Source organism: Dendropsophus ebraccatus, chromosome 10 (assembly GCF_027789765.1).
Source record: "Dendropsophus ebraccatus isolate aDenEbr1 chromosome 10, aDenEbr1.pat, whole genome shotgun sequence".
Classification (NCBI taxonomy): Eukaryota; Metazoa; Chordata; class Amphibia; order Anura; family Hylidae; genus Dendropsophus; species Dendropsophus ebraccatus.
In genome coordinates this window covers 96592427-96664515 of record NC_091463.1, presented here as the reverse complement: position 1 = coordinate 96664515, position 72089 = coordinate 96592427, and the positions used below count along the sequence as shown (strand labels likewise).

Below are 72089 nucleotides of genomic sequence, written 5' to 3'. Positions count from 1 at the left end.
AGAGGGCTCCCAGGCCCAAAATTATATATACCGGAGCCCTAACGTGTCCTATCATACAGGGGGCTCCCCGGGGCCCTAACGTGTTCCATCATACAGGAAGGCTCCCGGGGGCCCTGACCTGTCCCATCATACAGTGGGGCTACTGGGCCCTAAATTATATATACCAGGACCCCAAAGTGTCCCATCATACAGAGGGGCTCCTGGGGGCCCTGACATGTCCCATCATACAGGAGGGCTCCCGGGGACCCTGACGTGTCTCATTATACAGGGGGCTTCCAGGCCCAAAATTTTATATACCGGGGCCCTAACGTGTCCCATCATACAGGGGGCTCCTGGGGGCCCTAACGTGTTCCATCATACAGGAAGGCTCCCGGGGGCCCTGACCTGTCCCATCATACAGTGGGGCTACTGGGCCCTAAATTATATATACCAGGGCCCCAAAGTGTCCCATCATACAGTGGGGCTCCCGGGCCCCAAATTATATATACCAGGGCCCCAACATGTCCCATCATAGAGGAGGGCTCCCAGGGGCCCTGATGTGTCCCCTAATACAGGAGGGCTCTCGGGCCCCAAATTTTATATACCAGGGCCCCAACATGTCCCCTCATACAGGAGAGCTCCCAGGGGCCCTGATGTGTCCCATCATGCAGTGGGGCTCCCGGGCCCCAAATTATATATACCAGGGCCCCAACGTGTCCCATCATGCAGGGGGGCTCCCAGGCTCCAAAATAATATATACTGGGGCCTCTGATGTGTCTGATCATACACAGGGGTACCCAGGTAAACTCTTTGGCTTTACGTGGACTATTTAGCAATATGTGGACTCCTTGGGGCAGACATTATGTGGACTCCTTGGCACTCTGTGGACAACTTGGTAGAGGTGTTATGTGGACTCTTTGGAGTTATGTGGACTCTTTGGCACTTAGCGGTCTCTGGCACGCTATGGACTCTTTAATGTTAACTGGACTCTGGCACTCTGCGGACTCTGGCGCTCTATTGACTCTTTGGCGTTATGTGGACTCTTGCACTCTGCGGACTCTCTGGTACTCTGCGGACTCTCTGGCACTCTGCGGACTCTCCAGCACTCTGCGGACTCTCTGGCCCTCTGTGGACTCTCCGGCACTCTGCGGGCTCTCCGGCACTCTGCAAGCTCTGGCACTCTGCGGACTCTACGGCACTCTTCAGGCTCTCTTGCACTCTGCGGGCTCTGGCACTCTACGGACTCTCTGAAACTCTGCAGGCTCTCCGGCACTCTGCGGGCTCTGGCACTCTGCGGACTCTGACACTCTGCGGACTCTCTGACAATCTGCGGACTCTCTGACACTCTGCGGGCTCTCCGGCACTCTGCGGGCTCTCCGGCACTTTGCTGGCTCTCTGGCACTCTGCGGACTCTCCGGCACTCTGCGGGCTCTCTGGCACTCTGCGGGCTCTCTGGCACTCTTCGGACTCTCCGGCACTCTGCGGGCTTCCTAGCACTCTGCGGGCTCTCTGGCACTCTGCGGGCTCTCTGGCACTCTGCGGGCTCTCTGGCACTCTGCGGACTCTCCGGCACTCTGCGGGCTCTCTGGCACTCTGCGGGCTCTCTGGCACTCTGCGGACTCTCCGGCACTCTGCGGGCTCTCTGGCACTCTGCGGGCTCTCTGGCACTCTGCGGGATCTCTGGCACTTTGCGGGCTCTCCGTCACTCTGCGGGCTCTCTGGCACTCTGCGGGCTCTCTGGCACTCTGCGGGCTCTCTGGCACTCTGCGGGCTCTCTGGCACTTTGCGGGCTCTCCGTCACTCTGTGGGCTCTCTGGCACTCTGCGGGCTCTCTGGCACTCTTCGGACTCTTCGGCACTCTGCGGGCTCCCTAGCACTTTGCAGGCTCTCTGGCACTCTGCGGGCTCTCTAGCACTCTGCGGGCTCTCTGGCACTCTTCGGACTCTCCGGCACTCTGCGGACTCCCTAGCACTCTGTGGGCTCTCTGGCACTCTGTGGGCTCTCTGGCACTCTGCGGACTCTCCGGCACTCTGCGGACTCCCTAGCACTCTGTGGGCTCTCTGGCACTCTGTGGGCTCTCTGGCACTCTGCGGACTCTCTGGCACTCTGCGGGCTCTCTGGCACTCTGCGGACTCTCTGGCACTCTGTGGACTCTTTTGCGTTTTGTGGACACACATTACAGAGCTCGCCTTCAGTTCTCTGTTTCTCGTCTATATTTAGCGCAGTTTCCGCTGATACTTCACTTCCTGAGGTTTCGTATTTCCCTACACAACGCGGCTCCACTTCCTGAAGCTCAAACCGTCCTCCTGTAAAGAGCTGGAGGCGCTGTCAGTGGCAGCCGGCAGCTCCGCTGCACCTGGCACATTAAACACTCGGATGTTGCTTCTTGCTGAAAATCAAGATGAACATAAAGTAATAAGCGAGAATAGATCCTGCGGGGGCTCCTATAAGATGAGATGGGAGGATAGGACCACCTGCAGCGTGCTTATCAGATACTACACCCCCCCAACCCACCAACACGGGCCCCCAGGAGCCCGACACCACCGAGCAGCTGAAGTGTCACACAGAGTGTAGGGTGTGCTGCCTGATAATGTAGAGTGTCAGCTCATGGGACAAGACTTCCTCATGTTACTAGAAATCACATAAAAGGGTCAGAGCTTGATATACTGTATATATGTAATGTGATCAGCTCTCTATATACTGTATATATGTAATGGGATAAGCTCTCTATATACTGTATATATGTAATGTGATCAGCTCTCTATATACTGTATATATGTAATGTGATCATCTCTCTATATACTGTATATATGTAATGTGATCAGCTCTCTATATACTGTGTATATGTAATGTGATCAGCTCTCTATATACTGTATATATATAATGGGATCAGCTCTCTATATACTGTATATATGTAATGTGATCAGCTCTCTATATACTGTATATATGTAATGGGATAAGCTCTCTATATACTGTATATATATAATGGGATCAGCTCTCTATATACTGTATATATGTAATGGGATAAGCTCTCTATATACTGTATATATGTAATGTGATCAGCTCTCTATATACTGTATATATGTAATGGGATAAGCTCTCTATATACTGTATATATATAATGGGATCAGCTCTCTATATACTGTATATATGTAATGGGATCAGCTCTCTATATACTGTATATATGTAATGGGATCAGTTCTCTATATACTGTATATATGTAATGTGATCAGCTCTCTACAGGGGCGTAACTAGAAATGGCTGGGCCCCATAGCAAACTTTTAATTCCCCCCCCCCCCCCCCCCCTCAATCAACCACTACACCGTCAACACACCCAGCTCTACACAGGGTCTGTACTACACATAAAGTACAGTGCAAATATATTTAGTGACTCACAGGGGACGTCTTCTCTGATCGGAGTTCTTCCCTTTTCATCTTCTTCTCCATCTGTCCTGTGCCATTATGAGAACTTCTCCGAGCCACGAATCCACAGAATCTGCCAGACAGACATATTAGGCTCCTCACTCTGGCACCATCCTCATCTCTATACACACTGCACATCTGTTTTGGCCCCTATAAGCCCTCTTTCAGTGGGTAGCCCTGGCTCCTTATAGATAGTCCCTTGTTCAGTCTTCCACATAGATGGCCCTGTGTGCATCTACTATAGTAGAGAGCCCCTCTGTGTTTATAGTAGATGACAACCTCTGTGCATCCCCTATACCAAGGGTAGGGAACCCCGGCTCTCAGCTGTTGCAAAACTACAACTCCCATCATGTGTAGACAGTCAAAGCTAAAGCTGTAGTTTTTAAACAGCTGGAGAGCCAAGGTTCCCTATCCCTGCCCTGTAGTATATAGCCCCCTCTGTGTAGTCCCCTTATAGATGACCCCTCTGTTTAGTCCACTAAAATAAATACCCCCCCCCCCTCTGCGCATGCCCTATTATATACATCCCGCAGTGTAGTTACCCTTATAGATGCCTCCTCTGTGACGTCCTCCTTATAGATTGCCCCCTGTGTTGTTCCCCTTACAAATGGCCCCCAGTGTTGTCCCTCCCCATATATATAGCCCCGTGTTTTCCCTCCCCCATATATATAGCCCCAAGTGTTGTCCCTCCCCCATATATATATATAGCCCCAAGTGTTGTGCCTCCCCATATATATATAGCCCCCAGTGTTGTGCCTCCCCCATATATGCAGCCCCCAGTGTTGAGCCTCCCCCATATAGCCCCCAGTGTTGTCCCTCCCCCATATATATAACCCCCAGTGCTGTGCCTCCCCCATATATATTGCCCCCAGTGCTGTGCCTCCCCCATATATATAGCCCCCAGTGCTGTGCCTCCCCCATATATATAGCCCCCAGTGCTGTGCCTCCCCATATATATAGCCCCCAGTGCTGTGCCTCCCCATATATATACAGCCCCCAGAATTGTGCATCCCCCATATATATATAGCCCGCAGTGCTGTGCCTACCCCATATATATAGCCCCCAGTGCTGTCCCTCCCCTATATATACAGCCCCCAGTGCTGTTCCTCCCCCATATATATACAGCCCCCAGTGCTGTGCCTACCCCATATATATAGCCCCCAGTGCTGTCCTTCCCCTATATATACAGCCCCCAGTGCTGTGCCTCCCCCATATATATACAGCCCCCAGTGCTGTCCCTCCCCCATATATACAGCCCCCAGTGCTGTGCCTCCAGGGGCGGTCTTGGCATTTCTGGGGCCCCAAGCGAAGTTATGTCTGGGCCCCCCCCTCAACACGCGCGCCACAACAATAGACCGCTGTGTGCTGCCCCCAGTAGTATATACCCCTTGTGCACTACCGCCAGTAATATATACTCTTCATGTGCTGCCCCCAATAGTATATACCCCTTGTGTCCTGCCCCCCCAGTAGTATATACCCCTTGTGTGCTTCCCCCAGTAGTATATAGCCCCCCTGTGTGTTCCCTCAGAAGTATGTAGAACTGTGTGCTGCCCCAGTTGTATATAGACCCCCTGTGTGCTGCCCCCAGTCATATATACCCACTGTGTGCTGCCCCTAGTTGTATATACCCTCTGTGTGCTCCCCCACTAGTATATAGCCCCCCTGAGTGCTCTCTCAGGGGTATTTAGCCCCCTGTGTGCTCCCCCACTTGGATATAGACCTCCTGTGTGCTCCCCCACTTGGATATAGACCTCCTGTGTACTCCCCCACTTGGATATAGACCTCTTGTGTGCTCCCCCACTTGGATATAGACCTCTTGTGTGCTCCCCCACTTGGATATAGACCTCTTGTGTGCTCCCCCACTTGGATATAGACCTCTTGTGTGCTCCCCCACTTGGATATAGACCTCTTGTGTGCTCCCCCACTTGGATATAGACCTCCTGTGTGTTCCTCCAGTTTCCCTGCGATCACAAGAGGCCGCACTCCCCTTGTCCTGGTGCCGATGCTCCAGTGATGTCACTGGAGCTCCGCCACCACAAGGACAAAGCGGCCACTTGTGACCGCAGGGAAAACACTTTCTGCAGCCACAAGAGTGACTGACAGGAAGGGAGCCAATGGCTCCCGCCCTGTCAGTGCTGCTGCATGTAACTGTGAGCGCTCATTACGAGTGCTCATAGTTACAGTTCAGATGGCAGAAGCGAGCGGGGCAGCGGCCCTGTCCAGCCGTCCACAAGAGCGGGGCGTGGGGGCCCCCTTGGATGTTGGGGGCCCCAAGCGATCGCTTGTGGTGCTTGGTGCCAAAGACCGCCACTGTGTGCCTCCCCCATATATATAGCCCCCAGTGCTGTCCCTCCCCCATATATACAGCCCCCAGTGCTGTGCCTCTCCCATATATATATACAACCCCCAGTGCTGTGCCTCCCCCATATATATATACAGCCCCCAGTATTGTGCATCCCCCATATATATATATATACAGCCCCTAGTGCTGTGCATCCCCTATATATATATATATATATATATATATATACACTCACCGGCCACTTTATTAGGTACACCATGCTAGTAACGGGTTGGACCCCCTTTTGCCTTCAGAACTCCCTCAATTCTTGGTGGCATAGATACAACAAGGTGCTGGAAGCTTCCTCAGAGATTTTGGTCCATATTGACATAATGGCATCACACAGTTGCCGCAGATTTGTCGGCTGCACATCCATGATGCCAATCTCCCGTTCCACCACATCCCAAAGATGCTCTATTGGATTGAGATCTGGTGACTGTGGAGGCCATTGGAGTACAGTGAACTCATTGTCATGTTCAAGCAGAAATCGAGACTCATCAGACCAGGCAACGTTTTTCCAATCTTCTACTGTCCAATTTCGATGAGCTTGTGCAAATTGTAGCCTCAGTTTCCTGTTCTTAGCTGAGCGGAGTGGCCCCCGGTGTGGTCTTCTGCTGCTGTAGCCCATCTGCCTCAAAGTTGGCCGTACTGTGCGTTCAGAGATGCTCTTCTGCCTACCTTGGTTGTAACGGTTGGCTATTTGAGTCACTGTTGCCTTTCTATCAGCTGGAACCAGTCTGCCCATTCTCCTCTGACCTCTGGCATCAACAAGGCATTTCCGCCCACAGAACTGCCGCTCACTGGATGTTTTTTCTTTTTCGGACCATTCTCTGTAAACCCTAGAGATGGTTGTGCGTGAAAATCCCAGTAGATCAGCAGTTTCTGAAATACTCAGACCAGCCCTTCTGGCACCAACAACCATGCCACGTTCAAAGGCCTCAAATCACCTTTCTTCCCCATACTGATGCTCGGTTTGAACTGCAGGAGATTGTCTTGACCATGTCTACATGCCTAAATGCACTGAGTTGCCGCCATGTGATTGGCTGATTAGAAATTAAGTGGTAACATGCAGTTGGAAAGGTGTACCTAATAAAGTGGCTGGTGAGTGTATATATATATATATATATATATATATATATATATATATATATATATATATATACATACAGCCCCTAGTGCTGTGCATCCCCCACATATATACAGCCCCTAGTGCTGTGCATCCCCCATATATATATATATATATATATATATATATATATATATATATAGCCCCTAGTGCTGTGCATCCCATATATATATACAGCCCCCAGTGTTCCCCTCTGATAAAAATAAAAAAACTCACAACTTACCTAACCACACGATCCCCCGTCGGTCGCAGGCCTCTTCTTCTCTCTTCATCTGCACCCGACAGATCAGCAGCTTCCAGGCGAAGTCCCGGGCAGCGCCACCACTGAGCTCAGTGTGCGCCGCGGCGGCTGGGACTTCCAGTACAGGGTGCGCGTCACTTCCTGTACCGGAAGTCCCAGCCGCCGCGACGCACACTGACCTCAGCCGCTACGGCTGCTACGGCTGCTACGGCGGTAGTTCCGCCCCTGGCTCTCTATATACTGTATATATATATATATATATAATGGGATCAGCTCTCTATATACTGTATATATAATGGGATCAGCTCTCTATATACTGTATATATGTAATGTGATGAGCTCTCTATATACTGTATATATGTAATGGCATCAGCTCTCTATATACTGTATATATGTAATGGGATCAGCTCTCTATATACTGTATGTATAATGGGATCAGCTCTTTATATACTGTATATATATAATGTGATCAGCTCTCTATATACTGTATATATGTAATGTGATCAGCTCTCTATATACTGTATATATATAATGTGATCAGCTCTCTATATACTGTATATATTATGGGATTGGCTCTTTATATACTGTATATATGTAATGTGATGAGCTCTCTATATACTGTATATATAATGGGATCAGCTCTCTATATACTGTATATATAATGGGATCAGCTCTCTATATACTGTATATATGTAATGGGATCAGCTCTCTATATACTGTATATATAATGGGATCAGCTCTCTATATACTGTATATATAATGGGATCAGCTCTCTATATACTTTATATATATATATATATATATATATATATATATAATGGGATTAGCTCTCTATATACTGTATATATGTAATGTGATCAGCTCTCTATATACTGTATATATAATGGGATCAGCTCTCTATATACTGTATATATAATAGGATCAGCTCTCTATATACTGTATATATAATAGGATCAGCTCTCTATATACTTTATATATATAATGGGATCAGCTCTCTATATACTGTATATATGTAATGTGATCAGCTCTCTACATACTGTATATATATATAATGGGATCAGCTCTCTATATACTGTATATATAATGTGATCAACTCTCTTTATACTGTATATATGTAATGGGATCAGCTCTCTATATACTGTATATATAATGGGATCAGCTCTTTATATACTGTATATATGTAATGTGATCAGCTCTCTACATACTGTATATATATATATATATATATATATATAATGGGATTATATACTGTATATATGTAATGGTATCAGCTCTCTATATACTGTATATATAATGGGATTGGCTCTTTATATATAATGGTATCAGCTCTCTATATACTGTATATATAATAGCGTCAGCTCTCTATATACTGTATATATTACAGGATCAGCTCTCTATATACTCTATATATAATGGGATCAGCTCTCTATATACTGTATATATAATAGGGTCAGCTCTCTATATACTGTATATATTATAGGATCCTCTTTGTATACTGTATAAATTATGGGATCAGCTCTCTATATACTGTATATATAATGGGATCAGCTCTCTATATACTGTATATATAATGGGGTCGGCTCTCTATATACTCTATATATAATAACATCAGCTCTCTATATACTGTATATATTACGGGATCCTCTCTGTATACTGTATAATAGCGTCATCTCTCTATATACTGTATATATTATGGGATCCTCTCTATATACTGTATATATTATGGGATCCTCTCTGTTTACTGTATATATTACGGGATCCTCTCTCCTCTGTGCCAGTTACTGCACTGGTTACCCATCAAATCCAGAATACACTTCAAGCTCCTCACCCTCACCCATAAAGCCCTCCACAACTCTGCCCCTCCATACATCTCCTCCCTCATCTCCACCTACCATCCTTCCTGTGCTCTGCGCTCTGCAAATGATCTAACCTTAACATCTTCCATAATCAGAACCTCTCATTCCCGCCTCCAAGACTTCTCTCGTGCTGCACCAATTTTCTGGAATGCCCTACCCAAACACATCAGACTAATACCCAATACCCACTTTTTCAAGCGTGCCCTGAAGACTCATCTCTTCAGGCTCGCTTATAACGTTCCCTAAACTGTTTCCCCCTTCTGTTTCCCTTGCTCTATCTCTGACGGTTCCTGCACTTTATATGTTTACCTGCATCAGACATTGGCGTTGTTACTGGCTCATCCTGTAATTCTAATTATGTACAATGGCCGGACCATGGACAAATAAAGCACTTATGCCTGGTGTCTATGAAAATTAGTCTGTAAGCTCCAACGAGCGGGTCTCGTCTATACTCTGTATTTTGTATTTTTTGTTATTTTTATTAACTATGTTCTTATTTATTCCAATTTAACTGCGTATTATGTACCTCTGTACTGTATGCATAGAAAAAAAGCGCTGCGGAATCTGTTGGCACTATACAAATAAATTTATTATTATTATTATTATCCTCTCTGTATACTGTATATATAATGGGGTCAGCTCTATATATACTGTATATGTAATAGCATCAGCTCTCTATATACTGTATATATTACGGGGTCCTCTCTATATACTGTATATATTACGGGGTCCTCTCTATATACTGTATATATTACGGGGTCCTCTCTATATACTGTATATATTGCGGGATCTTCTCTATATACTGTATATATTGCGGAGTCCTCTCTATATACTGTATATATTGCGGGATCCTCTCTATATACTGTATATATTATAGGGTCCTCTCTATATACTGTATATATAGTTTGTGTTAGATCCTGGGCTGTTCTTCTTCCTCTATTCGGCAGTAATGGCACCGGTACCCTCCCCCACTTTTCTCACCCGCACTGACCCAGGAAGAAGACTTCCTGAGCACCAAGGTGCCACATCTGCCGCCTCTGTGTGAATGGGACAACCTGCAAGATGCATCACAAAGGACCAGACCCGCAGCTCAACTACCTGATGTAGCCAGAACCCTGCAGGGGGCAATGGCTGATCCCAGAGAGCACCGCCTGTACATCAATATATAGCTTCATCTATGTGGGGTTCAGCCCTGTGATGTGTCCCCCTAAACCCCCTAATCTTGTTTTGTGTTCCCCCGAACCCCATAGCCCTGTGATGTGTCCCCCCGGACCCCATAGCCCTGTCATGTGTCCCCCCCGGACCCCATAGCCCTGTCATGTGTCCCCCCCGGACCCCATAGCCCTGTGATGTGTCCCCCCCGGACCCCATAGCCCTGTCATGTGTCCCCCCCGAACCCCATAGCCCTGTCATGTGTCCCCCCGGACCCCATAGCCCTGTCATGTGTCCCCCCCGGACCCCATAGCCCTGTCATGTGTCCCCCCCGGACCCCATAGCCCTGTCATGTGTCCCCCCCGGACCCCATAGCCCTGTCATGTGTCCCCCCCCGGACCCCATAGCCCTGTCATGTGTCCCCCCGGACCCCATAGCCCTGTCATGTGTCCCCCCCGGACCCCATAGCCCTGTGATGTGTCCCCCCGGACCCCATAGCCCTGTGATGTGTCCCCCCGGACCCCATAGCCCTGTGATGTGTCCCCCCGGACCCCATAGCCCTGTGATGTGTCCCCCCGGACCCCATAGCCCTGTCATGTGTCCCCCTGGACCCCATAGCCCTGTCATGTGTCCCCCCCGGACCCCATAGCCCTGTCATGTGTCCCCCCCCGGACCCCATAGCCCTGTCATGTGTCCCCCCGGACCCCATAGCCCTGTGATGTGTCCCCCCGGACCCCATAGCCCTGTCATGTGTCCCCCCGGACCCCATAGCCCTGTGATGTGTCCCCCGGACCCTATAGCCCTGTGATGTGTCCCCCCCGGACCCCATAGCCCTGTCATGTGTCCCCCCCGGACCCCATAGCCCTGTCATGTGTCCCCCCCGGACCCCATAGCCCTGTCATGTGTCCCCCCCCGGACCCCATAGCCCTGTGATGTGTCCCCCCGGACCCCATAGCCCTGTCATGTGTCCCCCCCGGACCCCATAGCCCTGTGATGTGTCCCCCCGGACCCCATAGCCCTGTGATGTGTCCCCCCGGACCCCATAGCCCTGTGATGTGTCCCCCCGGACCCCATAGCCCTGTGATGTGTCCCCCCGGACCCCATAGCCCTGTCATGTGTCCCCCTGGACCCCATAGCCCTGTCATGTGTCCCCCCCGGACCCCATAGCCCTGTCATGTGTCCCCCCCCGGACCCCATAGCCCTGTCATGTGTCCCCCCGGACCCCATAGCCCTGTGATGTGTCCCCCCGGACCCCATAGCCCTGTCATGTGTCCCCCCGGACCCCATAGCCCTGTGATGTGTCCCCCGGACCCTATAGCCCTGTGATGTGTCCCCCCCAGATCCCATAGCCCTGTGATGTGTCCCCCCCGATCCCATAGCCCTGTCATGTGTCCCCCCCAGACCCCATAGCCCTGTCATGTGTCCCCCCGGACACCATAGTCCTGTGATATGTCCCCCAAGTACCCCTCCCCCAGAAAGTGCCAGAGATCTGTAATTTACTTTTATTAAAAAAATATATATATATATCAAATCATCCAGTACTTATGAACTGCTGTATGTCCTGCAGGAAAGGTATGTGCACACTACAGATTACCCACTGCGGATTCTGCAGTTCACGGTCACATGCATTTCCACGCGTGCCATAGACTCCATTCTATGGTCGGGCAGATTCCGGCGTCCGTCCCAAGAATAAACCTGATCCATGCGGATTCCGTAGTGTGCACATACCCAAAGTGGTGTATTCTTTCCAGTCTGGAGAGCAGGAGAGGTTTTCTATGGGGATTTGCTGCTGCTCTAGACAGTTCCTGACATGGACAGAGGTGGCGTCAGAGAGCACTGTGTCAGACTGGAGAGAATACACCACTTCCTGCAGGACATACAGCAGCTGATAAGTACTGGGAGACTGGAGAATTTTGAACAGAAGTAAATTACAAATCTGTATAACTTTCTGACACCAGTTGATTTGAAAGTCACAGGACGTGTATAACACCCAGGGTATGGTATACTATGATGGGGCACATTCTATATACTGGAGGACACAGGACACTGGGAGTTATAAAATATTATAAATATTATATATTGAAGATACATAATATATTGGGGGACACTGGATGTTGGGGGTTATATAATGTACTAGGAGGTGGGGGCACATATTACACCCCTGGTGAGCCTGTATAGATAGATCGGAAGCATAGTATATAATCTACAGGCAGGATATATTAATAGTGTACAGGCAGGATATAGATATATATAATATACAGGCAGGATATAGATATATATAATATACAGGCAGGATATAGATATAGTGTACAGGCAGGATATAGATATATATAATATACAGGCAGGATATAGATATATATATATATAGTGTACAGGCAGGATATATATATAGTGTACAGGCAGGATATAGATATATATAATATACAGGCAGGATACAGTATAGATATATATATAGTGTACAGGCAGGATACAGTATAGATATATATATAGTGTACAGGCAGGATATATATATATAATATACAGGCAGGATATAGATATATATAATATACAGGCAGGATATAGATATATATAATATACAGGCAGGATATAGATATATAATATACAGGCAGGATATAGATATATAATATACAGGCAGGATATAGATATAGATATATATAATATACAGGCAGGATATAGATATATAATATACAGGCAGGATATAGATATAGATATATAGTATACAGGCAGGATATAGATATATAGTATACAGGCAGGATATAGATATAGATATATAATATACAGGCAGGATATAGATATAATATACAGGCAGGATATAGATATAGATATATAGTATACAGGCAGGATATAGATATAGATATATAATATACAGGCAGGATATAGATATATATAATATACAGGAAGGATATAGATATATAGTATACAGGCAGGATATAGATATAATATACAGGCAGGATATAGATATAGATATATAGTATACAGGCAGGATATAGATATAGATATAGATATATAGTATACAGGCAGGATATAGATATAGATATATAGTATACAGGCAGGATATAGATATATAATATACAGGCAGGATATAGATATATAATATACAGGCAGGATATAGATATAGATATATAGTATACAGGCAGGATATAGATATAGATATATAGTATACAGGCAGGATATAGATATAGATATATAGTATACAGGCAGGATATAGATATAGATATATAGTATACAGGCAGGACACCTTGTATAGACATTACACAGGAAGTAATCTCTGATACAATAAGACTTGTGGCCCCGCCCCCGGCTCGCACAGCTGATGTGGGCGGGGTCAGGCTTGTTGTTACTGCGTCACCCGGCGGCGGAGACAGAAGCAGCAGCAGAGGACGGAGCCCGCGGGTCACCATGGTGAAGATCGCCTTCAGCTCACCCTTCTCCGGGAAGGAGCCCCCCAAGGATGCCCGCTGCCTGGTGCCTGACAAGGTGAGAGGCCGCTGAGGGACAGGCTCGGGCTGCGGCCTAGTGACCCGGTCACCTGACTGCCGGAACAGAGCGGCCGCGGGCGGAGAGACACCGGGACCGGCGCTGTATATACACAGGGATGACCGTATATATATATATATATATATATATATATAACACCGGGCCCTGCACTGTATATACACAAGGGTGACCGTATATATATATAACACCGGGCCCTGCACTGTATATACACAGGGGTGACCGTATATATATATATATATAACACCGGGCCCTGCACTGTATATACACAGGGGTGACCGTATATATATATATATATAACACCGGGCCCTGCACTGTATATACACAGGGGTGACCGTATATATATATAACACCGGGCCCTGCACTGTATATACACAAGGGTGACCGTATATATATATATATATATATATATATAACACCGGGCCCTGCACTGTATATACACAGGGGTGACCGTGTATATATATATATATATATATATATATAACACCGGGCCCTGCACTGTATATACACAGGGGTGACCGTATATATATATAACACCGGGCCCTGCACTGTATATACACAAGGGTGACCGTATATATATATATATATATATATATATATAAAACACCGGGCCCTGCACTGTATATACACAGGGGTGACCGTATATATATATATATATATATATATATATATAACACCGGGCCCTGCACTGTATATACACAGGGGTGACCGTATATATATATATATATATATAACACCGGGCCCTGCACTGTATATACACAGGGGTGACCGTATATATATATAACACCGGGCCCTGCACTGTATATACACAGGGGTGGCCGTATATATATATATAACACCGGGCCCTGCACTGTATATACACAGGGGTGACCGTATATATATATAACACCGGGCCCTGCACTGTATATACACAGGGGTGACCGTATATATATATATATATATATATATATATATAACACCGGGCCCTGCACTGTATATACACAGGGGTGACCGTATATATATATAACACCGGGCCCTGCACTGTATATACACAGGGGTGACCGTATATATATATATATATAACACCGGGCCCTGCACTGTATATACACAGGGGTGACCGTATATATATATAACACCGGGACCTGCACTGTATATACACAGGGGTGACCGTATATATATATATATATAACACCGGGCCCTGCACTGTATATACACAGGGGTGACCGTATATATATATAACACCGGGCCCTGCACTGTATATACACAGGGGTGACCGTATATAATATATAACACCGGGCCCTGCACTGTATATACACAGGGGTGACCGTATATAATATATAACACCGGGCCCTGCACTGTATATACACAGGGGTGACCGTATATAATATATAACACCGGGCCCTGCACTGTATATACACAGGGGTGACCGTATATAATATATAACACCGGGCCCTGCACTGTATATACACAGGGGTGACCGTATATAATATATAACACCGGGCCCTGCACTGTATATACACAGGGGTGACCGTATATATATATATATATAACACCGGGCCCTGCACTGTATATACACAGGGGTGACCGTATATATATATAACACCGGGCCCTGCACTGTATATACACAGGGGTGACCATATATATATATATATATATAACACCGGGCCCTGCGCTGTATATACACAGGGGTGACCGTATATATATATATAACACCGGGCCCTGCACTGTTTATACACAGGGGTGACCGTATATATATATATATAACACCGGGCCCTGCACTGTTTATACACAGGGGTGACCGTATATGTGTATATATATATATATATATATATATAACACCGGGACCTGCACTGTATATACACAGGGGTGACCGTATATATATATATAACACCGGGACCGGCGCTGTATATACACAGGGGTGACCGTATATATATATATAACACCGGGCCCTGCACTGTATATACACAGGGGTGACCGTATATATATATAACACCGGGCCCTGCACTGTATATACACAGGGGTGACCATATATATATATATATAACACCGGGCCCTGCACTGTATATACACATATATATATATATATATATGGTCACCCCTGTGTATATACAGTGCAGGGCCCGGTGTTATATATATATATATGGTCACCCCTGTGTATATACAGTGCAGGGCCCGGTGTTATATATATATATATATGGTCACCCCTGTGTATATACAGTGCAGGGCCCGGTGTTCGTTCTCTCTCTCTCTCTCTATATCTATATATATGAGAGAGAGGGGTGACCGCATATATAACACTGGGCCCAGCGCTGTATGTATGTATATATATATATTTAGAGAGAGAGAGGACCGTACTGCGCACTGTGTGTATATAGAGGGGGGGGGGGGGGGGACCTGTATGTATAACACCAGGGGGGGGGCGCTCTTTATGTATGTATGTATGTATGTGTGTGTGTGTGTGTGTGTGTGTGTATATATATATATATATATATATGAGCTGTATGTTAGTTTTGGGGTATCACTGTCGTCTTGGGTTCCCATCCCACCACGGCCACCTCTCCATGGAGCCTGTATGTTCCCCCCTGGGCCCCAGGGTCCTCATGCCCCACAGACGGAGGACTCCATATTGGGATCTGAGTGATAACAAGTTATGTAAAGTTTTGCAGTATAAGTGACAGAGGGAGCAGCGCCCCCTGGTGATGGGACTTGGCGGCTGGTCATGTGACCGGCCTCAGCGCTTTGGTTTCTTTGCGGCTCTGGTCACATTGGGGGAGATTTATCAGACATGGTGTAAAGTGAGACTGTCTCTGTTGCCCCAGCAACCAATCAGATTCCACCTTTCATTTTCCAGAGAGTCTATGGGGCGACTGGGCCAGTCTCACTTTACGCCATGTTTGATAAATCTCCCCCCAGGGTGTTCCCTCCTACAGGCCATGTGACTTCTCCTCTCTGCCTCTTTGCCCCTGGGTCCTTGTTTCCCCCCTCTATATTTGGGGGTGACGGTCTCTAGTGCTGTTCTATGGGGGATCAATGTCTTCCTGTGCTTATTCCTGGTGTTTGTGTCTTGCAGGACCCTGAGGTGGCCACCACCGGGCCGGACAGTAACTCCACCGGCCGCTGCCTCCTCACCCTCCTGGGTCTGGCCTTCATCCTGGCCGGCCTCATCGTCGGCGGTGCCTGTATCTACAAATTCTTCATGCCCCGGGTAAGTTGTCCCCCTTGTGGTCAGGGTGGGGGGTCCGGGTGTGGTGGGGTGTTGGCATCATGGCGTTCCCCACTCTCTTCCAGCATAAGACCTTTGAGGGGCAGCTCTCCTACATGGACCACACGGACATGGACGAGGAGCCCTACTACCTGCCCGTGTCCGAGGAGGCCGACATCCGAGAGGAGGATAACGTGGCCCTGATCAACGTGCCGGTGCCCAGCTTCTCTGAGGGCGACTCTGCCGCCATCGTCCACGACTTTGACAGAGTAAGTGCTGTGTGATGTGGGGGGCCGGGGGGGGACTGGGTGTTGCCGGGTCCTGACGCCATCTTCTCCTCCTCAGCTCCTCACCGCCTACCTGGACCTCCAGCTGCAGAAATGTTACATCATTAACCTGAACACGTCCGTCGTCCTGCCGCCCCGTAACCTGATGGACCTCTTCATGAAGCTGGCGGTGTGTATGGCCTCCCCCTCTCTGTGGTTAACCCCTTACTAAGCGCTCCTGGTTTTGGGGACCCCTCTAACCGCTGCTTCTCCTGTAGACCGGATCCTACCTGCCGCAGACGTACCTGGTGCGCGAGGAGCTGGTGGTGACTGAGAGAGTGGACGATGTGTCCGAGCTGGGGATCTTCATCTATCAGCACTGCGTGGGCCGGGAGACCTACAGACTGCAGAGGAGGGACCAGGTCATAGGTGAGACCCCCACCCCAATACACCAATCTGTATGTCCACCAACCTCTCTTGCAAAGCGACTGCTCCCACCACCTTCAGCTGTCCAGGCACAATAGGAGCTGTCGCTTTACAACAACAATAGAGCTGCACATTAAAGGGGAACTCCAGCATTTTTTATTTCTTTCAAATCAACTTGTTTCAGAAAGTTACTTAGATTTGCAATTTACTTTAAAAAAAAAAAAAAATCTCCAGCTATCCAGTACTTATCGGCTGCTGTATGTTCTGCAGGAAGTGGTGTATTCTCTCCTGTCTGACAGTGCTCTCTGCTTCCACCTCTGTCCATGTCAGGAACTGTTTAGAGCAGCAGCAAATCCCCATAGGAAACCTCTCCTGCTCTCCAGATTGGAGAGAATACACCACTTCCTGCAGGACATACGGCAGCTGATAAGTACTAAAAGACCTGAAATTTTTGAATAGAAGTAAATTACAAATCTGTATAACTCTCTAACACGAGTTGATTTAAAAGAAAGTAAAAAAAAAAAAAAGTTATCCAGGATACTTTCTTGCAGTAACAGCGCCCCCCCCCTGTCCTCAGGTTGTGTGTGTGTGGTATTACAGTTCAGCTCCCACTACCTCTGCTTGCTGTCAGTGAACGTACCTCACCCCCGATTTCCTTCTCTCGTTGCAGGTTTACAGAAGCGCTCGGCGGAGAGGTGCATGCAGATCGCCCACTTTGAGAACACCTTTGTGATGATGACCCGGATCTGCCACGAGTGAGGCTCCGGGGCCCCCGCTAGATTCGGCGGCTTTTTCGATAATTTTTTTTTTTTTTAACCTGTGCAGTGATAATCAATCATTCTCGACTTGTGCTCCTGCTTGTAGCTTCTGTACGGACTTGACGTGACCGCGCCTCGCGGGCGACGCCAAACCTCAGGAATTGACCTAGACTTAGCGGCCGTAACCTGACTGTCCCCCCGGATGGCGGTGGCCGTGGACAGAAGATTAATGTCGTTACCTCTAGATAGGACTAATCGTCCCGGCGCATGTTCCCTCTGTGTGCGGCTACTGTAACTCCTGTATATTTGCTGCTTTCCTGACACTCAGATTTTCTTAGAATGAACTTTGTACTTCAATCGTCACAAATGCCCCCTCCCCCGATATATGCACCCCTATATATAAATCTTTGTGGTGGAGTATATAGCGCCCCCTGACAGCAGCGACTGCAGCGTTCACCTTCAGTATTAGGTGATGGGAATATAATGGTGTTCTATGCACTGGCCTGGGACCCGGGGCCCCTGGTGGGAGATGCAGTACCTGTCGTCTCCTGCAGGGGGCGCAGGGAGAATTGATTTGTAGAAGTGGAGTCTAGTTGGTTCTGACATTGACTGGGGGCCCCAGATCCCAGCGGTATCTCTACCAGCAATAACATAGGTAATGCTATGTGCCAAACTCATCCTGGGGGATGCAGGTCATGTGTTGGGGCAGTCACTGGTTTATTATGGGAGTTGGAGTTACTGGTTTATTATGGGAGTTGGGGGGCACTGGTTTACTGAATTTGGAGGAGGTCCCCTTTAAGTGACTGATGCTGGTCAGTTATCACCCGCAGTATTACAATGTGACTTTGGGGGCTCATATATACTCCTGCTGGCTTTGCGTTTTATCATGTGGCTGGGATTGAAGGGGTTAACGCTGCTCCGCTGCTGTAATATCAATGACCACCTTGAAATAAAATTTGTTTCTCTACCTCCGAGTGTCTGTGTGTTATATAAAGGGTGAGGGCGATTATTCCAGCAGTCATATAGACGGGAGCTCAGGTTGTGGTTGTTCCTTGTACAGCCTCTAGGTGGTGCTGCTGCTGCATCTCATCTGTGGGACTCTGGCTCTCCGGCATGATGGGAATTGTAGTTTTGTAAGGTTTGTGGGTTTCCCTTCCCAACCATAGAACAAAAACTGTGCATGTCCCTTCTTAGGGTCCTATTACACTGGCCGATTAATATTGCAAGTATTTGTTTACTATACGGTGGTCGGTGTCACAGTAACCTCCACATGATGCCAGGACATGATGTCTGCAGCAGAACATTGCCCATCACACTGCCCCCGCCATCTTGTCTTCTTCCCATCCTGGTGCCATCTCTTCCCATTACACCCTGTCTGATCAATGGCCTCTATAGGTGCAGTACCCAAGGAGCACCAGCAGATGGCGCCAACTCCACAAAAACTTCCCTTGTATACAGTATATACCATCATTTACTTTACTTTGTTTTGCATCTTTGCTGCTTTCACCTTCATGTTATTTCCGCTGTGCCCGGAATCTTCTATACGCCGTGTACATGTCGGGTCACAGGAACCGAGCTGCAGCCTGTCCCACAATGCATCAGGGCATCAATCTAGCTGATCTATTGTCAAGATCTCTGTTTGCTGACAGTGAATGGGAACGTTCTTATTTATATCCAGACATAAACAGTCCCTCCTGATCCAATCTGTCTCACAGCTGAGGATCCGTAACAGTGTACTCCGGACTCATCCGCTGTAACAAACCCTCAGCTGTGTGATGTAATAGCTCAGGAAAGCGTTTGATTGTAAACCAGAATGTTTCCATTCAGTGACAGCAAGCAGAGATTTAAAAATGAGGAATATGAACAAAACTGGAAAACTTAAAGGGATACTCTGACGAAAATAGTTTTCTTTCACATCAACAGGTGTCAGAAAGTTATAGATTTTGTAATTTACTTCTATTTAAAAATCTCCAGTCTTCCAGTACTTATCAGCTGCTGTATGTCCTGCAGGAAGTGGCGTATTCTCTCCAGTGTGACACAGTGCTCTCTGCTGCCACCTCTGTCCATGTCAGGAACTGTCCAGAGCAGCAGCAAATCCCCATAGAAAACCTCTCCTGCTCTGGACAGTTCCTGACATGGAGAGAGGTGGCAGCAGAGAGCACTGTGTCACACTGGAGAGAATACACCACTTCCTGCAGGACATACAGCAGCTAATAAGTACTGGAAGGCTGGAGATTTTTAAATAGAAGTAAATTACAAATCTTTATAACTTTGACACTAGTTAATTTGAAATATTTTTCTTTCCACTGGAGTACCACCTTATTGTTGATGCCCAGAACGCTGGCGTCTGCTGAGGGCTGTTGTAGGTGATTGGCGCCACTGACATTGATCTGCTGACCGCTTTCCCCATCATCCTCCAGGCCAGATCTCGTGAGCGCTGACCACACACATTTCCTCCGTTCTAAGACTAGAAAGGAACGTAGTGAAGATGAAGATGAGTCACATCTCCTCACAGCTGCCGAGCGACAAAACAGAAGGTTTCCTACAGAGGAGGACGCGGTCCGGGGAAAGTACATCGCTTCATCTAACCGCAGGGGCCTACAGTTCAGCATTACTGCACCCACCATACAGCCCGAAACTGAGACTGTCAGCATTACATCACTCATCATAAGATACTTATATAGGCTGGTTGTCAGTAATACATGATATATATCATGTGTATAGAGGTAGTCACAGCCCCGCCCCCTGTATATCATGTGTATAGAGAGGTAGTCACAACCCCGCCCCCTGTATATCATGTGTAAAGAGAGGTAGTCACAGCCCCGCCCCCTGTATATCATGTGTATAGAGAGGTAGTCACAGCCCCACCCCCTGTATATCATGTGTATAGAGAGGTAGTCACAGCCCCGCCCCCTGTATATCATGTGTATAGAGAGGTAGTGACAGCTCCGCCCCCTATATAGTATGTGTATAGAGAGGTAGTCACAGCCCCGCCCCCTGTATATCATGTGTATAGAGTGGTAGTGACAGCTCCGCCCCCTGTATATCATGTGTATAGAGAGATAGTCACAGTCCCGCCCCCTGTATATCCTGTGTATAGAGAGGTAGTCACAGCCCCGCCCCCAGTATATCATGTGTATAGAGAGGTAGTCACAGCCCCGCCCCCTGTATATCCTGTGTATAGAGAGGTAGTCACAGCCCCACCCCCTGTATGTCCTGTGTATAGAGAGGTAGTCACATCCCCGCCCCCTGTATATCCTGTGAATAGAGAGGTAGTCACAGCCCTGCCCCCTGTATATCCTGTTTATAGAGAGGTAGTCACAGCCCCGCCCCCTGTATATCCTGTGTATAGAGAGGTAGTCACAGCTCTGCCCCTGTATATCATGTGTATAGAGAGGTAGTAACAGCTCCGCCCCCTGTATATCATGTGTATAGAGAGATAGTCACAGTCCCGCCCCCTGTATATCCTGTGTATAGAGAGGTAGTCACAGCCCCGCCCCCAGTATATCATGTGTATAGAGAGGTAGTCACAGCCCCGCCCCCTGTATATCCTGCCTGTGTATAGAGAGGTAGTCACAGCCCCACCCCCTGTATGTCCTGTGTATAGAGAGGTAGTCACAGCCCCGCCCCCTGTATATCCTGTGTATAGAGAGGTAGTCACAGCCCCGCCCCCTGTATATCCTGTGTATAGAGAGGTAGTCACAGCCCCACCCCCTGTATATCCTGTGTATAGAGAGGTAGTCACAGCTCTGCCCCTGTATATCATGTGTATAGAGAGGTAGTCAAAGCCCTGCCCCCTGTATACCATGTGTATAGAGAGGTAGTCATAGCCCCGCCCCCTGTATATCATGTGTATAGAGAGGTAGTCACAGCCCCGCCCCCTGTATATCATGTGTATAGAGAGATAGTCACAGTCCCGCCCCCTGTATATCCTGTGTATAGAGAGGTAGTCACAGCCCCGCCCCCTGTATATCCTGTGTATAGAGAGGTAGTCACAGCCCCGCCCCCTGTATATCCTGTGTATAGAGAGGTAGTCACAGCCCCATCCCCCTATATATCATGTGTATAGAGAGGTAGTCACAGCCCCGCCCCCGGTATATCATGTGTAGAGAGGTAGTCACAGCCCCACCCCCCTATATATCATGTGTATAGAGAGGTAGTCACAGCCCTGCCCCCTGTATATCATGTGTAAAGAGAGGTAGTCACAGCCCCGCCCCCTGTATATCCTGTGTATAGAGAGGTAGTCACAGCCCCGCCCCCTCTATATCATGTGTATAGAGAGGTAGTCACAGCCCCGCCCCCTGTATATCCTGTGTATAGAGAGGTAGTCACAGCCCCGCCCCCTGTATATCCTGTGTATAGAGAGGTAGTCACAGCCCCGCCCCCTGTATATCCTGTGTATGCCCCCCAGTAGTGGATTATAACAGGAGCGTTTCGGGCGGCAGCCCGGGGCCCTGAGCTCCTGGGGGGCCCATGACCACCCAAAAAGACTTATACTTTCAGTGGTGTACTGTCTCCTGGCTACACTTCCGCCATGATTTGCAAAAAATCACAGTTTTTTTATGGCAATTTTGCACAAATCAGGACATCATGAAATTATCTATACTGTACTATGAACGCCAGGCTAGTGCTGCCATAGTTACAGTGGGGGGGGGCAGGCTTGGTGAACAGCCCGGGGCCTATGGGAAAGTTAATCCGCCCCTGATGCCCCCTGTATATCATGCGTATATAGAGGTAGTCACAGCCCCGCCCCCTGTATATCATGTGTATAGAGAGGTAGTCACAGCCCCGCCCCCTGGATGACATCACAAACAGGAGATCCACACACTTTATACTACAGGAACAGCTACTCATCTATTACTGCTGACACCCAGCCTGTATATCACAAAATAGATGATTGTGGGCAGAAAAGAAAAAGACCACCTGGTTCATATAGTCTGCCCTTAAAGGGGGTGTCCAGGCTTAGAAGAACAGGGCCACCTTCTGTCAAAAACAGCACCATTTGTGTCCTTAGTTTGCCAAGCTGTGAGGCTGTCAGCCCCTTCCACAATCCACCTTCCACAGCCCCGAGCCTCTCTTTTCTGACCACCCCTAAAGTGCTGGACAGCTGTCCCTTATGGAGCTTACACAGCTCACTGCTTAGACCAGGGCTGCTTATATGATGTTGCAGTTTTCATGTTTCTGCTGAGTCAGTGCATCAGTAGCTCCTTCTCACCCACATGCTATCTAGTACTGGACTGTGTATAGTCATCAACCTGCGCAGCCTGTGCAATTCACTGGGTCCATGTAGTCGGCCCTTTTAGTATTTCCTATCTTAGGATAGATATATGTATACACCAGGCAGGTTCCCATTCTGTTATTGTAGATTTTCCAACCACTCCCCTTCACCTCCCTTATGGACTTTGGGGTCCATATTGTATGTGGTGCGGATATTCATGACAATAAGTAACAAGTTCCATACACAGCTCTTCTCCCTCTCTCTTCCCCTTTTGCGTCTGGTGTCAGTACATTAGTCTGCAGTTTTCTTGAATTTACAAACTTTCCCTGCTGAGTTCCTGATGTTACAAATGTCTCCTACTTTCTGGTGGGCTGCCATCACCACTACTCTTAAAGGGGTATTCCACTCAAACATAACTTTTGAAATGTTGCTGCCCATCATCGTGACACTAACAAATCCTTCCATACTTGTTATTATCTATTCAGTCTCCTTCACCCAGTTCTGAGCCACTGCTTTATGCTGAAGACACAAAAATCTGTGTGTGAGCTTTTCTCTCTGTCTCCCCCTCCTTCCCCTCCCTTCTGAGACAGCCGATGTAAACAAGTCCCTGGCAGGTTGTATAAAAACATTGTAGCTTCTTTTTACTGCTGGAAGGGTTAATAACAATGAGCTCATCAGCAACTTGACCTCAGAATAACCCTCCCAGCATTACAAAGAAGCTACAATGTTGCAGATACAGCCTGCCAGGGATTTGTTTACATCAGCCGCCTCAAAAGGGAGGGGGCAGAGGGGGAGACAGAGAGAAAAGCTCACACACAGACTTTAGTGTCTTCAGCAGAAAGCAGCAGCTGAGAACTGGGGGAAGGAGACTGAATAGATAATAACAAGTATAGAAGGAATAGTTAGTCTCACCATGGGCAGCAACATATCAAAAGTTATGTTTGTGTGGAATATCCCTTTAAGCACGGACATGTTTGGATAAAGTTGACTTTACTTTTCATGTTCGGTGTATTGTTACATATACTGTATCCGCTGTTCTTTTTTTTTGTAAAAATTTTAACAAAAATTAAAATTAAAAAAAAAAAAACTTCAGCGCACTTTCCCCAGCAAAAGGTTGTGACATAGCAGAGAGGAGTATGTGCTGTGATGGTCAGTGAGGTAAAGAACGTCCCTGTGTGAGTACTACTGCTAACAGCCCAGCTCTGGTCCTGTCCCTGAAGTATCTGTGCACCATGGAGGGGGCTCTGAGGGGCTCAATAACAGCAGGGACAGCACGAACATCACCCGTCACCACAACGAATGGTTAATGTGACAAAACCAGGCAGGATTATACAATGACATATACAACTACAATAACACTTCAGCAACTTCTTTTCACCAGGAAGAATCTTGTTTCAGTTTCCTTAGAACCCGACAATGTGAGAAACGAGAAACCGTTATATAGCGATGAAGCCGCAGGGACCACATGAAAGAGAAAGAGCAGATAACAGCGAGGAAACGGCTCCACCAGCCCTGCAGCTGTATACAGGCGCCCCGTATACCACAACCTGCCAGGTGCTGGGACTGCAGAGTGAGCACAATCCACACAGAGCTCTGTATATACATGAGACAAACCTGCGTACTCCAGAGCTGCACTCACTATTCTGCTGGTGGGATGACTGTGTACATACATTACATTACTGATCCTAAGTTACATCCTATATTATACTCCAGAGCTCCACTCACTATTCTGCTGGTGGGGTCACTGTGTACATACATTACATTACTGATCCTAAGTTACATCCTATATTATACTCCAGAGCTGCACTCACTATTCTGCTGGTGGGGTCACTGTGTACATACATTACATTACTGATTCTTAGTTACATCCTATATTATACTCCAGAGCTGCACTCACTATTCTGCTGGTGGGGTCACTGTGTACATACATTACATTACTGATCCTGAGTTATATCCTGTATTATACCCCAGAGCTGCGCTCTCTATTCTGCCGCTGTAACCAATGAGATGTGATGTGCAGTGTAGTATATAATTTTGGATATAAGTCACACGGAATGTAAATATCCGGTTTATTTATAAAAATAAGAAAATAAATACAGAAGCGACTTTCCCATCGGGAAAATACAAAATGTGACTCCTCCCCCTGTGGATGGGCGATCAATTGTTTTACCCTGGACAATCTCTTCATAGTAGGCAGAAGATCCAGAGCCCTCATGTGTCCCAATTAGAGATGAGCGAACCTCGAGCATGCTGGAGTCCACCCGAACGTTCGGTATTTGATTAGCGGCGGCTGCTGAACTTGGATAAAGCTCTAAGGTTGTCTGGAAAACATGGATACAGCCAATGACTATATCCATGATTTCCACATAGCCTTAGGGCTTTATCCAACTTCAGCAGCCACCGCTAATCCAATGCCGAAAGTTCGGGTTCGGATGGACTCCAGCATGCTCCAGGTTCACTCATCTCTAGTCCCAATGTATCACTGTGCATCACTTATATATCCCCATATATCTCTATTCACCCATCATACATCCCCATATATCTCTATACACCCATCATACACCCCCATATATCTCTATACACCCATCATACATCCCCATATATCTCTATTCACCCATCATACACCCCCATATATCTCTATACACCCATCATACACCCCCATATATCTCTATACACCCATCATACACCCCCATATATCTCTATACACCCATCATACACCCCCATATATCTCTATACACCCATCATACATCCCCATATATCTCTATTCACCCATCATACACCCCCATATATCTCTATACACCCATCATACACCCCCATATATCTCTATACACCCATCATACACCCCCATATATCTCTATACACCCATCATATATCCCCATATATCTCTATACACCCATCATACATCCCCATATATCCTTATACACCCATCATACATCCCTATATTTCTCTATACACCCCCATGTATCTCTATACACCCATCATACATCCCCATATATCCTTATACACCCATCATACATCCCTATATTTCTCTATACACCCCCATGTATCTCTATACACCCATCATACATCCCCATATATCTCTCTACAACCATACATCCCTATACCCTCCTCATACACCCCATATATCCTTATACACCCATCATACACCCCCATATATCTCTATACACCCATCATACACCCCCATATATCTCTATACACCCATCATACACCCCCATGTATCTCTATACACCCATCATACACCCCCATATATCTCTATACACCCATCATACACCCCCATGTATCTCTATACACCCATCATACATCCCCATATATCTCTATACACCCATCATACACCCCCATATATCTCTATACACCCATCATACACCCCCATATATCTCTATACACCCATCGATCCGAACCCGAACTTTCGGCATTTGATTAGCGGTGGCTGCTGAAGTTGGATAAAGCCCTAAGGCTATGTGGAAATTATGGATATAGTCATTGGCTGTATCCATGTTTTCCAGACAACCTTAGAGCTTTAGTCAAGTTCAGCAGCCCCAGCTAATCACATGCCGAACGTTCGGGTTCAGATGGACTCCAGCTGCTCCAGGTTCGCTCATCTCTAATCTTCATATATCTCTATAAATCCCTCATATGTCCCAATGTTTCACTATATATCCCTCCAAGATTGTTATATACCCCATTCACTCCTTATAGATCCCCATACATCTATACGTTCCCATGTATTCATTTACATCTCTATAAACTCCTCATATATTACTATATATATATATATATATATATATATATATATATATATATATATACATACACACTAATACACCCCTCCTACATTCTCTTGTATACATATACACCCCTATACATCTCTATAAACTCCTCATACATCGCCATATATCACTATATACCATAATACACCCCTCCTACATTCTCTTGTATACATATACACCCCTATAAACTCCGCATACATCGCCATATATCACTATATACCATATATATATACACTAATACACCCTCCTACATTCTCTTGTATACATATACACCCCTATACATCTCTAAAAGCCCTTCTAACATCCTACATGCATACACCCTCATACATGGCCCATAGCACTATGCACAGAGACTCACCAGAGACCGATCACCCCCATCATTCTGCCATTGTCAGGAGTTGTGGCTGCAGGAGGGGGATACGTCACCTGTATACACCCCCATACAGCAGCAGTGAGAACCTATAGCTATACCATACAGAACACCTCATCTAATGGGGAGAAATCACAGCAAATCTCCGGGCCCTTCTATTCAGCCAGAGGAGACAACGCATGGGTTCCTCAGGGGCCCAGATAATGTACAGTCATAGGGGGCGGGACTCCAGCGGCTCTGCGGGGGAGGAGTCATTCACATTAATAAACATCCCACAATGAGATAAGCGCAGATTCTAGGATCAGAGGCATCACCAGTGATATTACTATATCCTCACATGATGGGGGCCACATCCCCGTACCAGGCCGGGCCATCCAGGAAGCTGAGATATGAGTCGCTGTTTGCCAAACACAAAAAATACAATTTGTGAGTACTCCACCCAGCAAACAGTTCCACTGTCTTCCTGTGAGTGACACACGAGGGAGCGGATGGCGGAGTCACCGAGAGTGATAGAAATAAGTGTAAACTTCTGTAACTAGGAGACGATGGGGGAATCCATCAATGATTTCACCAAAAATACCGGGCCAATTTTTTTTTCTACAAAAATATATTTATTTTTAGCAAAACCTACACAAAAACCATTGATGAACTCCCCCCTCCCGGGAGTCATAGGTTTGGGTGGGGATGCACTTTACTCCCTTATTTTGTAGAGATATTCCAATCCTCACCCCCCCTGACCTCCCCCCACCCCCATTCTCCATGTGACTTCCTGTTTGTGCCAAAAATAAAAGTGTAAAATTTGAGTCACTGGAGAGGAGAATGATCTAGAACATTCACTTTCCATGGTGGCCTGTTGGGGGGGGTGACCTCACGTTGATGGCCACGGTGCATTGTCTCCACCTTGTGCCGTATCATGTGACCTGCTGACGTTTCCACACGTTGTCAGTTTGACCTGGTGATGCTTGTTGCATCGATGAAGTCTTTACTGTACAAGATCTGCAGCTCGGTGCCGTCCACCAAGTCTTGCCGGGACAGTCTCCTCTTGAACTCATCGGTGGTGAAGTAGTAGATGACGGGATCCAGGCAGCAGTTCATACTTGCCAAGCAGATTGCTACGGGGTGGAGGGTGAGGATGGCCTTCCGCTGCGAGCACGAAGAAATCTTATTGGCCTTGGCCAAGAAATCTAACGGGAAGCTGAAGTGATAAGGTGCAAAGCAGACGAGGAAGACGCCGGTGCAGGTCAGGATCATCTTCAGCGCCTTCTTCTTCTCCCCGAGGTCGTGAGAGGCGGCGTGCGGCTCCCGGAGCGATGTCACCGTCCTCCAGGTACAGAACAGGACAATGGCCAGCGGGGTGATAAAACCGAAGAGCTCGGCCACCGTCACGGTCAAGATGGAATTGGCAAATCCAATGTCCACCAAAGGGAGGTCCACAAAGCACTTCTGGTCATTGTCGCCAACACTGGTCCCGTTCCCGAGTCTCAGGAGAGGAAACGGGAGGCAGCTGGCGCAGACCACCACCCAGCCAGCCACGCTGACGTAGACGTCAAACAGACGCTTCCTGTCGGTAAAGTTGAAGGGGTAGATGAGATACATGAAGCGTCGGACGCTGATGCAGACCAGGAAGAAGATGCTGGCGTACATGTTCACGTATTTCAGGTAGAAGCAGAACATGCAGAGGAAGCGGCCGAACGGCCACGACTTGTGCAGGTAATAAAATATCCGCAAGGGCAGCGACAGGACCTGCAGCAAGTCGGCGATGGCAAGGTTAATCATGAAGATGACCGCGCGTTTCGTCTCCTTCACGTACATGTAGAAGACCCAGAGCGCCAACACGTTCCCGATCAACCCCGGGATGAGGATAATGGCGTAGGTGATGGCGTACAGGTAATCCAGGAAGCGGCCGTCCACCTCACAGCTGACTGTAACATTGGCGCCAGTCTGCATCTTCCCCGGCAGGGGTTAACTCCAGCTCATGGACCTCAGGGGCGTCTCAGCTCTCGGATACTCCGGTGTTCATGGCTGTGGATTCAGGATGAGCTGCGCCACATTCCGGCCACGTCGTGTCACGGATTCATAGTGTCTCCAGCTCTGCGGGATCCGTCCTCGTGGGATTACGATTCGCTTTAATTCCGCTTATCCAGCAAGAGGCGCCATTTATAACCTTCTCATAGTGACCGCGAACACGGACCTGGAAAAAGTAAATACATAGAGGTTAGGGGAAAATGCGACAGATATCAGCACCACAAAATGGACAAACACCCACAAAAAGTCTGTCCTACGTCCTCATGTAAAGCTTTAAAGGGCGGCGGTGTCTAATAGCAGTGAATCCTAATCAATACAAAACAAGTTCTACAGATTAAGGGGAACTCTGTGGAAAATGTTTTTCTTTTTTTCAAATCAACTGGTGCCAGAAAGTTATACAGATTTGTAATTTACTTCTATTTAAAAATCTCCAGTCTTCCAGTACTTATCAGCTGCTGTATGTCCTACGGGAAGTGGTGTATTCTTTCCAGTCTGACACAGTGCTCTCTGCTTCCACCTCCAGAGCAATCCCAAGGGCTTTACTTACTTTTTCTTCTTGCACCATGGAGGTTTACTCATAGTGCTCTCTTATACTATCTGTGTGTAATATTTAGTTACATTGTGTTTGTCTAGAATAGTATAAATGGACCCCCCCCCCCCCTAATGAATATAGGGGCTGCGCTCTGGAGTGACATTCATCAGGGGTGGGCCGGCTGGGGCAGATCAATGCACTGAGGGTGGTAGTCTAACCCCTTACTGTGTGAAACTGCCTCCTTTACATATCCCTGTTAATTATAGGGACATATCAGTAGGTTAGTTGCTTCTACTCTGCTCAAATCTGCCAAAGATTTGAAGCCAAAGCCAGGAATGGATTTGAAAAGAGGAGAAATCTCAGTCTTTCCTTTATGACCTGATCTCTGTTTATAGTCTGTTTCTGGTTTTGGCTTCAAATCTTTGGCAGATAATCTGTCAGATAATCTTTCTGTGTAAATGGACCCTGAGTCAGGAACCGTACAACCATCTGTGTGTTATTAGTTACAATGTGTTTGTACCTAGAGAACAATCAGATCATCTCGTATTAGTCATGTTCCATCTATCGATGGTCCATCTAGTATTAGTCATGGTTTATATATCAAGCAAATTGAGTAAACCTCCATGGTGCAGGGAGAAAAAGTGAGTAAATCCTCAGGATTTCCCTGGATTTCTGCATTGAATACTAATAAAATGTCATCTGATCATTCTCCAATAGCAAATACAACATTTTAATAACACAGACGGTCATGCTGCTCCTGTCTTTACTGAGTAAACATCCTCAGTGCAGGAAGAAAACATAAGAAAATGGTGTTAGATGACGAGTTACACAAGTGCATTACATGTGTTGGATGAGCCGTGGTCAGTCAAGAACTTGATATACACTCATGTGACACCGGCCTTGGCCCATTCACGTCCAACCTCTGTGTTAGTGGGAGGCTAAAGGCTGAAGATGTGGTGGACCAGAGGAAGGAGCAGCGGGTGTCACGTTTCAGCCGCTTTACTGAGCAAGCTCTGAAGAAAGTATTATAGGCTGGGCAGAGACATACCCCACATTACATCTCACTTACACTGATACAATGTAACAAACCCTCAGATGTGAGAGATATTTGGTTAAACGACTTTTCAGATATAGATGTTGTGGGGAGGAAGGGTTAATCGGCACTGACGGCCGGTCTCTGGCCCCTCTCCGACCACAGGCAGCACTTCCTCTTTAACTTCTAAGCAAATTTCTATAATTAAAGAGAAGATTTAGGAAATTCTCAGATTTTTTTTTTTTGTACATGACGTCTCCAATGGGAACTCCCGACCACAGCCCCTTCCATTGGATCAGTGACCCCACATATGAGCGCCCCACAATGGCCCAGGAGAGCGGACACGTGGCTACACTCCTGTGACTGCAGATTACGTAACAAAGTTGCCTGATGTCACCGCATTAGATAAGACGGTGAGCGCCGGGTCACATGACTGATCCTTATCACTTTGTGATAATAAACCTGAAGGGAAAACCATGGTGGTGGAGGGGGTGATGGGGTCAAAAGACGGGAAGACAACACAACTGCGGGGAAAACCATGGTGGTGGAGGGGGTGATGGGGCCAAAAGACGGGAAGACAACACGACTGCGGGGAAAACCATGGTGGTGAAGAGGGTGATGGGGCCAAAAGACGGGAAGACAACACGACTGCGGGGAAAACCATGGTGGTGAAGAGGGTGATGGGGCCAAAAGACGGGAAGACAACACGACTGCAGGGAAAACCATGGTGGTGGAGAGGGTGATGGGGCCAAAAGACGGGAAGACAACACAACTGCGGGGAAAACCATGGTGGTGAAGAGGGTGATGGGGCCAAAAGACGGGAAGACATGAAGACTGCGGGGAAAACCATGGTGGTGGAGGGGGTGATGGGGCCAAAAGACGGGAAGACAACACGACTGCGGGGAAAACCATGGTGGTGGAGGGGGTGATGGGGCTAGAGCAGAAGATATGATCACTGCAGGGTAAACCATGGTGGTGATTGGGCCAAAAGACGGGAAGACAACACGACTGCGGGGTAAACCATGGTGGTGAAGATCTACAGATGGCAATGACCACATATAACCGTTACCTGCGGTGTAAAGCATGGCAGAGATTGATGACAAGGATGTCAGCTGAAACCTGTTTCCGTTAACACATCGGAGAGTTTGTTACAATGTATCAGAGCAGGTAAAAACCGATAGTATATGGAATACGGGACAGAGGGAAGACTTCTGATACATTGTAACGAACCCTCAGTTGTGAGAAGTATTGGTTTGAGAACCTTCCTATAGGATTGTGATAGAGGTCAGGAAGTTGATCATTATGGCCGGGTCCTTCTATAGTTACACATAATCCAGGGGGCAAACCTGGGGACTACTATGGGGTCCGGCCCGGTGTGGTGCCCCCGCCTGTGAACCCCGATAGAGGACTCAGACGGTCATGGTGACAAACAGCAGCCCCCTCCGTCTTAGGTGGCCGTATAATCAGTGTCCCCTGATTGAGAGGATGGACTCTTACCATAAGGAGTCTGGGGGGAGGGTCCTCCGCTTCTTCTGTTCCCCCACTCGTATAGGTGATGGTATAGAGCTCAGTATACATTACAGTGCACCCATCTTATAGGAGAGACCCCCGAGCAGGGGAACAGTGATGACCGCCGGCGCCCCCTATAACCCCCCAGAACGTAGTAACAGACACACAAAGATACACAGCACTCCATCAGGAAGATACTTGGAAAAGCAGGATATAAGCCCCGCCCCATATCCCCAAACCCCACCCGCTCCAGCAGAGTCCTGTCCAAGCCGGGACACTAGGAGCACATGGCCACAGCCTGACCCCCGAGTGACACTCAACCCCCCCCCCCCCACGATGAGTATCGGGAAAGACCTACATTGTATGCTCCTCGGATCCCAGGCTGGAAGGGACATTATTCTGGATAATTCTCAGCTCAGATGATGGGGGTGATGGTCCGCGCTGTCAGCTCTGCAGGATGAGTGTCTGCTGCCGCGCTCACTGCTCCCACATCTGGACTTCCCCTCTGTCACTTTTATTTCCACTACTTTACATGAAGTTCACAAAGCTGGGGGTGGGGAGAGGACGCTGCTGCAGCCGGGGGGGGGGGGGGGGGCAGCACCCTGACAGCCGCCGAAATCCCCGCACTGCACCTGCTGCTTCCCCCCCCCCTAACAGTGCGCAACTACAACTCCCAGCAGGGTGTGTGCAGAGTCACCACCATACATTACTGACACAAATGCAAATAACGTTACAGTCACAGGATGCAAAATGACAGCAACGTCCCCTCCCCCACCCAAACCCTATGCAGAGGAGACAAAGCAACAATGCTACAGTAGTATTATAGTAGTTATATCCCTGTATATAGGAGCAGTATTATAGTAGTATATCCCTGTATATAGGGGCAGTATTATAGTAGTTATATCCCTGTATATAGGAGGCAGTATTATAGTAGTTATATTCCTGTATATAGGAGCAGTATTATAGTAGTTATATTCCTGTATATAGGGTGCAGTATTATAGTAGTTATATTCTTGTATATATTAGCAGTATTATAGTAGTTATATTCCTGTATATAGGAGCAGTATTATAGTAGTTATATTCCTGTATATAGGAGCAGTATTATAGTAGTTATATTCCTGTATATAGGGTGCAGTATTATAGTAGTTATATTCTTGTATATATTAGCAGTATTATAGTAGTTATATTCCTGTATATAGGGGCAGTATTATAGTAGTTATATTCTTGTATATAGGAGCAGTATTATAGTAGTTATATTCCTGTATATATTAGCAGTATTATAGTAGTATATTCCTGTATATAGGAGCAGTATTATAGTAGTTATATTCCTGTATATAGGAGCAGTATTATAGTAGTTATATTCCTGTATATAGGAGCAGTATTATAGTAGTTATATTCTTGTATATAAGAGCAGTATTATAGTAGTTATATCCCTGTATATAGGAAGCAGTATTATAGTAGTTATGCGGTTCAGGGAAGAAAAAGAGCGCTGCACCTCACACCTATGGCTGATACTAGTGCCGCTAGGCTAAATAAAAAACACATCAGAATTTTGTGTATGAATTGATCAAGCCATACTGCCCCATGTACCTCGTGCCGGTATCTGATACACATGGGTCCCTACACTAAGTCCACACCGTGCCAGTTAGTGGCCACCAACCATCCCTCCTGTTTTTTCCAATTCTGTTTGCTGCAGCTATGGTGAGTGTAATTCCTTATCCAGACTTGTGCTGCTTGGGGGCGACCTTCTCCGCCGGCGGTGCTGGCCGGGTTCTGGTGTGGTGTTTTTGGGTCTGGTCCTGTGGCATGGGGGTCGCAGGGCCGTCCCATGGCCCCCGTTCCCTGACTGGCACGGTGCGGACTTAGTGTAGGGACCTATGTGTATTAGATACCGGCACGAGGTACATGGGGCAGTATGGCTTGATCAATTCATACACAAAATTCTGATGTGTTTTTTATTTAGCCTAGCGGCACTAGTATCAGCCATAGGTGTGAGGTGCAGCACTCTGTTTCTTCCCTGAACCGCATTATAGTAGTTATATTCCTGTATATAGGAACAGTATTATAGTAGTTATATTCCTGTATATAGGAACAGTATTATAGTAGTTATATTCTTGTATAGGAGCAGTATTATAGTAGTTATATTCTTGTATATAGGGGGCAGTATTATAGTAGATATATTCCTGTATATAGGAGCAGTATTATAGTAGTTATATCCCTGTATATAGGAGCAGTATTATAGTAGTTATGCGGTTCAGGGAAGAAACAGAGTGCTGCACCTCACACCTATGGCCGATACTAGTGCCGCTAGGCTAAATAAAAAACACATCAGAATTTTGTGTATGAATTGATCACGGGGCAATATGGCTTGATCAATTCATATACAGACACTCTGGTGTTGATTTTTAATATAGGCCTAGCGGCATTAGTATCAGCCATAGATGGGATGTGCAGCGGTTCCACTCTCTCCAGTTCGTGTTTCACAGTTCTCCCTCTCTGAACAGCTAGCACTCCTTTATAAGACCCACATGACCAAAATTAGCAGGATATGTCTGTGCTCACATGTCTGGACCCTATGTCTTCCCCATTCTGTGAGAGCAGCAATGGTAAGTGTAATACCATATCCATACTTGTGTCGTTTGGGGGCAGCCTTCCCCGCCGGTGGTGCTGGCTGGGTTTTGGTGGGGCTTTTTGGGTCTGGTCCTGTGACATTGGGGTTGCAGGGCCGTTCCATGGCCTCCCTTCCCTGACTGTGCACGCTTTGCGGGGTTGGCGGTTGCTGACCGACACGGTGTGGAGTTAGCGTAGGGACCCGTGTGGACCAGAGGACCTGCGCGGTGGTACACGGGGCAATATGGCTTGATCAATTCATATACAGACACTCTGGTGTTGATTTTTAATATAGGCCTGGCAGCCTATATTCCTGTATATAGGAGCAGTATTATAGTAGTTATATTCCTGTATATAGGAGCAGTATTATAGTAGTTATATTCCTGTATATAGGAGCAGTATTATAGTAGTTATATTCCTGTATATAGGAGCAGTATTATAGTAGTTATATTCTTGTATATAGGAGCAGTATTATAGTAGTTATATTCCTGTATATAGGAGCAGTATTATAGTAGTTATATTCCTGTATATAGGAGCAGTATTATAGTAGTATATTCCTGTATATAGGAGCAGTATTATAGTAGTTATATTCCTGTATATAGGAGCAGTATTATAGTAGTTATATTCCTGTATATAGGAGCAGTATTATAGTAGTTATATTCTTGTATATAGGAGCAGTATTATAGTAGTTATATTCCTGTATATAGGAGCAGTATTATAGTAGTTATATTCTTGTATATAGGAGCAGTATTATAGTAGTTATATTCCTGTATATAGGAGCGGTATTATAGTAGTCATATTCTTGTATATTGGAGCAGCATTATAGCAGTTATATTCTCGTATGTATGGGTTTTATTATTTGTTTCTTCATCTACAGGTCATGCACCTTCCGGCAGCCTCTGGCCACCTCTCCTTGTTGCCTCACTGTAAATATTTAGTGATCTCTTCATAAAGTTATCTAGTATATTGGCATGAGACAAAATGAAGGAGAGGGGGTAACCGTTAGCTCTCATGTCTGTGAAACAAGTGGCACAAGGAGTAACCAAACGTGTGATAGGTTCAGTATTGTGCGCTGTGTTATGGAATACTAGGGCAGCAGGAAATTAAAAGGAACAACAACCAATGCACAGGCATATTCAGTCACTGCATCTGACAGGGTCAGGAATGAGAATTATGTTTTATTCCCTATAATACTAAACTACTGATATCCTCCAAAAAAGGGGATATATAGTAATAGTTTTATTGGATGCAAAGTCTCTTGCTGGCACCCAGAGGCTTAAAACCTGCAAAGGTTTAAGCTATCAGAACCCCCAAAAAACTTACACTACCGTTCCAGAGTTTGGGGTCGCCCAAACAATTTTGTGTTTTCCATGAAAAGTCACACTTCTTCACCACCAGACGTTGTGAAATGAATAGAAAATAGAGACAAGACATTGACAAGGTTAGAAATAATGATTTGTATGTGAAATAACATTGTTCTTCCATCACACTTTGCTTCCGTCCCAGAATCCTCCTTTTGCAGCAATTCCAGCATTGCACACCTTTGGCATTCTAGCTATTAATCTGTTGGGATAAGCTGGAGAAATTGCCCCCCACGCTTCTAGAAGCAGCTCCCACAAGTTGGATTGGTTGGATGGGCACTTCTGGCGTACCATACGGTCCAGCTGCTCCCACAACAGCTCAATGGGGTGGTGATCTGGTGACTGCGCTGGCCACTCCATTACCTATGATAGAATACCAGCTGCTGCTTCTGCTGGAAATAGTTCTTGCACAATTTGGAGGTGTTTAGGGTCATTGTCCTGTTGTAGGATGAAATTGGCTCCAACCAAGCGCTGCCCACTGGGTATGGCATGGCGGTGCAGAGTGATAGCCTTCCTTATTCACAATCCCTTTTACCCTGTACAAATCTCCCACCTTACCAGCACCAACCCCAGACCATCACATGACCTCCACCATGTATAACAGATGGCGTCAGGCATTCTTCCAGCATCTTCTCATTTCTTCTGCGTCTCACAAACCTTCTTCTTTGTCATCCAAACACCTCAAACTTGGATTCATCCGTCCACAACACTTTTTTCCAGTCTTCCTCTGTCCAATGTCTGTGTTCTTTTGCCCATCTTAATCTTTTTCTTTTATTGGCCAGTCTCAGATATGGCTTTTTCTTTGCCACTCTGCCCTGAAGCCCAAAATCCGGCAGCCGCCTCTTCACTGTAGATGGTGACACTGGTGTTTTGCGGGTACTATGTAATGAAGATGCCAGTTGGGGACCTGTGAGGCGTCTGTTTCTCAAACTAGAGACTCTAATGTGCTTATCTTCTTGCTTAGTTGTGCAACGCGGCCTCCCACTTCTTTTTCTACTCTGGTTAGAGCCTGTTTGTGCTGTCCTCTGAAGGGAGTAGTACACAACGTTGTAGGAAATCTTCAATTTCTTAGCAATTTCTCGCATGGAATAGCCTTCATTTCTAAGAACAAGAATAGACTGTCGAGTTTCAGATGAAAGTTCTCTTTTTCTGGCCATTTTGAGCGTTTAATTGACCCCACAAATGTGATGCTCCAGAAACACAATCTGCTCAAAGGAAGGTCAGTTTTGTAGCTTCTGTAACGAGCTAGACTGTTTTCAGATGTGTGAACATGATTGCACAAGGGTTTTCTAATCATCAATTCGCCTTCTGAGCCAATGAGCAAACACATTGTCCCATTAGAAGACTGGAGTGATAGTTGCTGGAAATCGGCCTCTATACACCTATGTAGATATTGCACCAAAAAACAGACATTTGCAGCTAGAATAGTCATTTACCACATTAGCAATGTATAGAGTGGATTTGTTTAAAGTTAGGACTAGTTTAAAGTTATCTTCATTGAAAAGTACAGTGCTTTTCCTTCAAACATAAGGACATTTCAATATGACCCCAAACTTTTGAACGGTAGTGTACTTATAGACTGACTTCAGCACCACTCTTATGCTCAGGTTGGGTGTGGATTTGTAGCTCAATTCCATTGAAGTGAATGGAGCTGAACTGTAATACTACCTAAAACCTGAGGACAGGGATGGCGCTGTTGCAAGAAAGTAGCATTTTTTTCTAAGCCTGGACAATCCTTTAATACATAGGCTTAAAGGAGGACCAGCAGCCTGGTTATAGATAAATGATGCAAAATCATTGCCTAATGAAAGCATTTTGTTGTATTTGCTTCATCGTCATTTCATATCACTGTTTGCTGTCAGTGAATGGTAACATTATTCTTAAAGAGTGCCTGTCTTGTCACCAGGGTTTCTTGTAACTACAGCCCCCCCCCCCCCCCCCCCAATCCTCAGGCTGTGAATGGTAATGCAATTCAGCTCCATTCACCGTAATGGAAAAAAAACCTGCAAAACCCACAGCCAAACTGAGGACAGGAGAGGCGCCGTTTCTGGAAGGAAGTAGCCATGTTTTTTAAAAAAAGCCTGGACACCCCCTTTAAATTAAAAATGCAGAGACAGCAGAACCTTCCTGATGACACAGCTAGAGGGCGCTCCGCTACAGTACATCCCACTGTGCACCTGGAGCAGAACGTCTTTAGGAAAGGCGTCGATCACCCACATCTGAAAGCAAAGAAACACAAAGCCTATTTAAAATCTCCTAAAATTCTTAATACTATAGAGCACAGGTGTCAAAATCAGGCCCTCCAGCTGTTGCAAAACTACAAGTCCCATCATGCCGATACAGCTAAAGCTTTGGCTGTCCAGCCATGATAGGAGTAGTAGTTTTATAACAGCTGGGGGGCCTGTGTTTGACACCTGTGCTATAGCGGATGTGACCCTGGTCTCTGTTGGTATAGATATAGCACAAGGTTACCAGGCCGTTACCTGGTCTGTTACACGCTATGACTGATCTCCGCTGTGAGGATACGCTGCTTCTCTGTTGCCGGGTACCTTCCCCTCTCTGCCCCCCCCCCCCCCCCCCAGAGATGAACAGGGAGAGCGCTGGGAGTTTATAACAAGATTTATTAGCTATAATACAAGTCACATTAAGGCCCTCAGTTTGTTCCAATTACAATGAGCAGATTCGCAGCAAATACATGATTCTGGGCGTCGGCGGACGGGTCACATTCTCATGCACAAAATGACCCGACCATCGGACAGCGACAAACAGAACAGGAAAGGATGGGGGCCCCCAGTCGCGGCGAGGCCTCCCTGCACAAGGAATGGACAAGCTTGAGGGATTGTGGGTGCAGACTTTCCCTTCATGCCTTGCGAGTGACCGCCCCCCCCAACCGTTAATGGTTCTAGGTGGAGGTTATACCCACTGGGCGCGAGAGGGAAAGTCCGCCCAGGTGTAGGGGGGATTTAAGTTAGCAGGAGGAGGTCTGTTATGAGCGGTCGCCGGTCATACGGGTATCGTGGGGGGGAGGGGGCGTATTAACACTTAAGGACAGTTAGTGTCTCGACACAGAGGTAGTGAGGGCAGCGCTCATTGTGAAGTATTAGCGGGGCCGTCTGTTACGCGGATCAGTAGGACACGTTAAAACGAAGAGGGGCGGGGGGGGGGGGGGGGGGGGGGGGGGGGGGGGGGGGTTGTCGGTGCGATCTTACCCTTCACGGATCAGGCCTTGATGTCAACATAAAATAGTTATCGACACATGAGAATGAGTCGGGGCAATAAGGCACCTCAGGAGATCAGTTACTGTAGAGACTCCGATCCCAAGGCGCCTCCGATTAAAAAGAGGAAGAAAATGAAGACAAAGCAGCCGGAGCAGCAGTGGTTAAACCGTCAGACACATGAACATGCGTGTGATCTCCGGCCAGTGTCACACATGTGTTCTCCGTGTAGTCATGTACAAAGCATACAATTCATGCAGCCCCCATTAACCTAATGTGCCGCCTGTAAGTGCTAAGATATGTAGTGTGGATTCTGTGTCCTTTTGGGGTTAGTGTCCTAAAATTAGGGGGGGGGGGGGGGGGAGATAGAGAAAGGGGGCACTAATACCACAGAGGAACGCGGAGAGAGTCCCCGCCCAGGTCATCTCCACAATTCACAGTGTTGCTCCTCGATGCACTAAGTGCCACTCCTCCTGTGATGTGATCCAGACCGAGGGCATAATCCACAAAGAGCGGGGGCTCCGGCTAGGTCACCCACAGAACCAGGGTCCCTCCATGATGTGGGGGTGCAAGGTCCCTCTTTGTCACTCAGTCTGTGTACCAGGTATCCAGTCACGATCCTTGCACAGTGTACCAGGGACACCCCGCTCCATAATGTACCACAATTATCCCACTGTCCTCTCCATTAGAGGGTCCATCCCTGGCTCAGGCTCCCAGTCTCTTATATCTGTAGTGGTCCCATAGGTAAAGCCACCAGTCCTCCAGGAGAGGTCAGCGAGTGGCCGGGAAGTGGCGGACGTTGCCTCCGGGAGAGACTCTAAGCTGTGGGGGAGGGAACGGTCACAGGATGTTTGGATCTGAAGGTAGCAGGGTCTCCGATGGGGACACAGGGGTTAATGGGGGAGACTGAGGGGGAGAAGGAGGGTGGAGGGGAGGCGTGGAGGGAGAGCTCGGCGTGGGAATGTCTATCGGATGACGCTGGTAAAAGAAGTACGGACACTGATGGATGAAGAGCTCGATGATTGTCTGGTAGGTGCGAGTTGCCGTCAGAGCGTCCATAGTGGTGAAATCGGGGCGCATCAATGTCGGCCAGAAACAGATGGATAGGTTCTCGCTGGTCATCAGGTTAGTGTGATGGTGTTGGCTCACCCTGTGGACGAGAAACCATCAGCATGAGAAGACAAGGTAGAGGCGGCGCTAGAGAGAGAACACAACAGACAAGCACCCACCCACTAGAGACAGAGCACGCCCGGTGTGCACCCACCCACTAGAGACAGAGCACGCCCGGTGTGCACCCACCTACTAGAGACAGAGCACGCCCGGTGTGCACCCACCCACTAGAGACAGAGCACGTCTGGTGTGCACCCACCCACTAGAGACAGAGCACGCCCGGTGTGCACCCACCCACTAGAGACAGAGGATGACCCACATGCACCCACTAGACAGAGCATGACCCTCATGTACACACCCACTAGAGACAGAGCATGCAACACATGCATCCACCCACAAGAGACATAGCATGACCAGCGTGCACCCACCTGCTAGAGACAATGGCAATGAGAGATATAGACCACAGAGTATGTGACTAGTGTTGAGTGAACTTGCCAGCAATTCAGGTTTGGCAACGTTTGTCCGAAACTGAACGTTCAGCATTTAACTCAAGGCTGCTGGAGAAGTTGGATGCCATCCCACAGAGTCCTGGAAAACATTGCTACATCCATAGGCAGCCCTAGGACTGCATCCAACTTCTTCAGACGCGGGAAGGTATAATGTAGATCATTCGGATGGACGCTGTCAAACCTGAACTTTCAGCTCATTTGCTCAACACTACACGCGACTCATTTACGAGGGGCTGCTGATAAGTCTTTGACTTTGCGTACTTTTTTTGTTTCTATGGTAACAAATGTTACATCACATGAAAGCCTTATGTGTCTAATATATGTTTTCCAAATTTTGTGTACGTAGCTTATGGCGTCAACGATCTAGGCGTGCAGGAAAACGAAATGGTGGGGTCTAAGGCAATATTCACAGCAGATGAGAGCAGAGGAGTGATACAATTCTTGTTTCTGCAAGGAAAGTCCGTGAAGGATAAGCCCGTGAAGCATGTGAGTGACAACTTCCCGCACTGATAAGAACTTCCTGGATGGACCGGTCACTGTGGATGAGACCTGGATTTATTTGTATGACCCTGAAACCAAGGAGCAGTCAGAAGAGTGAAGGCACAGTGGTTCACCTGGTCCAAAGAAGTTCAGGGTGCTAAAATCCGCCACTAAGGTGATGGGGTCTGTGTTCTGGGATAAGGATATGATAAGGATAAGGTATGCTGCTAGTGGACTACCCTCAAAATAGTTCCACCATCAATGCAAGGTATTACATTGACATTGGTCCATTACATTGTTGGACCAATTGAAGGCAGCTCTGAAGGCCAAAAGGCGCGGCAAGCTGTCCAAAGGAACCTTGTTTCTGCAACACAACGCCTCTGCTCACACTGTGACCACAGCAAAACTGGTGGTCTAGGCCTTCAGCTGGTTAACCACCTACCTTATTCACCAGATCTAGCTCCCCCCGACTATCATCTTTTTCCGAACCTGAAGAAACACCTCAAGGGTACAAAATTTCACACCATTTCTGATGCCATGGCTGCTTCGGATGACTGGTTTGGGGCACAACCAAAATCCTTTTTTGCAAGGTTTACAGAACTTGGAATAACTATGTAAGCGCCCTATTACATAGGACGATTATCGTGCGAAAAATCGTTATATTGTTCAAATTTTAACGATAATCGTTCTGTGTAATTGCAAGCAACGATCGAAAAATCTCTGGTATGTCGATCGTTGATTTGGATCTCAACCTAAAATTATCGTTAATCGTTCGCTCAAGTTCCGTATTTTTTCACTAATCGTTCAGTGTAATTGCATGTTGTTCATTGTTTTGCTGGGATCAGAAGGAGTAAACGATCTTAGTAACGATCGCAATAACGATTGTAGTAACTATCATAACTAACGACTATCGTTCTGTGAAATATGGTGAACGAATTCAGGTTAACGATATACAATCTTGTTTGTGATTGTTTATCGTTAGTCGTTAATCGTTAAAAATCGCTCCATGTAATAGGACCCTAAGAAGTGTGGTGACACCAATGGAGAGGATGTGAAATAAATGTAAATGTTTCATCTTCCTATCTCGTTTCTTTCTGGGTAAAGCCAAGTATTTATCAGCAGCATCTAGTATACAGACAAACACCAGGAGCGTACACAGACACAGCAGTCACAAGAATGCACAGACACACAGGCAGCACTGACCGGTTCAGGTGAGAGATGACGTATTTCAGGATCTCGTGGTTTTCCTTGGGCAGTTTCTTCAGAAGTTCCTTCATTGCCTGAAGCTTCTGCTCTTGGTCATTGATTTCTAAAAAAAAAAACAAAGTATAAAGTAGTGAAAAGAAAGTCACCTGCACTGCCTGATCTGACATGACAGTATCCAGTATACACACACCCCAACATGACACTCCAAACCAGCTGATAACAGGGAGCAACAGATTGAAATTCTATTGTATTCAGGCAGCCTTAGGCGTTAATCACACGTTCAGTATCTTTTGTAAGTCCGTAGATTCCTCCCGCTATCCACTAAAAATTACAGATTGGGCATATGTATTTCCATTTTTTTTTGTTTTTTTTTTTTTAACTGACTGCACAATACTGAGTAGGTTAAAAAAAAAAACTACCACCAGTATACCCAACCCCTTAAAAAAGTCAAATGATCACTTGTCAGCCATTTCTGGTTTGCTTTGCTGTGAGAGAGTCCTGTTACTTAGTTCATTCTCTTCCTGTTTGCAGCACATGCGCTTCTGCAGCTCCTTCTTACTGGTTGCGGTTGCTTAGAAACACGACCTTATGACCTATGAGTCATCCGTATTTTTTTTTTTTTGTTACATAAATACGGATGCCAAACAGGTTACAATGCGTAAAAAATTGCGGATCTCACCGATTTCTATGAGAGAATCTGCAAAAAAATCTGGGTCAGCACTAGGACATGTGCTTTTTTTTTATCAGCATTGTTTGCGTTCTTGTAATCTACCGACCGTGTGAACCCAATAGACATCAATGTGCACCAACTCGAATACGGAATCTGTAGATTACAGGACGTGTGAATAAGGCCTTAAACGGGTTATCCATGATCAGAAAAAACATGGCGGCATTCTTTACAATACAGCACTACCCCTCTCCTCAGGTTATGTGCGGAACAACAACTCTGGAGCCAAGCTGTCATACCACACACAAACTGAGGGCAAGATTGGCGCTGTTTCTAGAAGAAAGTAGCTATTTCTAATTCCTAATTCTGGATTATCCCTCTAAATGACTGACTAAACACAAAACAGACTGTAATTAAATGGCTAATAACAGATTGCGGTGATCTGTTCTCTCAGTGGTGGGAGACGACTAGTGAGAAGACTCACCAAGCTTGCTGGAATCATCTATATTGTCAGTATGGCCTCTGGTCATTAATCCCTTAACCCTTTGACGACCCAGGACATACATATATGTCCTGGGCAGGGTCGGGGAGTTCAGAGGGGGTCATGCCGTTGGAGCGACCATGGATATTAGCGGGCACGGCTTGCAAACCGGCTATTTAAATGCAGCTGTCAGAACTAAGAGCTGCATTTAAAATTGCTCTTTTCCCCCATCGTTGGTGATATAGTTGTGGGTGATCGCAGAGCGGCGATCTGTGCTTGTTGCCAAGGCGGGACTCTGTGCTGTAATGGCGCGGATCCCAGCTCAGCACTTCATTACTTTGGGCTACAGCAGCCCTTAGCAATGGATCACTGTGATTGCATTGAGGAGTCCTGACAGAGCAGGCAACCAACTAAATTCTACAATCACTACTGACCATGGCATTTTAGAGGGTTAAATGACCGGTATAAGAGTAAGCTCTGATAATGTTCACTGGCAGCAGACGGCACCTGATGTGTATGAATTGGCATAAGGCCACCAAGGAGTTAAAAATATAGACACCAGATTTGTGTAATAAAAGAGTATAATATGGGCAAAATGTGATAAGTACGGACGTCAACAGCTCTACCAGGAATAAGTCTCCATAAATCATCAGCAGCATGGCCGACTACATAATGTGGCCACAATCACTTACTGTAGGCTTCCACCAGCTCAGACTGTACAGCATACGGCACCAAGGGGTCTGGCAGCTCCGCAAAGAAACTCTTTAAGGCTCCAGCCACCGTGTTCACTGTAAAATCCTTCTCTGCCAAGTCCAGGCTGTGATCTGTAAAGATTATAGGTGTCAGAGACCAGAGCAGCATCTGACATCATCGCTATCACCACTGCTATTCCCATCATCCTCTGCCCCCACCCCCCATCATTGCTATCACCATCATCATCATTCCCCCCACATCCCCCATCATCACCTTAACTATCGCCACTTCCATCATCACTGCTATCACCATCACCACTATCATAATCATCACAGCTATCATCATCATCATCATCACTGCTATCACCACCACCACAATCATGACTATCACCACCATCACCATCTCCCCCCAGCATCATCATTGCTATCACCACCCATCATCATTTCCCACCATTATGATAGCTATTATCCCCATCACCGCTATCACCACTCATCATCATCTTCACTATCACCACCACCATCATCTTCACCATTCTCACCCCCATTATCATAACCCACCCACCATCCCCATTGTCTTCACCATCAAGATCACAATAACCACCACCATCACCTTGATCAAACTGCCTCTGCAGGGAATCCATCTCTGACTTGTTGCCGCTGACCCGATAGATTCCCTCCACGCTCATCCCTGTAAGAGACAGACATAATGTTTCCCAGAGAGAACAGGATAAGTCTTTAAAACCACCCATTCCTTTAATGTCAGGGTAAACCTCCCACAGGGCTGGACGGGGTGTGAGAGTCACCTGACAGGAAAAGATGAGCTGCAGTACCAGACCCCGCCACAAGGACTGGGTGTGCAGAGGATCAGAGTGTAACTATACAAGCTGAAACCCCAATGACTATAGAGGGGTCGCCTCACCTGTGGTTTCTATGTACTCCACGCACTTCTCGATGAACACAGGGATGGGCCTCTCCGCTGTCACCACGCTCACCAGCGGCAGCCCAAAGTAGCTGCTCTCCCAGGTCTGCTTGGTCAAGGAGGGACGGAGCTTAGGGGTGCGTTTCTGGAAGGGAAAAAAAAGAAATAAGAAGGAGCAAACAAAGAAAGACAACATCACCGCTGCCCCCCCAAAACCAACCACGTCTCTAAGGACCCCAGTACTAGAGAGGGTGAGGGGGGACAGTAACCCCTGCAGATACGGTGCTGGGAAGATATCGGCCCCCACCCCAATATCATCTATTACCCCCCCACCCCAATACCATGCATTACCCTCACACCCCGATATCATCTATTACCCCCCACCCCAATATCATCTATCATACATTACCCCCCAACCCCAAAATCATGCATTACCCCCCACCCCAATATCATGCATTACCCCCCACCCCAATATTATGCATTAATACGGCTGGGCGGTATACCGCAAAAATACCGATACAGTCACTGGCGTCGGTTAACCGACTTCAACTTGGCCAGGACGGTAATTGCGGTATTTTTGTATTATTATGTCCCTGCGCCCGTCCTGTCAGAGCCGCGCCTGTCCTGTCAGAGCCACACACACACACACACACACACACACACACACACACACACACACACACACACACACACACACACAGGCATAAGCGCTGCACGTCATGTGCAGGGACGCTGGTATCGGTGCGGGAGCTGAAGGAGCAGCAGGGCCCAGGTGACCGCCCCCGTCTGGTCCAAGCAACCATCTCCCCGCCCCCCTATGCGCGCACCTGTCCGCCCTCTCCGAGGCCCCATCCTGCCGCACCGTCCATGCACCCACCACCTGTCCGGTCCGGCGTCCCTGCTCACTGAGGGGAGTACAGGACAGCCGCCCTCACGTGCTGCTGCTCCTCCAGCTCTGACATGGCCGCCTCCCTGCACACACAGGACAACGTGTGCAGCGCTCGCTGGCCGGGTGGGCGCTCGGACGGGACTGTGCTGGTCCCCCCTCCCGGACCAGTCCTGTCCGATTGTATGTGCAGGGAGGCGGCCATGTCAGAGCTGGAGGTAGAGGAGCAGCACTTAGGAGCAGCTGACCTGTCATCTCATCCCCTCAGTAACAGTACAGGAGTGTTACATAGGAGGAATAATGTGCTGCAGCAGGCAGGATAACTTGTGTGGTATCCTGCCTGCTGCAGCACATCCATTCCTCCTATGTTACAGTCCTGTACTGTTACTGGGGGGACTGCAGTCATACACCCATGTCCGCCCCCCCCCCTGTACAGTCATATACCGCCCCACCCCCCGGTACAGTCATACACCCCTGTCTCCCCCCCCTGTATAGTCATACACCCCTGTCCTCCTCCCCATACAGTAATAGACCCCTGTCTCCCCCCCCCCTACAGTCATACACCCGTCCTCCTCCCCATACAGTCATACACCCCTGCCTCCCCCCCCCTACAGTCATACACCCATCCTCCTCCCCATACAGTCATACACCCCTGTCCGCCCTCCCTGTATAGTCATACACCCCTGTCTCCCCCCCCTGTATAGTCATACACCCCTGTCTCCCCCCCCCCTGTATAGTCATACACCCCTGTCTCCCCCCCCCTGTATAGTCATACACCCCTGTCTCCCCCCCCCCTGTATAGTCATACACCCCTGTCTCCCCCCCCCCCTGTATAGTCATACACCCCTGTCTCCCCCCCCCCTGTATAGTCATACACCCCTGTCTCCCCCCCCCCTGTATGGTCATACACCCCTGTCTCCCCCCCCCTGTATAGTCATACACCCCTGTCTCCCCCCCCCTGTATAGTCATACACCCCTGTCTCCCCCCCCTGTATAGTCATACACCCCTGTCTCCCCCCCCCTGTATAGTCATACACCCCTGTCTCCCCCCCCCCTGTATAGTCATACACCCCTATCTCCCCAGTATAGTCATACACCCCTGTCTCTCCCCCCCCTGTACAGTCATACACCCCTATCTCCCCAGTATAGTCATACACCCCTGTCTCTCCCCCCCTGTATAGTCATACACCCCTATCTCCCCCGTATAGTCATACACCCCTATCTCCCCCGTATAGTCATACACCCCTGTCTCCCCCCCCTGTATAGTCATACACCCCTGTCTCCCCCCCTGTATAGTCATACCCCCCTGTCTTGTCATACACCCCTGTCTCCCCCCCCTGTATAGTCATACACCCCTGTCTCCCCCCCCTGTATAGTCATACACCCGTCTCCCCCCCTGTATAGTCATACACCCCTGTCTCCCCCCCTGTATAGTCATACACCCCTGTCTCCCCCCCTGTATAGTCATACACCCCTGTCTCCCCCCCTGTATAGTCATACACCCCTGTCTCCCCCCCTGTATAGTCATACACCCCTGTCTCCCCCCCCGTATAGTCATACACCCCTGTCTCCCCCCCCTGTATAGTCATACACCCCTGTCTCCCCCCCCTGTATAGTCATACACCCCTGCCTCCCCCCCCTGTATAGTCATACACCCCTGCCTCCCCCCCCTGTATAGTCATACACCCCTGTCTCCCCCCCCTGTATAGTCATACACCCCTGTCTCCCCCCCCTGTATAGTCATACACCCGTCTCCCCCCCCTGTATAGTCATACACCCCTATCCCCCCCGTATAGTCATACACCCCTGTCCACCCTCCCCTGTATAGTCATACACCCCTATCCCCCCCCCTGTATAGTCATACACCCCATCTGCCCTGCCCCCTGTATAGTCATACACCCCTATCCCTATGTGCCCCCTGTATAGTCATACACCCCTATCCCTATGTGCCCCCTGTATAGTCATACACCCCTATCCCTATGTGCCCCCTGTATAGTCATACACCCCTATCCCTATGTACTCCCATGTAGAGTTCTGTACCCCCATCCCTATGTACCTCCTGTATAGTAACACACCCCGATCCACCCCCATATAGTCATACACTTCTATCCCTATGTACCTCCTGTATAGTAATGCACCCCAATCCATCCCCCCATATAGTCATATACACCTATCCACCCCCCATATAGTTATACACATTGTATTCTGTATTCTGTATTCCTATATGACCCCCTGTGTATACACATCCTGTAGAGGCTGTATACCTGTATATACACATCTAGGTCTCTGCTGAGACCCCTAATAATGACAAATAGTAATAATGATAATAGACTAACCATGGGTTGCTGTTCAGTTCTTTTTCACTTTTTCTAATCAAAATATCGCCAGTTTGGCATGGCGAGTGGGTGTGGTTTGCTAAAAGGGGCGTGTCATAATTATCGTTGAATTATCGTTACCGCGGCTACATGTGCGATAAACCGCAATATTGATTTAGGCCAATATCGCCCAGCCCTATGCATTACCCTCACCCCGATATCATTACTCCCCTCACCCCAATATTATGCATTACCCTCACCCCGATATCATTACCCCCCTCACCCCAATATTATGCATTTCCCTCACCCCGATATCATATATTACTCCCCTCTCCCCAATATCATGTATAACACCTCCCCCCCCTTCACCCTGATATATTGATATCTGTCCCATGTAAAGGCTTCAGATCATCCATCTGCCGTTAGGATAAAGATAACCGGAGGAAACACAAGCTGCATCATATTATTGTTGTCGGTAATATACATCACCCATGTAATTGTTCACACAATATACGAACAACGGCCGCTGTTGCAATGAAAATTGCATTGATTTCAATGCACAATGCATAATTGACGTCTGTTATTTCCACGGTCGTACCAATCAACGTCCATTGTTTGCATTGACTTCAATACAACACATTTTTCTATGACAAGAACGGCTGTCGTCGTGAAGAATACGTTGTGTGAACATAGCCTAAGGGGGAATTTACATCTTTTATAATAACGGTCCGTGCCCAGACTTCGGAACGCCCCTAGTCATGATTCATCATCATTCATTATTACTCCGTGCAGGACTGTAAAAATGTAAAGTGTCACTGTAGTTTGGTAAAACTTTGCACGTCAAGAGACCTAGCAAAAAATGTCAAGTCCAACAGTGGTCAGGGATCAGATCCGTGTGCCGGCAGGTAGAGAAGAGGATGCTTGGCAAAGACCAACGGAGGGTCGAAATATTGCTACTTGTCTGGTATATGCAATAAAGCTTTCTTGAAGACTACTACTCCCATTGGATGCTTTTTTTTATGTCATAGAGACTCATCAAAAATTTTCATCTCCCGGATCGGGAGAATGAGTCGGGAGAGGATGTGCTGCAGAGCCGTCCTCTCCCAATCAGTACAGGAGTGAAAACTCAGACCCGGACTAATCAAAACTTTTGACATGTCAAAAGTTTCCTCAAACGTCAGTGACACTTTAACCAGTTTTGAAGCTCCCGGCATCATAATGAATGACGATAACGGGAGTTGTGAGGTCCAGTCCACAGCCCATCATCCGTACACAGACTGTACTTACAGAACGTGTAAATGCACTATTTTGCAAAAAAATACAGCACCACCTTTGTTCTCAGGTTGTTTGTGGTATTACAATTCAGCTCCATGTAACTAAGCTACAAAACCCACCCCCAACCCAAGGACAGGCGAGGTGCTCTTTCTGGAAAAAAAGCGGACACATTTTTTTATACCTGGACCACCCCCATACCTGGCCAAGCACCCCCTCCCAGCGTGACGATATCCCCTCTGTGACTGGGCCCTGTTGATTCTAATGAGGGTGTGTCACGGAGGGGAGGGTTATTGTCAGTGTCAGATGTAACCGGACCCAGATCTCCCATAAAGTTCCTCCACTGGCCACTCAGTCCACCGAATATCGTGGCTTGGGGCATCATGTAGATCTAGCTGCTCCACACTGGAAGACAACCTCTATGTAAGTGATGTGCGGAGACAACGGGTCTGACAGGAGGAGGGGACAACCACCCCAATCATCCACACACACAGCCCCAAGGAGGGCTGGAGGGCACTACTCCTTCAATAAATGAAACCATTTCACAGTTACTAAGGTTATATTTGCCCAATTTTAAAAGCAGCCCGGTGATCTGTAATACTCAAGTGTGACAAATACGTAAAATAGAAGAAAAAACTTTTTTCATAGCACAGTGTACGTACATTACTGATCCTGAGTTACATCCTGTATTATACCCCAGAGCTGCACTCACTATTCTGCTGGTGGGGTCACTGTGTGTATACAATACTGATCCTGAGTTACATCCTGTATTATACCCCAGAGCTGCACTCACTATTCTGCTGGTGGGGTCACTGTGTATATACAATACTGATCCTGAGTTACATCCTGTATTATACCCCAGAGCTGCACTCACTATTCTGCTGGTGGGGTCACTGTGTGCATACATCACATTACTGATCCTAAGTTACATCATGTATTATACCCCAGAGCTGCACTCACTATTCTGCTGGTGGGGTCACTGTGTATATACCTAACATTACTGATCCTGTACTAATCCTGAGTTACATCCTGTATTATACTCCAGAGCTGCACTCACTATTCTGCTGGTGGGGTCACTGTGTACATACATTACTGATCCTGAGTTCCATCCTGTATTATACCCCAGAGCTGCACTCACTATTCTGCTGGTGGGGTCACTGTGTACATACATTACTGATCCTGAGTTCCATCCTGTATTATACTCCAGAGCTGCACTCACTATTCTGCTGGTGGGGTCACTGTGTACATACATTACATTACATTACTGATCCTGAGTTACATCCTGTATTATACTCCAGAGCTGCACTCACTATTCTGATGGTGGGGTCACTGTGTACATACATTACATTACTGATCCTGAGTTACATCCTGTATTATACTCCAGAGCTGCACTCACTATTCTGATGGTGGGGTCACTGTGTGTACATACATTACATTACTGATCCTGATTAACATCATGTAATATACTCCAGAGCTTCACTTGTACTCAATGATTGACAGATGATTCTATAGATGGTCAGAGAGAAAGCTTTCAATCACAATAGGACCACCCACTGGACTCCTACCATAGATTGAGCAATCATATCACAGACATAATACAACACACCCTGCCATACTCCAGTCACTACTAGAGCTGTAGTCACACTCCAGTCTGAATGTTTCATACCTATGCAGTACACTACAGTACTCTAGGTCATAGCTCTGTGAGGCCTTGCGGAAGAGGTCATGGATGTATCGCAGAAAAAAAATGAATAAATAGAAATAAAAGCGACATCTCTGGCAAGGCAACACACAGCAATGTAGTGCATTTTCATAACACATTGTGATTGGTGAGTGCAGCTTTGACTGTGACTGGAGGATCAGACAAGATGTAACTTACAGTATTTTTCCTATGCCCATACCTTAGGGTTTCTCCTCAGGCTGCGCAGGATGTTCCTCTTGCGCGGATCCTCTCCGTCTGCTTCGTAGGAGTTTGTAGTATTGTCTTTTGGCCCCTGCGTTCCGACCTCTTCATCTTTTCTTCTCATGGGGCCCAGCTCATCGTCGCTGCCCACGCTGAAGCTGCTACGATAACTGGAGAACTTCCCGAGTTTGGCACACTTGGTCCGATACAGGACAGGTTTTGTCACGATGGAGGCTTTCCGTGTCCGCTCCAGCGAATTAGTGTCCATGTCACTGTCTGAACCGTTCCCACTGCCGTTAGACTGCGGCTTGATGGCGTTTCGGATAGTGATTATTTTTCCTTGGGTGCTGTCATGAGGCACAGAGTAAATGTTCTCTTCCTGGTTCCTTGGCTTCACAACAGAGTCTATAGGTTCAGCATAGTCTGAAGGGTCAAAGGCTTCGGATGGAGGCCAAGTGATGGAGGTTAGGGACCGTCTGTGTCCGTCTCGAGACCCAGGGTCTAGGTAGGACAGGTCAGGCTTTGGTTTCAGGGGAGGAGGTACCTTGTTGTTCAGTTTGCTCTCTAAGGTGCTCATGACGGAGATGAAGGGAAGACTGTCGCTGTCCTCCAATTTAGAATGATCTCTAGAGGGTGCAGCCAAACTCATGTCATCCCGAGGCAAGATGTGCTGTGGAGACGGGTCCAGATCTTCCTCCGAGTCAGGCAAGTGGGAATTGCAGAGCGGAGACCCTGCGCGAGGGGAGCTGAACACCTCCTCTGTAGTGCTACATGCTTCTGCTGTGTTGTCATACATATGTGAGGCTTCAATGATCACTTTCTTCTCCACAACATCCTTGAAGAAAGAGTAGAACATGTCCAACTTGGGCTGGACCTGCCCGTACTGTAAATTCAGGAATTTGCCTTCGATATCCTGAGCAATCTCCTCCCCTTCAGTCAGCTGATCTCTGGTCAGGTTATCTAAGAGATTTACAGGACCGTCGGTCAAGGCAACAAGTTGAACAGGAACAATGTCTTGTACTTCACAGAGGAAGGCCCGTAGCATGGCCAGGGAGGCACGGCGCTTTGCTGCGTAGAAAACCATGTAGCCATGTACCAGTTTTGTCTTCCGGATGTTGAAGGAAGCGTGATAGGACAGGATGAGCAGCTCCAGACGACGCTTCTGGCTACCTAACTGCAAGTCGAGCAGCACCGAGCCACCGACTCCAAACTGTGATGGACGATAGGTATGAGGCTTCAGCATGTTCAGCACCTCTCCCATAGTAAAGGGGTCTCCGCACATCAGGCACGCAACTATGCGCAGGTCACAGTCCAGCAGATCCTTGATGCTTGGCGAGGAGGCGACAATGTTTAGGTTCCTCTTGGACTCTAGAAGAAAGCGCAGAATCTGACTGATCTGTTTCTCATTAATGTTGCGCCCGTAGCCCAGCCCTGTGGACGCAGCATCTAGGAAGAAGCACTGAAGCTTGCTGGCTATCTGCTGACCCTGTTGAATGAGGCTGTGAGCAGTCTCTCCGCCGGTGTCACCTCTGCGGTTCACGAGTATTAAAGTGAGGGGTAGGTTAAGCAGATGGTTGTCCTTCCGTCCCAGACTGGACTCCCGGTTTTTCTCAATACTCTCTACGACATAGGACAAAGACTCTTTGGAGTTGTAAAGGCAGAGGCATCCATGAGGCATAAAGGTGGAGGTCTGAAATGAGTTGACAGGCAGCCGTACATTGCCCTCGATAGGACGCAGAAACAACTCGTACATCTTCCCATCGATCACATACTTATCATCATTGGTGCACAGAGCACGGATCTCATTGGCGAGTTCCCGTGCCAAACCGTCCTTGCCGAGGATCACTAGGTTGATTCTGTCTACGTTTGGGTCTTTATAGAGGCGGTCGTAAGGGTAAGGGCAGCGAGAGCTGATCAGCTGCTCGATTTTGGTGTCTACACATGAAGGGTTACTGGGGCAAGTGTCTTTTGTGGGATGGTAGACAAAGTGAATGTGTTTGAGGATGAGAGCGTCCCGCTCAGCCTGCAGCTTCTGCAGAGCCTTAAACCGCTGTTCCTCCCCCAGAACCTCCTGGATGACCCCCATCTTCTCCTTGCTGGGCTTGGCATCTAGTTCCAGCTCATAGAACAGCTCAGAATACTCCAGTAGTAACTCTTGGAACTCTTCCTTGGCTTTGTCAATGATTTCCTTCTGGTGCCTACTATATATTTCCATATAGACCGGCTCTTCCAACCACTGATAAAATTCCTCACTCATAATAAAACTACGAGCTTCCTCCCAAGGCTTCCCGGGAGTGATGAAGGGAGATGCAGCTAGGTTTTCTTTGAAGGCTTTCTTCATTTCAGCTTTCTTTCTTGCATTTCTTAATTTTTCAAGGTGACCGCAATAGACGTCTGCAGCTGCCCCTGTTTCCATGATATCGTAGGGTATTCGGTTATCATCCATGTTATCTATGTGGCTGGTGAGATCCCATGGGGTGTCCTCCAGAACCACAAACCAATGTGAGAAGTCAGGCTTTGACTCCAGGAGTTTGGCCGCCTTGGGGCAGCTCAGATGGTCTATTTCATCCAGATCAGGCACAAGGACATCTAAAGCACGAGGGAGATCTGACAAGTAAACCTTGCGGCGGCGCTCAATGTGTTCCTGTCTGAGCCGCTGGATGTGCTGTTGAAAGAGCTTCCTAGCTTTGTCGGTACCTTCCAAGTACACGTAATCCTGATACTCGCTGCAGGTCTGCATGCGCCGGCTCACGTTCGGCCAAGTCTCATTGTGTGATTTGACTACTCGTCCCACTAGCCATTCATATTTGTCTTTTGCGGCTGCGCTCTGCTGGCTCTGCTGCTTCAATGCCTCAAAGTAAGGAATGATCTTGGACTTTCCGCGACTCTTGTCTATCAGCTGTATGAGGGCAGTAAAAGCCAAGTCCACATTGACATTGGACCTGGCTGACGTCTCCACCACCTGCAAATTCTTTTTATTGAGTGCAAACCCGTGAGCATCTCGGATGTATCGTTCCACTCCTTCATCACACTTGGACAAGACCAGCAGAATTGGCTTCTTGGTCTTGGCTAGTTGAGTGTACAGGTTGGACACAAATTTTAGTTGGTCATCAAAGTTCCTATTCATGCCCCGACTGACATCTACACATAGCAAGAAGCCATCTATCAGCAGTTTGCCCTCGGGCATTTGCTTCTGCTCAAAGTCCTGCTCCAGGCCCAACTGATCTGTGCAAAAATACATGAGTTTCTCGGCAGAGGCGAGTTTGCTGGAGGCGGCACGCTTGATGTACGGCTGCAGCGCGGTGCTTCGGTGAGGCTGGAATGTCTGGTCATCTATGAACTCCGTCTGTTCCACTACATGCACCTTGCATTCCACACAATCTTCAAGCGTACGGGTGACCTCGCCCCAGTACAGGAAGTGATCATTGTTCACGACACGGCCCCCAAAATCACTAGTACTAAGGACAGATGTGTGGTCCAAGTGGAAGTCATCTGCGCTGGGTCGTACAAATCGGTTGCACAGACACGACTTTCCGATGCCACACTGGCCTTTTTCCTTTTCTGTGCCGGACAGGCCCACCACACTGATGCTATAAGTGGGCACCCGCACATCTTGTTTCCGTGCCATCATCATGGCGCAGCACTCATCCTGCCCACATCAACGCCTGCCGGGGTGAGGCTTGAGAATGGCACTCCATGCACACTCTTAGAGAAGACGGGACACGCCAGGCCGTTGCAATCTGGAGCCTGGTTTTCGTCACGTGTAGGGCTCCCTCTTGAGATTCGTCAAACGGGTTCCTAGTGGGAGGAGCCTTTCCTTGTATCACCACCGCACCAGCCATACATGGTGCTCATCGTCATCTGGGGTGGTCTGAAAAACAAAAAACACAATCGGTAAGAATGGACACGAGTCACTACAGATGACTTTAAAGCAAAGACAACCTGATAAAGCTAAAGTAGTGAGAATGTGGCTGGGTGTAGGACATTGGTGACACACAATATGGCTGCCATAATATCCTGAATGGTGGGATAAGAGCAGACGCTGTACTATAACTTAGCACATTTACAATTCATGGGTCTGGGAAAGCTAGCTGACAATCCCTCTAAGGAATATTGTGGCGGATACATTGGTTTCGGTTGTCTCTCCCTGTCAACCACATAACACAATGACTTTGGAGCCAATCTTTACTAGGGTAGATGGGGGGAGACATGATCTCAATTGTTCTGTGGTTTCCACCTGTAAACCCCTGTAGGGAGGAGGCCACAATAAATACCAAAGGATACCACTACTCTATTACCCACAATGCACTAGGGGAGGATCCAGTATGGCAGGTACAAGGCCAAAGGTTGTTCACCCCCACCATAAAGCCATGCATGCCTCCGCTCTGTCTTACATGACGGCTATACTTACATGCACAAAAAAATCAATACAGCCAGGAGAAAGCGCAAAAGAGATTAGAACGCGGCCCCACGGGAAACGAGGGGGGGGGGGTTGTTTAATGTCTGAACAGCCTCGAGGAGCAGAGTCCTAGACAAGTCTGGCCACGTCCGAACCTCCAGCCGCTGCCTGTACCGATCCGTGCATGTATGCACGCTACTCTGTATGACATGTACAGGACTCCACTGAAAACACTGAGATCTATACCATACAGGAAATAACCCGGAGGATGATGTCATCACTATAACTGTGCACCACTGATGTTATGATCATGAATAGTGAGCAGATGAGGTCACAGCTATAGCTCTGCACTACTGATGTAATCACAGAGACCAGCAAGTAGTTGATGTCACATAACTCTGCACTACTGATAACCACGATGAATAGCCAGCAGGCAATGAATCATCGCCAAGAATAACAAGCAGATGTCCCAGCCACAACCCCGTAGCACCACCGCCGTCATCCCATAGGGGGCAGTAAGTAGTCAATGTCACAGGTACAATTCTGCATCAATGGGACACATTCTTTGTCAATACACATATTGGGGGGAGGGGGAGCAAAGTGATGAACACCACAGGCCAGACACACCAACTCACTGTATACTGTACTGTCCGCTACAATCAAGCTATGCACCAATCAGTAGCCATCTACCTAGATGCAGTCAGGCTTGTCCTGTTCAAGAGTCCGTAAGTCTCAAAACGACACTATGCATAATTTTATTCCACATTGGCCATTGTAGCCGGTCAGGAGGGCCGTACATGACAGTGATACATGGCCGACTCCCATCCAATGTTCTCTGGCCGACTCCCATCATACATCATGGCTGTAATCGGCCATTTTTAGCATGTTTAGTGGTGTGTAAGTGACAAGTGTTGTGTGTATTCATGCACCTGAAAAATATGGCCACTTTCTTCCAGAAACAGCACCTCTTCTGTTCTGAGGTCGGGCGTGGTACTGCAGTTTAGTTCCACTGAGGTGAATGGAGCTAAATTATAAAACCACACACAACCTGAGGACAGTGGTAGTGCTGTTTTGTCAAGAAAAATTAGCTGCTGGATAACTCCTTTAAATGGGCATTGTCAATAAAAAAAAAAAAAAACTTTTGATGTAAGACTTATAAAAAGTTTTTGTCGGTCAGTGGTGAGTGCTCGATTCGGGACCAATAAGGACTCCTCCTGGTTCGTTCCACTGATTGGTTGTGGTCTGAACACTCACCACTGACCGATAAAAACTCTTTAGGCATCTCTCTGTCATGTCAAAATTTTAATGACAGGTACACTTTAACCCCTTAACGACATCGGGCGTATATTTACGCCCTGATGCCGGTAAGGACGTTCAGAGCGGGGCCGCGCGGCGACCCCGCTCTGAACCGCGGCGGTCCCGGGTGCCGCTTGTAGCCCGGGACCGTAGGTATTAGCGGGCACGGTCCGATCGCCGTGCCCGCTAATACAGTAATCAGATGCAGCTGTCAAACATGACAGCTGCATCCGATTACCGGATTCAGCTGTTCCCTGGTGTCTAGTGGGGAGATCGCTCCTCCGGGATGTTATCCCGGAGGAGCGATCTCCGTTTCTGAAGCCGGCCGGGGACCGCTCCAAGATGGCGCCGTCCCCGGCTCGGCACTCGTTTACTTCCTGCTGCAGCAGCCGAAAGCAAACGAGTGCCTATCTCATGGATCTCTGCAGCATATCTATGCTGCAGAGATCCCTATGAGAGATCAAAGCACTTATACTAGAAGTCCCCTAGGGGGAATAACCCTAACCCCAGGGGGAATAACCCTAACCCCAGGGGGAATAACCCTAACCCCAGGGGGGGAATAACCCTAACCTCAGGGGGGCTTCTAGTATAAGTGTTAAAGTAAAAAAAAAAAGTGTTGTTAATAGTAAAAAGCCCCCTCCCCTAATAAAAGTCTGAATCACCCCCCTTTTCCCAGGTTATAAATAAAAGTAAATAAATAAATAAACAAACAAACATGTTTGCTATTGCCGCGTGCGTAATCGCCCGAACTATTAATCACATTCCTGATCTCGTACGGTAAATGGCGTCAGCGCAAAAAAATCCCAAAGTGCAAAATTGCGCATTTTTGGTCGCATCAAATCCAGAAAAATTGTAATAAAAAGCGATCAAAAAGTCGTATATGCGTAATCAAGGTATCGATAGAAAGAACACATCATGGCGCAAAAAATGACACCTGACACAGCCCGATAGACCAAAGGATAAAAGTGCTATAAGCCTGGGAATGGAGCGATTTTAAGTGACGTATATTTGTTGACAATGGTTTAAATTTTTTTACAGGCCATCTGATACAATATAAGTTATACATGTTATATATCGTTTTAATCGTAACGACTTGAGGAACATATATAACAAGTCAGTTTTACCCCAGGGCGAATGGCGTAAAAACACATTTCCCCCAAATAAAAAAAATGCCTTTTTTTTTTTTTTCAATTTCACCACACTTTGAATTTTTTTCTGGTTTCGCAGTGTACTTTATGCAAAAATTCAGCCTGTAATTGCAAAGTACAATTAGTGACGCAAAAAATAAGGGCTCATGTGGGTTTCTAGGTGGAAAAATGCAAGTGCTATGACCTTTTAAGCACAAGGAGGAAAAAACTAAAACGCAAAAATCGAAATTGGCTCTGTCCTTAAGGGGTTAAGGGCCCTATTATACAGAACGATTTATCATGTGAAAAAACGTTATTTTGTTCAAATTTAAACGATAATTGTTCTGTGTAATTGCAGGCAACGATCGAAAAATCGTTTGTGTGTCGTTGATTTAGATCTGAACCTAAAATTATCGTTAATCGTTTGCTGTAATTCCACATTCGTTCACTAATCGCTCAGTGTAATTGTTCATTGTTCATTGTTTTGCTGGGATCAGAAGGAATAAACGATCATAGTAACGATTGTAACTAACGACTATTGTTCTGTGTAATATGGTGAACGATTTCAATTTAACGATAAACAATCTCGCTTGCGACCGTTTATCGTTAGTCATTAATCGCTAAAAATCGCTCCGTGTAATAGGACCCTAAGAATCCGCCCTTTTTTGTAATAACTGACCCTTTTATCTCTATAGTAATGTGCCCTGTAATAATCTACCCCCCTCCTCTAGTAATCTGCCCTGTAATAATCTACCCCCCTTCTCTAGTAATCTGCCCTGTAATCTACCCCCCTCCTCTAGTAATCTGCCCTGTAATAAACTACCCCCCTCCTCTAGTAATCTGCCCTGTAATAATCTACCCCCCCTCTCCTAGTAATCTGCCCTGTAATAATCTACTTCCCCCTCCTCTAGTAATCTGCCCTGTAATAATCTACTTCCCCCTCCTCTAGTAATCTGCCCTGTAATAATCTACCCCCTCCTCTAGTAATCTGCCCTGTAATAATCTACCCCCCTTCTCTAGTAATCTGCCCTGTAATCTACCCCCCTCCTCTAGTAATCTGCCCTGTAATAAACTACCCCCCTCCTCTAGTAATCTGCCCTGTAATAATCTACCCCCCTCCTCTAGTAATCTGCCCTGTAATAATCTACCCCCCTCCTCTAGTAATCTGCTCTGTAATAATCTACCCCCCTCCTCTAGTAATCTGCCCTGTAATCTACCCCCCTCCTCTAGTAATCTGCCCTGTAATCTACCCCCCTCCTCTAGTAATCTGCCCTGTAATAATCTACCCCACCTCCTAGTAATCTGCCCTGTAATAATCTACCCCCCTCCTCTAGTAATCTGCCCTGTAATAATCTACCCCCCTCCTCTAGTAATCTGCCCTGTAATAATCTACCTCCCTCTCCTCTAGTAATCTGCCCTGTAATAGTCTGCCCTGTAATAATCTACCCCCTCTCCTCTAGTAATCTGCCCTGTAATAATCTACCCCCTATCCTCTAATAATCTGCCCTGTAATAATCTACCCCCTCTCCTCTAGTAATCTGCCCTGTAATAATCTACCCTCCTATCCTCTAATAATCTGCCCTGTAGTAATCTACCCCCTATCCTCCAGTAATCTGCCCTGTAATAATCTACCCCCTATCCTCCAGTAATCTGCCCTGTAATAATCTACCCCCTCTCCTCCAGTAATCTGCCCTGTAATAATCTACCCCCTATCCTCCAGTAATCTGCCCTGTAATAATCTACCCCCTCTCCTCTAGTAATCTGCCCTGTAATAATCTACTTCCCCCTCTCCTCTAGTAATCTGCCCTTTAATAATCTACTTCCCCCTCTCCTCTAGTAATCTGCCCTGTAATAATCTACTTCCCCCTCCTCTAGTAATCTGCCCTGTAATAATCTACCCCCTATCCTCTAGTAATCTGCCTTGTAATATTCTACCCCCTCTCCTCTAGTAATCTGCCCTGTAATAATATACCCCCCTATCCTCTAGTAATCTGCCCTGTAATAATCTACCCCCCTATCCTCTAGTAATCTGCCCTGTAATAATATACCCCGCCCTCCTCTAGTAATCTGCCGTGTAATAATCCACCCCCATCTCCTCTAGTAATATGCCCTGTAATAATCTACCCCCCCTCCTCTAGTAATCTGCCCTGTAATAATCTACCTCCCTCTCCTCTAGTAATCTGCCCTGTAATAGTCTGCCCTGTAATAATCTACCCCCTCTCCTCTAGTAATCTGCCCTGTAATAATCTACCCCCTATCCTCTAATAATCTGCCCTGTAATAATCTACCCCCTCTCCTCTAGTAATCTGCCCTGTAATAATCTACCCTCCTATCCTCTAATAATCTGCCCTGTAGTAATCTACCCCCTATCCTCCAGTAATCTGCCCTGTAATAATCTACCCCCTATCCTCCAGTAATCTGCCCTGTAATAATCTACCCCCTCTCCTCCAGTAATCTGCCCTGTAATAATCTACCCCCTATCCTCCAGTAATCTGCCCTGTAATAATCTACCCCCTCTCCTCTAGTAATCTGCCCTGTAATAATCTACTTCCCCCTCTCCTCTAGTAATCTGCCCTTTAATAATCTACTTCCCCCTCTCCTCTAGTAATCTGCCCTGTAATAATCTACTTCCCCCTCCTCTAGTAATCTGCCCTGTAATAATCTACCCCCTATCCTCTAGTAATCTGCCTTGTAATATTCTACCCCCTCTCCTCTAGTAATCTGCCCTGTAATAATATACCCCCCTATCCTCTAGTAATCTGCCCTGTAATAATCTACCCCCCTATCCTCTAGTAATCTGCCCTGTAATAATATACCCCGCCCTCCTCTAGTAATCTGCCGTGTAATAATCCACCCCCATCTCCTCTAGTAATATGCCCTGTAATAATCTACCCCCTCTCCTCTAGTAATCTGCCCTGTAATAATATACCCCGCCCTCCTCTAGTAATCTGCCGTGTAATAATCTACCCCCTCTCCTCTAGTAATCTGCCCTGTGATAGTCTACCCCCCCCCTTTAATAATCGTCTGTGTAATAATCTACCCCCCTCCATTACTAATCTGCCCCTCTTGATAATCTACATTCTTCTCTAGTAATCTGCCCTGTGATAATCCCCCCTCTCTCGTTATCTGCCCTGTGATAATCCCCTCTCTAGTTATCTGCCCTGTGATAATCCCCCCTCTCTAGTTATCTGCCCTGTGATAATCCCCCCTCTAGTTATCTGCCCTGTGATAATCCCCCCCTCTAGTTATCTGCCCTGATAATCCCCTCTCTAGTTATCTACCCTGTGATAATCCCCCCCTCTAGTTATCTGCCCTGTGATAATCCCCCCCTCTAGTTATCTGCCCTGTGATAATCCCCCCTCTCTAGTTATCTGCCCTGTGATAATCCCCCCCTCTCTCTAGTTATCTGCCCTGTGATAATCCCCCCCCTCTCTCTAGTTATCTGCCCTGTGATAATCCCCCCCCTCTCTCTAGTTATCTGCCCTGTGATAATCCCCCCCCCTCTCTCTAGTTATCTGCCCTGTGATAATCCCCCCCTCTCTAGTTATCTGCCCTGTGATAATCCCCCCCCCTCTCTAGTTATCTGCCCTGTGATAATCCCCCCCCCTCTCTCTAGTTATCTGCCCTGTGATAATCCCCCCCCCTCTCTAGTTATCTGCCCTGTGATAATCCCCCCCCTCTCTCTAATTATCTGCCCTGTGATAATCCCCCCCCTCTCTCTAATTATCTGCCCTGTGATAATCCCCCCCCTCTCTAGTTATCTGCCGTGATAATCCCCCCCCTCTCTAGTTATCTGCCCTGTGATAATCCCCCCCCTCTCTCTAGTTATCTGCCCTGTGATAATCCCCCCCCCTCTCTAGTTATCTGCCCTGTGATAATCCCCCCCTCTCTAGTTATCTGCCCTGTTTTAATCCCCCCCCTCTCTCTAATTATCTGCCCTGTGATAATCCCCCCCCTCTCTAGTTATCTGCCCTGTGATAATCCCCCCCCTCTCTAGTTATCTGCCCTGTGATAATCCCCCCCCTCTCTCTAGTTATCTGCCCTGTGATAATCCCCCCCCTCTCTAGTTATCTGCCCTGTGATAATCCCCCCCCTCTAGTTATCTGCCCTGTGATAATCCCCCCCCTCTAGTTATCTGCCCTGTGATAATCCCCCCCCCTCTCTAGTTATCTGCCCTGTGATAATCCCCCCCTCTCTAGTTATCTGCCCTGTGATAATCCCCCCCTCTCTAGTTATCTGCCCTGTGATAATCCCCCCCTCTCTAGTTATCTGCCCTGTGATAATCCCCCCCTCTCTAGTTATCTGCCCTGTTTTAATCCCCCCCCTCTCTCTAATTATCTGCCCTGTGATAATCCCCCCCCTCTCTCTAATTATCTGCCCTGTGATAATCCCCCCCCCTCTCTAGTTATCTGCCGTGATAATCCCCCCCCTCTCTAGTTATCTGCCCTGTGATAATCCCCCCCCTCTCTCTAGTTATCTGCCCTGTGATAATCCCCCCCCTCTCTAGTTATCTGCCCTGTGATAATCCCCCCCCTCTCTCTAGTTATCTGCCCTGTGATAATCCCCCCCCTCTCTAGTTATCTGCCCTGTGATAATCCCCCCCCTCTAGTTATCTGCCCTGTGATAATCCCCCCCCTCTAGTTATCTGCCCTGTGATAATCCCCCCCCCTCTCTAGTTATCTGCCCTGTGATAATCCCCCCCCTCTCTCTAGTTATCTGCCCTGTGATAATCCCCCCCCCTCTCTAGTTATCTGCCCTGTGATAATCCCCCCCCTCTAGTTATCTGCCCTGTGATAATCCCCCCCCCTCTCTCTAATTATCTGCCCTGTGATAATCCCCCTCTTGGTCACTACCCAGTTGGTAATCTTCCTCCTTTAATAATCTGCCCCCTCTGAAGGTCCTTTTACACAGGATGTTATTTGTCCAATGAGGCGCCATGTTATAGGGTCAGCGCTCAAGTGATGAATGAGCACACGCTCGCTCATCGTCTGATCACTCACTTCTGACCCGTGAAAAAATAATCTGCCATCGCAGTGTAATTGTTTGTGCAGCCCCGGGCACATGATTATAAAGCCATGTAATAATCTCTGTTAGGTTCCGTGCACACCGAGCAAAAGTGGCAGAATTCCGCCAGCCTTCCTGTCATAATGACACCGTGGGGAGAGGAGGCGCGCGAGCCTCCCATAGACTGTCATTATGACAGGGAGACTCAGTGTGCACGGAGCCTAATGGAACGCAGATCAATGAGATCAGCGTATGGCATGTTCACAGTGAATGGAACTCGTGTAGTATGTGACGTGTGCACCTGATGTGGCAGAGAGCGTTGTATGTATCGTGCGTGCGACTAGTGTGTGACATGTGTAGTAGTGTGTGACATGTGTAGTAGTGTGTGACATGTGTGCTGTGTGTGGTGTGTGACATGTGTGCTGTGTGTGTCACATGTGTGCTGTGTGTGTGTGTAGTGTGTGACATGTGTGCTGTGTGTGTGTGTAGTGTGTGACATGTGTGCTGTGTGTGTGTGTAGTATGTGACATGTGTGCTGTGTGTGTGTGTAGTATGTGACATGTGTGCTGTGTGTGTGTGTGTAGTGTATGACATGTGTGCTATGTGTGTGTTTGCAGTGTGTGACATGTGTGCGTTTGCAGTGTGTGACTGCAGTGTGTGTGACGTGTGTGACATGTGTGCAGTGTGTGTGCTATGTGTAGTATGTGACATGTGAGCAGTGTGTGTGTGTTTGCAGTGTGACATGTGTGCTATGTGTGTGTTTGCAGTGTGTGTATTGTGTGACATGTGTGCTGTGTGTGTTTGCAGTGTGTGTGTGTGCTTGCAGTGTGTGCGACATGTGTGCTTGCAGTGTGTGCGACATGTGTGCTTGCAGTGTGTGCGACATGTGTGCTTGCAGTGTGTGCGACATGTGTGCTTGCAGTGTGTGCGACATGTGTGCTTGCAGTGTGTGCGACATGTGTGCTTGCAGTGTGTGCGACATGTGTGCTTGCAGTGTGTGCGACATGTGTGCTTGCAGTGTGTGCGACATGTGTGCTTGCAGTGTGTGCGACATGTGTGCTTGCAGTGTGTGCGACATGTGTGCTTGCAGTGTGTGCGACATGTGTGCTTGCAGTGTGTGCGACATGTGTGCTTGCAGTGTGTGCGACATGTGTGCTTGCAGTGTGTGCGACATGTGTGCTTGCAGTGTGTGCGACATGTGTGCTTGCAGTGTGTGCGACATGTGTGCTTGCAGTGTGTGCGACATGTGTGCTTGCAGTGTGTGCGACATGTGTGCTTGCAGTGTGTGCGACATGTGTGCTTGCAGTGTGTGCGACATGTGTGCTTGCAGTGTGTGCGACATGTGTGCTTGCAGTGTGTGCGACATGTGTGCTTGCAGTGTGTGCGACATGTGTGCTTGCAGTGTGTGCGACATGTGTGCTTGCAGTGTGTGCGACATGTGTGCTTGCAGTGTGTGCGACATGTGTGCTTGCAGTGTGTGCGACATGTGTGCTTGCAGTGTGTGCGACATGTGTGCTTGCAGTGTGTGCGACATGTGTGCTTGCAGTGTGTGCGACATGTGTGCTTGCAGTGTGTGCGACATGTGTGCTTGCAGTGTGTGCGACATGTGTGCTTGCAGTGTGTGCGACATGTGTGCTTGCAGTGTGTGCGACATGTGTGCTTGCAGTGTGTGCGACATGTGTGCTTGCAGTGTGTGCGACATGTGTGCTTGCAGTGTGTGCGACATGTGTGCTTGCAGTGTGTGTGACATGTGTGCTTGCGTGTGTGTGACATGTGAGCAGTGTGTGTGTGTGTGTGACATGTGTGCTATGTGTATGTGTAGTATGTGACATGTGTGCTATGTGTATGTGTAGTATGTGACATGTGTGTGCTGTTTGCAGTGTGTGTGTGTTTGCAGTGTGCTGTGTGTGTTTGCAGTGTGTGTGACATGTGAGCTGTGTGTAGTGTGTGACGTGTGTGTAGTGTGTGACGTGTGTGTAGTGTGTGACGTGTGTGTAGTGTGTGACGTGTGTGTAGTGTGTGACATGTGTGTAGTGTGTGACATGTGTGTAGTGTGTGACATGTGTGTAGTGTGTGACATGTGTGTAGTGTGTGACATGTGTGTAGTGTGTGACATGTGTGTAGTGTGTGACATGTGTGTAGTGTGTGACATGTGTGTAGTGTGTGACATGTGTGTAGTGTGTGACATGTGTGTAGTGTGTGACATGTGTGTAGTGTGTGACATGTGTGTAGTGTGTGACATGTGTGTAGTGTGTGACATGTGTGCTATGTGTGTGTGTAGTATGTGTGTGTGTGTGTAGTATGTGACATGTGTGCTATGTGTGTGTAGTGTGTGACATGTGAGCAGCGTGTGTGTGTGTAACATGTGTGTGCTATGTGTGTGTGACGTGTGTAGTGTGTGACATGTGAGCAGCGTGTGTGTGTGTAACATGTGTGTGTAACATGTGTGTGCTATGTGTGTGTGTGTAGTGTGTGACATGTGTGTGCTATGTGTGTGTGTAGTGTGTGACATGTGAGCAGTGTGTGTGTGTGTAGTGTGTGACATGTAAGCTGTGTGTGTGTGTGTGTGTGTGTGTGTGTAGTGTGTGACATGTGTGTGCTATGTGTGTGTGTAGTGTGTGACATGTGTGTGCTATGTGTGTGTTTGCAGTGTGTACCGTACGTGCTGTATTACATGAGGTGACACAATAGGGCTCGGTCCTCCCGGTGCACGGTGTACGGGGCCGGGCGGTCGGGTGTGATGTGAGGGCAGTCAGGGTCGGGTCAGCTGTCAGCCTCTCACCCGTCTGTCTCTCGGGCGTGGATCAGGCCGCGGTTTCCGGGAGTCTCCAGGTGACCAGGCGAGTGCGGCCTAGATGCGGCTTTGCGGAGTCTACGCCCAGCCCAACTCTGATGGAGGCCGCGGCCGCTTCGTATATCCTGTGAGTCGGGTGACGGCGGGTCCCCGGCCGCGGTTTCCGGGTGTATCCGGGTGACTCGGGAGTCTCCTCCTGTAATGGCGGCTCCTTCCTTCCGGCGGGCGCGCGGGCGCGGGCACGACCAAAGGAGAAAGGGCGTCGTGGGCGCGCCGGGAGCTCCTCCGGAAGTCGGCCATGTTCCTACTCTCAGCGCTATTCCCAGCAATGACTGTGAAGGCACCGGAATTAGCCGAACGCCATGTTGAGACTCCCAAACTCTTGGATTTTTTTTTTCTTAATAACTTTATTGATATTTGGACAAGGCTGACACTGCAGTAAACTGCACAATAGGACAGCGACTGTCAGTCATCCTGGAGCCCCTATAGCAGCCGCGGCAGATCTGTGAGGAGCGAGGTCTCCGTAATCCGCCCCATTCAGTAATCCGCTCTATCCTATAATCCGCATGTAGTGGTAGAGTCTTCACTGAACATTGGGCTCCTCTAATCTGACCCTAGAATCCACCCCTCCTCTAGTCATCTGCCCCTAGAATCCACCCTCTCCTCTAGTAATCTGCCCCTGATAATCCACCCCTCCTCTAGTAATATGCCCCTGATAATCCACCCCTCCTCTAGTAATCTGCCCCTGATAATCCACCCCTCCTCTAGTAATATGCCCCTGATAATCCACCCCTCCTCTAGTCATCTGCCCCTAGAATCCACCCTCTCCTCTAGTAATCTGCCCCTGATAATCCACCCCTCCTCTAGTCATCTGCCCCTGATAATCCACTCCTCCTCTAGTAATATGCCCCTGATAATCCACCCCTCCTCTAGTAATCTGCCCCTGATAATCCACCCCTCCTCTAGTAATCTGCCCCTGATAATCCACCCCTCCTCTAGTAATCTGCCCCTGATAATCCACCCCTCCTCTAGTCATCTGCCCCTGATAATCCACCCCTCCTCTAGTAATATGCCCCTGATAATCCACCCCTCCTCTAGTCATCTGCCCCTAGAATCCACCCTCTTCTCTAGTAATCTGCCCCTGATAATCCACCCCTCCTCTAGTAATATGCCCCTGATAATCCACCCCTCCTCTAGTCATCTGCCCCTGATAATCCACTCCTCCTCTAGTAATATGCCCCTGATAATCCACCCCTCCTCTAGTAATCTGCCCCTGATAATCCACCCCTCCTCTAGTAATCTGACCCTAGAATCCACCCCTCCTCTAGTAATCTGCCCCTAGAATCCACCCTCTCCTCTAGTAATCTGCCCCTAGAATTCACCCCTCCTCTAGTAATCTGCCCCTGATAATCCACTCCTCCTCTAGTAATCTGCCCTCTGATAATCCACTCCTCCTCTAGTAATCTGCCCCTGATAATCCACCCCTCCTCTAGTAATATGCCCCTGATAATCCACCCCTCCTCTAGTCATCTGCCCCTAGAATCCACTCCTCCTCTAGTAATCTGCCCCTAGAATCCACCCTCTCCTCTAGTAATCTGCCCCTAGAATCCACTCCTCCTCTAGTAATCTGCCCCTGATAATCCACCCCTCCTCTAGTAATCTGCCCCTCATAATCCACCCCTCCTCTAGTAATCTGCCCCTCATAATCCACCCCTCCTCTAGTAATATACCCCTCATAATCCACCCCTCCTCTAGTAATCTGCCCCTAAAATCCACCCTCTCCTCTAGTAATCTGCCCCTAGAATCCACTCCTTCTCTAGTAATCTGCCCCTGATAATCCACTCCTCCTCTAGTAATCTTCCCCTGATAATCCACCCCTCCTCTAGTAATATGCCCCTCATAATCCACCCCTCCTCTAGTCATCTGCCCCTAGAATCCACCCTCTCCTCTAGTAATCTGCCCCTAGAATCCACTCCTCCTCTAGTAATATGCCCCTGATAATCCACTCCTCCTCTAGTCATCTGCCCCTAGAATCCACTCCTCCTCTAGTCATCTGCCCCTGATAATCCACTCCTCCTCTAGTAATATGCCCCTGATAATCCACCCCTCCTCTGGTAATCTGCCCCTAGAATCCACCCCTCCTCTAGTCATCTGCCCCTGATAATCCACCCCTCCTCTAGTCATCTGCCCCTAGAATCCACTCCTCCTCTAGTAATCTGCCCCTAGAATCCACCCTCCTCTAATCTGCCCCTTGAATCCACTCCTCCTCTAGTAATCTGCCCCTGATAATCCACCCCTCCTCTAGTAATCTGCCCCTCATAATCCACCCCTCCTCTAGTAATATGCCCCTGATAATCCATCCTCCTCTAGTAATCTGCCCCTGATAATCCACCCCTCCTCTAGTAATCTGCCCCTCATAATCCACCCCTCCTCTAGTAATCTGCCCCTAGAATCCACCCTCTCCTCTAGTAATCTGCCCCTAGAATCCACTCCTCCTCTAGTAATCTGCCCCTGATAATCCACCCCTCCTCTAGTAATCTGCCCCTCATAATCCACCCCTCCTCTAGTAATATGCCCCTCATAATCCACCCCTCCTCTAGTAATCTGCCCCTAGAATCCACCCTCTCCTCTAGTAATCTGCCCCTATCATTATCCACCCCTCCTCTAGTAATCTGCCCCTGATAATCCACCCTCCTCTAGTAATCTGCCCCTTGAATCCACCCTCTCCTCTAGTAATCTGCCCCTGATAATCCACCACTCCTCTAGTAATCTGCCCCTAGAATCCACCCTCTCCTCTAGTAATCTGCCCCTGATAATCCACCCCTCCTCTACTAATCTGCATCTAGAATCCACCTTCTCTTCTAGTAACCTGCCCCTGATAATCCCCCCTCCTCTAGTAATCTGCCCCTGATAATCCACTCCTCCACTAGTAATCTGCCCCTCTCATAATTCACCCCTCCTCTAGTAATCTGCCCCTCTGAAAATCTACCCCATCCCCTAGTAATCTGCCCCTCTGATAATCCACCCCTCTTCTAGTAATCTGCCCCTCTGATAATCCACCCTCTCCTCAAGTAATCTGCCCCTCTGATAATCCACCCCTCCTCTAGTAATCTGCCTCTCTGATAATCCACCCCTCTAGTAATCTGCCCCTCTGATAATCCACCCCTCCTCTAGTAATCTGCCCCTCTGATAATCCACCCCCCCCCTAGTAATCTGCCCCTCTCATAATCCACCCCTCCTCTAGTAATCTGCCCCTCTCATAATCCACCCCTCCTCTAGTAATATGCCTCTCTGATAATCCACCCCTCCTCTAGTAATCTGTCCCTTTTATAATCCACCCCTCCTCTAGTAATCGGTCCCTCTCATAATCCACCCCTCCTCTAGTAATCTGCCCCTCTCATAATCCACCCCTCCTATAGTAATCTGCCTCTCTGATAATTTACTATTTCCTCTAGTAATCTGCCCCTCTAATAATCTACCCCCTCTTCTAGTAATGTACCCCTGATAATCCACCCCTCCTCAAGTAATCTGCCCCTCTGATAATCCACCCTCTCCTCTAGTAATATCCCCTTCTGATAATCTACCCCATCCTCTAGTAATCTGCCCCTCTGATAATCCATCCCTCCTCTAGTAATCTGCCCCTCTCATAATCCACCCCTCCTCTAGTAATCTGCCCCTTTTATAATCCACCCCCTCCTCTAGCAATATGCCCCTCTGCTAATCTACCCCATCATCTGGTAATCTGCCCACTTATAATCTACCCCTCTCATAATCCACCCCTCCTCTAGTAATCTACTCCTCTGATTATCCACCCCTCCTCTAGTAATCTAGTAATAAAACATTAAACAGCAGTTTCCATTGTTTTTACCACATATCTAGTAAAGCTAAATTATTCTCCATATTACTGACACCTCCAGGAATATCAACTCCTGTGTCACTATCCCTACCTACCAAACCTTCTCCTATGTCACTATCCCTACCTACCAAACATTCTCCTATGTCACTATCCCTACCTACCAACCCTTCTCCTATGTCACTATCCTTACCTACCAAACCTTCTCCTATGTCACTATCCTTACCTACCAAACCTTCTCCTATGTCACTATCCTTACCTACCAACCCTTCTTCTATGTCACTATCCTTACCTACCATGTCACTATCCTTACCTACCAAACCTTCCCCTATGTCACTATCCCTACCTACCAAACATTCTCCTATGTCATTATCCCTACCTACTAAACCTTCCCTTATGTCACTATCCCTACCTACCAACCCTTCTCCTATGTCACTATCCTTACCTACCAAACCTTCTCCTATGTCACTATCCCTACCTACCAACCCTTCTCCTATGTCACTATCCTTACCTACCAAACCTTCTCCTAAGTAACTTACCTACCAAACCTTCTCCTATGTCACTATCCTTACCTACCAAACCTTCCCCTATGTCCAAACATTCTCCTATGTCACTATCCTTACCTACCAAACCTTCTCCTATGTAACTTACCTACCAAACCTTCTCCTATGTCACTATACTTACCTACCAAACCTTCTCCTATATCACTATCCTTACCTACCAACCCTTCTCCTATGTCACTATCCTTATCTACCAAACCTTCCCCTATGTCACTATCCTTACCTACCAACCCTTCTCCTATGTAACTTACCTACCAAACCTTCTCCTATGTCACTATACTTACCTACCAAACCTTCTCCTAAGTAACTTACCTACCAAACCTTCTCCTATGTCACTATCCTTACCTACCAAACCTTCTCCTATGTAACTTACCTACCAAACCTTCTCCTATGTCACTATCCTTACCTACCAAACCTTCTCCTATGTCACTATCCTTACCTACCAACCCTTCTCCTATGTCACTATCCAGGGGCGTAGCTAGGGGTTCAGCCTAGGGGGGGCGAGCGAGTCTCAGTGGGCCCCCAACCGATTATGTTACCCATAGGGAACCTCAGTAGATGATGATGCTTTCCGAATAATAAAGGGTATTTTCTACTACATTATTTATAGTGAACAGGGACTGAGAACAGTGGGAAAGACTTTCTACATGTCACATATATAACCATGTACAAATTAAAGGGGTTATCCAGCATTACAAAAACATAGCTATCTTTTTCCAGAAACAGCGCCAC

At 47.6% G+C, this 72089-nt stretch overlaps 3 protein-coding genes across 3 annotated transcripts; 1 reads left to right on the top strand and 2 right to left on the bottom strand.

Annotated features, from left to right (window-relative positions):
* Positions 1-13431: 13431 nt before the first annotated feature.
* On the top strand, positions 13432-19211 carry ITM2A (integral membrane protein 2A). The gene is made up of 6 exons (XM_069985606.1): positions 13432-13595; positions 16663-16797; positions 16881-17063; positions 17140-17250; positions 17339-17489; positions 18157-19211. The coding sequence occupies exons 1-6, from the start codon at positions 13518-13520 to the stop codon at positions 18243-18245; spliced, it is 747 nt and encodes a 248-aa protein (XP_069841707.1). The 5' UTR covers positions 13432-13517; the 3' UTR covers positions 18246-19211.
* Positions 19212-28363: 9152 nt separating this feature from the next.
* Positions 28364-33188, bottom strand: GPR174 (G protein-coupled receptor 174). Its single transcript, XM_069942998.1, has 2 exons — positions 33057-33188; positions 28364-29790 (listed from the first exon to the last, which is right to left on the bottom strand). The coding sequence occupies exon 2, from the start codon at positions 29544-29546 to the stop codon at positions 28542-28544; it is 1005 nt and encodes a 334-aa protein (XP_069799099.1). The 5' UTR covers positions 29547-29790; positions 33057-33188; the 3' UTR covers positions 28364-28541.
* Positions 33189-39270: 6082 nt separating this feature from the next.
* On the bottom strand, positions 39271-67185 carry ARHGAP35 (Rho GTPase activating protein 35). The gene is made up of 7 exons (XM_069985604.1): positions 66933-67185; positions 52323-56195; positions 45949-46093; positions 45640-45717; positions 45030-45161; positions 43187-43292; positions 39271-41034 (listed from the first exon to the last, which is right to left on the bottom strand). The coding sequence occupies exons 2-7, from the start codon at positions 55956-55958 to the stop codon at positions 40725-40727; spliced, it is 4407 nt and encodes a 1468-aa protein (XP_069841705.1). The 5' UTR covers positions 55959-56195; positions 66933-67185; the 3' UTR covers positions 39271-40724.
* Between the last annotated feature and the right edge of the window lie 4904 nt (positions 67186-72089).

Bases quoted from the DNA above. Each gene is read 5' to 3' on its own strand.
- ITM2A (XM_069985606.1), top strand. From the start codon at position 13,518: ATGGTGAAGATCGCCTTCAGCTCACCCTTCTCCGGGAAGGAGCCCCCC. The intron at 17,064-17,139 runs GTAAGTGCTGTG...TCTCCTCCTCAG, and splicing joins TCGTCCACGACTTTGACAGA to CTCCTCACCGCCTACCTGGA. The intron at 17,490-18,156 runs GTGAGACCCCCA...CTCTCGTTGCAG, and splicing joins GAGGAGGGACCAGGTCATAG to GTTTACAGAAGCGCTCGGCG.
- GPR174 (XM_069942998.1), bottom strand. From the start codon at position 29,546: ATGCAGACTGGCGCCAATGTTACAGTCAGCTGTGAGGTGGACGGCCGC.
- ARHGAP35 (XM_069985604.1), bottom strand. From the start codon at position 55,958: ATGATGATGGCACGGAAACAAGATGTGCGGGTGCCCACTTATAGCATC. The intron at 46,094-52,322 runs GTATGGGCATAG...TTTCCCTTCCAG, and splicing joins GCCTGAGGAGAAACCCTAAG to AAACGCACCCCTAAGCTCCG. The intron at 41,035-43,186 runs GTCAGTGCTGCC...TCTCGTCCACAG, and splicing joins GTCATCTCTCACCTGAACCG to GGTGAGCCAACACCATCACA.